Source organism: Loxodonta africana, chromosome 24, assembly GCF_030014295.1.
Source record: "Loxodonta africana isolate mLoxAfr1 chromosome 24, mLoxAfr1.hap2, whole genome shotgun sequence".
Lineage (NCBI taxonomy): Eukaryota > Metazoa > Chordata > Mammalia > Proboscidea > Elephantidae > Loxodonta > Loxodonta africana.
This window is the reverse complement of record NC_087365.1, coordinates 25,868,694-25,925,822: the sequence shown is the minus strand read 5'-3', so window position 1 is coordinate 25,925,822 and position 57,129 is coordinate 25,868,694. Positions and strand designations below refer to the sequence as shown.

Here is a 57,129-nt window from a genome sequence, read left to right as displayed (position 1 = left end):
TGGGGTTTATAAAATCAAGTGTTGGCAGGGCTGCATTCCTTTTCCAGCTTCTAGAGGCTGCCTGCACTTCTGGACTCATGGCGCCTTCCTCTAAATTCAAGCCTGCGGCATAGCATCTTCCAGTCTCTCTCTGACTCTGACCCTTCTGCCTCCTCTTTCACTTATAAGGAACCTTGTGATTACATCGGGCTCACCTTGATAATCCAGGATAATCTCCCTGTTTTAAGGCCCTTAATTGCGTCTGCAAAATCCCTCTTGCCATGTAAGGTAACATGTTCACAGGTTCTGAGGATTAAGATGTGGACATTTTTGTGCCATTATTATTCTGCCTACCAGTCACGTTTCTTTTCAAGTTCAAGGTATAATGGCTCCCAGCTCCCACATTCCATGCGGTGGAAGTGTCGTAATTCTTCTTGGTCCCCCTTCAGGAGTGTTGACACTGTGTCATTAACCATCTTCCTTTGTCTCTTGTACATGCAGATCTCAGAAAAGGTAAATGAACCAACCTCCTTCTAGTTAACATCACAATGGCTGATTGGCTGGAAGGCTCTGTGGCCCTCATTACCACTAACACATGTTTGGGGCCACCATGGATACCAGGGCACCAAGCACCAGGCCTTGGTAGCCAAGGCTCAGTGAGCTGAGGCCCCTGGACATCCCCAGAGCTGGCTGCCAGGCCCTGTCCATTCCCTACCATGTTAAATTGACTTCTCATCTCCACTCATTCTCCATCGCCATCCTTTGTTAGTGCTGGTCAAATAGGTGAGTCAAAAGCAATGTGACTGAAATCAAGACCTCTCTAAATTCTTTTTCTTCAGTGTACACCTTGTTTCCTTTTTTGTTTCAATTTTGGACAGGATTACTTGTATCAAAGCTTTTAAATCTCGGTGAAACACCTTTGCTTTTTGTCTACAGCCTCCTTATCCCAGGTGTGGTCCCCAGAGCAACAGCACCAGTATCTGCTGGGAACTCACTAGAAATACAGAGTATCAGGCTCTACCTCAGACCTGCATCAGAATCTGCATTTTAACAAGACCCAGGGGTGATTTGTGTGTGTGTTAACCTGCACTAATGACCTCACTAATGGGCTCAGCTGTGCTCCTCGGCCCTTAAGCCCAAGCCCACTGCCATTGAGCTGATTCTGACTCATAGAGACCCTATCAGATGGAGTAGAACTGCCCCATAGAGTTTCCAAGGAGCACCTGGTGGATTCAAATTTTTGGTTAGCAGCCAAACTCTTAACCTCTACGCCACCAGGGTTTAAGACCAAAAAAAAAAAAAAAAAAAAAAACAACCAAAAGCACACCCATTGCCACTAAGTAGACTCCGACTCATAGTGACACCACAGGTCACTATAGTGACACCATAAGAGAGAGTAGAACTCCCCCATAGAGTTTCCAAGGAGCACCTGGTGGGTATAAACTGCTGACCTCCTCAGCACCTAACCACGACCAAGGTTTCCAAGGCAGCAGGGGTTCATTACCTCCCCAGCCTTCACTGTCATTCATTCCTAGAGTTCATGGCTCCATCTGGGGAGAGTTTACCTGCTGTGTCTAAGTTATGGAGCCCTGATGGTGCAATGGTTAAGAGCTCTCTTGCTTAACCAAAATGTCAGTGGTTGAACTTATCAACCTCCCTGCAGGAGAAAAGACCTGGTGGTTTGCTCCCATAAAGATTGCTATTAGAATGAAACATTGCCCTGTCCTGTGCGATCCTCACAATACTAGGTACTGATAGCCTAGGAAACCCCATAGGGCAGTTCTCTGTCATGTGAGTCGGCAAGGACCTGCTGGCACACAACAACCAGTTATTGCGTAGGCAGGTGTTTGATCTTACCTTGTGAGTATTCCAGGGCTGGGATGGCCCTCTGTGTTTTTTGCATGTCTAGAGCCTTGCTTTTCAAATTGTGGTCTGTGGACCTGTAGCAGAGATCTCACCTGGGAGCTAGTTAGAAATGCAGAATCGTAGGCCCCATGCCAGACCTGCTGAATCAGAACCTGCATTTTTAACAAGTTCCCCAGTGATTTGATTGTACAGAAAAGTCTGAAAAGTACTGTTGACACCACTGGTTTGTAGCCCTGGCCAGACATTAGAATCATCTGGGGGAGACTGACAATACAGCCTAGCATGCGGATCTTACCCTAGCGTTGTGGTTCCCAGCCTTGGCTGCACACTGGAATTACCTGGCGAGCTTTAAAGGCCCCGGATGCCCGGCCCAGCCCAGAGCTGCTTTTTTAAGTAGTCTCGCCCCTGTGTGCTTGAATGTTGGCAGCAGTCCCTGCTTCTGAATTCCATCAGGAGTTTCCTCATGGCTTCTCCTACCATAATGGCTTTTACTTTGGGAGTCAGGGAGCCAACGAGGAGAACTTGAGTGTTGTCAAGGATATCTGCTCCGGCTCTTCACCCAGGAGCTGGGGAAATGGCCCAGGAGGGGTCCGGGTCTCTCAGGCTACCACCAGGCAGACTTGGGTCATCGTTCCATGAACTTTCTACCTGCGTAGCCCCCTCTCTGATCAGTATCTAGCCTTCCCTGGAAGTTTTTTTTTTTTTTCTTTCCCCGGTGAGCAACCACATAGATAAATGGTCTCAGGTCTCTTTTGTGGGGTTGTGTTGTCGTTAGCTGCTGCCAAGGTGACTCCGACTCATCACAGCCTCATGCACAACAGAATGAAGCATTGCCCAGTCCTGGGCCATCTTCAAATCCATTGTTGCGGCTGCTGTGTACTTTGAGTGCTTTCTAACCTAGGGGGCTCATTTTTCAGCATTATATTGGGCAATATTCTATTGTGATCCATAGGGTTTTCATTGGCTAATTTTCAGAAGTAGATTGCCAGGCCTTTCTTCCCAGCCTGTCTTAGTCTGGAAGCTCCGTTCTAACTTGCCCACCATGGATGACCCTGCTCGGGTTTGAAATCCCGATAGCACAGCCTCAGAGCTAGCCACCGCAGTATGACAAGATGACCGACAGGTGGCAGTGTGGTGTTATAGCAAAGCCCTTCTTCAAGTGTGCCCAGCCTCCCCTTCATCCGAGGAGCCCTGGGACACCGCGCTCACTTGGATAAATGCATTCTGCGGGTTATACCATACTCCAGGAGTAACGTTTTAGGCAATCTTTCATCATTTCTATTTCCTTAAACTTGCCATTTTATGTCCTCGGACAGTTATTTTATTACAGTCAACTCTCCACACCACCACAATTCAATAAAGCATCTTAGCCTGTCTGTGCAGCAAGGGAATTATCTTCTGAACTGGCAGAGAGAGATTCGATTAGGTCCCCTTGCTATGTCTTCTAAGTCTCTTTTAGTCTATAACAGTCCCCCCTCCTTTTTCCTTCAAATTTTTATACTAAAGTATAGCCCGCTGGCCAGGGAAAGGAGCCCTGGTGGTATAGTGGTTAAATGCTTAGCTGCTAATCAAAAGGTTGGCACTTTGAACCCACCAGCTGCTCTGCAGGAGAAAGATGTGGCAGTCTGCTTCTGTAAAGATTACGGCCTTGGAAACCCCATGGAGCAGTTCTACTCTGTCCTATAGGGCCACTGTGAGTTGGAATCAACTCGACAGCGATGGTTTTTTTTGGTTTATAACATACAGAGAATTACTCAGAATATAAATGTATGATCCATAAAATATCGGCTTGAACAGTTTTATGCTGCAGACCAGGTAAAGAATTAAAACATTGCCAGCATTCCCAAAGCGCTTTCTGGGACCCCTCCTAAACACCAATTCTTCCCGTTTCCCCAAAAAACTTCTAACATTGTCATTTTGATTTGTTTGCCTGACCCGAATCTTACATAGTTGGAATCACACAGAAAAATGCATTATTTTGAGCTTGGCTTCTTTCATTAAGCATCATATGCATGAGCTTCATTCATGTTGTATGTGGCTACAATTCATTTTCATGCAGACCACACTTCCTGACCTAATCTTTTCTTGATGGACCTTGTGGCTGAAGGGGAGGGTGGGTTCCAGAACCAAAACCCCAGAGCAGTGGATAGATTGGGAAGAGCTCCAGGGAATCAGAAATATGATCCTCAGACCACTGGCCAGTAGCATATCCACTCTCTGGATGTGACCCTGCTTCCCACAGTTACACCTTTCTGTATACCTGGAGTAGTTATCCCAGACATTGTTCCATAGCTCTCCCTGCCTCTGGTCCCACCTCCATTTAGGAACTTCTGCTTGCTGAAAGCAGGCTGGCCCTCATCAGTCCTAGAGTCCAGACCCCTCAAGATGCCCCTGGGGTGGTCATTAGTTGCATTCTAGGGGCTTCTGGAGGGAGGTTAGAGTAGGTAGGGTATACCAAAAACTAAAACAAATCCATTGCTGTCAAATCAATTCTGACTCATGGCAATCCCACAAGCAGAACTGCCCCATAGGGTTTTCTTGGCTGTAATAATTATGGAAGAAGATTCCCAGGCCTTTCTTCCACGGCATCACTGGATGGGTTAAAATTGCCAAACTTCAGGTTAGCAGTTGAGTGTAAACTGGTTGCCATGAGAAGGAATGAACTCGGTGGTGACCGATAGAGCAGGGTAAAGGGGACTAATTCTGCCAGAAGAGCCAGCTCCCCTTCGATAGATAGAATGACCCAGCAAATATTCAATGACTTTCTTCTCCTCGCAGTAGAGTACGTTCTCCTGCCCCATTGATTTTGGCCGTGGCTATGTGACTTCCTTTGGCTGATGCATGTGAACAGATGTGGTGTGATGTGAGCAGAAGCTTCAAACATGCTTGCACAGTTGTGTTGGGCCTCTTGTGTACTTGCCATTTGTCATGAGAAGAAGTTGTCCCAGACAGCTGATAATTCAAGGAGGCTATGAAGGAGAGGGGAATAGAGCTGAGCCCATAAGAGCCTGGAACCAAATCTAGGACCTGCAGACAGAAGCATAAGCAAGAAAAAGAAATGCTTGTTGTTGTAACCAGTGAAGTTAGGGGTGATTTGTTTTGCAGCATTATTGTGACAATAGCTGACTGACACGCCTCTTTTTGGATGAGACATCCAGCCCAAGGGTACCCACCATGGATATTTCTGGGCACTGAAGATAGAACGAGCAATGGGTCTGGAGACTGAGAAGCCACCCAGGTACAAGGGTGGCTCAGTTCAAGCAAAGGGACTTGGTAGGAGTGGGCCAGGGGGTTTGGGCCCCTGAAGATGTATTTCATGTCTTGGCCCTGGCCCAACGAACTGGAGGAGATCCAGTGGGCGTTCTTTTAATTCTGTTCTGTTCGACAAAGAGAAGGTCTTCTTCTACCGCTGCTGCCCAGTTCTCAGCCAAAGAGCAAGAACTTCATTCTGAACTTTGTTTAGAACTGCTCGCCACTCGTTTTCCATCAACCTAGCATCTGACAAATGACAATGTTCTACCCTGCTCTTTTGGGAAAACCCTGATGATGTAGTGGTTAAGAGCTATGGCTGCTAACCAAAAGGTTGGCAGTTGGAATCTGCCAGGTGCTCCTTGGAAACCCTGTTGGGCAGCTCTACTCTGTCCTATAGGTTCACAGTGAGTCAGAATTGACTCAACAGCAACAGGTTTTGTTTTTTTACTCTGCTTTTGAAGTTCCTGGGTGGTGCTATCAGTTAGCACTCAGCTACTAACCAAAAGGTTGGTGGTTCGAGTCTACCCAGAGGCACCTTGGAAGAAAGACCTGGTGATCTACTTCCAAAAGGTCACAGACATTGACAACTGTATGAAGCGCAGTTCTGTTCTGAAACACATGGGGTCCCCATGAGTCAGAATCAACTCAATGGCAACTGGTTTGGTGTTTTTTTTTTCTTTTTTACTTTGCTCTCAAAATCTCTTCTGAATCCAGCACTTCCTATCCCCTTTACCTGATATATTTCTTTTGCTTATCACAATCTAACACACTGTATATTTTGTTTATGTTATTTATTACCTATTACTCTTGTCTCTCCTAGAATGAGAACTCCAGTGGTGGGGGGAGGGACAGATAATTTTTTCTCTTTTGTGTACTGATGTATCCCTCGCTCCTGGGCACATAGTAGGAGCTCAGTAAATATTATCAAACAGATGCATTATTTGATGTCCATCACCTGCCATTTCTTGATGGCAGAGCATACTGGCTGGTTGAAGGGTTTCATAGGGCACCTAGGCCTTACCTGGACAGGTGTAGTTCACAGCTTGGGTTGGGGGACGCCAACTGCCTAATATGCAGGGGGCCCAGGCCTTTGGCACTTGTAGGCTTGTCCATGGGGGTGACTCTAACTGCTTGGGAATAAAAGTTCTCAAGGCTGTCTTCTGGGAGTTTCAGTACGAAATGGATTCATGATGGATAAAGTCAGAGACAAACGAAGCCAACTTAAAGGCTCAGAGCAGGACAAAAGGCTGGGACCGAAGCATGAGTCAAATGGGAGGATGGAGAGGGATGCATCATAGAAACAGGCAGGATGCACTGGGAAGTACAGCCCTGGCCCAGGGACCATGCCCCATGCCTGGTGACACTAAGTAAATGATTCTTCCCATTAAACACCCAGCTCAGCCTCCAAGCTCACTAAGTGGCTTTCAGACCACAGTTGTCTTCCCACCAAGCCCAATTATTATCATGAGAATATTGACTTGAGTAATAGTTAAGCTGTGTTTCTCATTGTAAATGAGCACTTTGGCCTTGGGTTTATGAACTTCATTCCCTAGTGAGCAGGTAGTCCATGTCAGCTTATATGGGACTGGTAACTGTGCAACACTGATCAGACCCATTTTCTAGCCCTGTAATACTGAGGACCAGCACCTTGGTGGGGGCAAGTTCACCAAGAGAAAAATATCCTACTAAGGCTCTTGGGGGGGGCACTGGTAGTGCAGTGGTTAAGCACTCAGTTGCTCAATGAAAGTTTGGTGGTTCGAATCCACTAGCCGCTCTGCAGGAGAAAGATGTGATAGCCTGCTTCTGTAAAGATTTACAGCCTTGGAAACCCTTTGGGGCAGTTCTACTCTGACCTATAGAGTTGCTATAAGTCGGATTCGACTAGATGGCAGTGGGTGTGTTTGAAAGCCTTTTGGGCCACAGCCAGCCAGTCAGATATTTCCTGGCATTTCCCTTTCCTTTCCCTAAGTGTCTTTCAAAATCTTCCATGCTTCCTTGGTCAATCTGGGAAGATGTCGTAGAGGCAGAGGGTTTCCAGAATAACCCTTTTGTGTTAGGTTACTAGCAAGAGGGAAACTCTTAGCTTAAGCTGCTTGTAGCTTAGATAATTGGGTATAGGCTTGGAATGTGTTGAATAGCATATGCAGCAGATGTTGAGAGGTGCCTGCCCGATATCTGATCTCTGCTTCTTCCGGCTGCTGGCTCCTCATTTGGCAATGTGCCCAACTAGAGGCAATGACCTCCCTGAGGTGCGATGGATCACTTATATGGCCTTTCTTGCCATGGTCTTGTAACTCCTGCCCAAGTGAATGGGTGAGACTACGCACATATGGTAATTGTGGCCCACCAAGGGCATTGGTCCGTTTTGCCATTTGGCTTAGCTTAAAATGAACAATCTCAGAGGTGGAAAGGGAAGATCTTGTCACCATCAAGGAAGAAGAACCAGGAGTGGAGCATGTCCTTTGGACCTGAAACCCCTGTGCTGAGACCCTTCTAGACCCAGGAGACACAGAGAGAGCTATAACACGGAAGATGGCAAGACAGCAAGAAGTAGTGGCAGAGAAATGGCAGAAGAGAAATGGCAGCAGCAGAGGCAGCAGAACCAGGAGACTGGCAGGAGACAGCGTGGTGGGCTTTCCAGCCCACAGAGGGAGAAAACGGAGTGCCTTCGGGCAAGAAGCTTGCTGGAGGAGAAGGGTGCTTCCAGACACTAGGTGGAGCGAGGCTTACTCACCCACAGAGCTAGAGCTGAGCGTCTTGTGGTCAAGGCTTATTGGCAGAGGGGGGTCCCTTGGGGTACTTATTGGAGAGCTAAAAGAGCTTTGTAACACTTGCCCGAGCAGGCCAGAGAGAGACTTGCCTGTGGGCATAGCTGAGAACAGGCTGTCCTGACGGAAGAACTGTATCCTGAGTGTTCCTGAACCTGAATTGTAACTTGTTATTTCCCTAACAAACCCCATAATCGTGAGTATTGTCTGTGAGTTCTGTGTGGTCACTGCAATGAATTACCAAACTCAGCAGACAAGTAGAGAGTGCCGTGGGAAGGAAAGTTGGTGTCAGAATCGGTAAAGATGGCAGAGAGTATGGCACTATCGCTAGGTCCGAGAAAGTTTGTGGCTTGCATTAAAGTAGAGACAATCATAACTGGGATAAAAAGTGTTTTAGTAATTATTCAGAAATTTTATTCAACCCCCTTGCAGGTGATTGGTTGAATGAGATGTAATAAAGGAAAACATAGAAATGGAAAAAACAAAACAAAATAAAATGAAAGAATTGGTAAAGATGGCAGAGAGAGGAGGCATATCTGACTTCCACCTCATAGGAATCAGCCTTGACCTTTTGATCTTGATTCTCCTTCCGCCTCATGAAGTTAGAGGAGGTCAGATGCCACTCCCATGCCATTCCTATGCCCCTGTTGCTCTGAAATGAGGGTTTCTCTGTAAAGGGAAAGAGAGTAAATATTTTGGGCATTGTGGGCCAAGAGACACGATCGAGGATATTATTTATTAGATTTTATATAATTTTCATGTGTCATGAAATATGGCCAACAAAAAATGCCCAGGTGATGGTCATTGAATAATGTATACACTTGATGATATTTACTGAGCACCTAATATATGCCTAATAGGTGGGTGCCATGGATTGAATTGCTTTCCCCCCAATATTGTCAACCTGGCTAGGTCATGATTCCCAGTACTGTGTGGTTGTCCTCCATTTTGTGAGCTGACATAATTCTCCTCCTTTTTGTGATGTTCAATGGTTTGGCAGCTATGTAATGATGTAGTTTGGCAGTTATGTAATCATGTAGCCAAACCAAAAAAAAAAAAAAAAAATCCAAACCTGTTGCCATCAAGTCAATACCAACTCATAGCAACCAAATCATGTAGCCATTCTCCATTTTGTGTGTTGTAAATCCTAAAACCTCTATGAGGTGGGATTAGGGTGATGTATACCTTGAGTTTCATTCTTACTAGAGTCTTGCATTGTTACTAAAGTCACCACACTTCTTCAAGTCACTGCCTTACTCAAGTCACTCCCTTGCACAAGCGATAAAGGAGAGAGAAGTAAGCAGCGCAGGAGGGATCTCACTACCACCAAGAAAGAAGAGCTGGGAGCAGAGCAAGTTCTTTGGACCTGGAGTCCCTCCGCTGAGAACCTCCTGGACCCAGGGGAAGACTGACGCCAAGACACATAGAGATCTCCAGCGAACACTGGGCCCACAGATGTTGAAAGGAGACACGGACCTACCCTCAGAGCTGACAGAAAGAGAATACCTTTCCCTAGAGCTGACACCCTAAATTTGGACTTTCAGCCTCCCAAACTGTAAGACAATAAATTTCTGTTTGTTAAAGCCATCCACTTGTGGTATTTCTGGTAGAGCAGCACTAGATAACTAAGAATTTGGTACCGGAAGAGTGGGGTACTACTCTAACAGATATGTAAAATGTGAAAGTGGTTTTGGAATTGGGTAATGGGCAGAGGCTGGAAGAGTTTTAAGGTGTCTCATAGTAAAAAAGCCTAGATTGCCTTGAAGAGACTGTTGGTAGAATTACCAATGTCAAAGGTGATTCTAATGAGGTCTCAGAAGAAAGTGAGGAGAGTTATAGAGAAAGTCTCTATCATCTTAGAGAATACATATGACACCAGTAACAGAATGTTGCTAGAAATGTAGACTTTTTAATTGTGCTTCTGGTGAGGCTTTAAAAGAAGCAGATGAACGTGTGATTGGACAATGGAGGAAGGACAATGCTTTTATGCAGTGGCAAATAGCTTGTCTGAATCATGTTCAAATGTTTGGTAGAAGGTAGAACTTGTAAGTGATGAACTTGAATATTTGCCTGATGAGATTTCCAAGCAAGATCTTAAAGGGGCCATGTGGTTTCTCTTTGCTGCTTATAATAAAATGCGAGAGAAAAGAGATGAGCTTAAAATGAACTGAGCAAAATGAAAAAAAAAAAAAAGCTTACAGATTTGGAAAAGTCTGTTTTACAAACTAAGGACATGTGTCCTAGAATGTTCACCAAGGATGTGGCTGCACAAACTTTTGTAAAAGAGACTAAGTCTATGACTGATAGATCTAACCAACTAACCACAGAAGAAAACCCATCAGTTAGACTGAAGGGGTCAGAGAAGGAATGTAAGGAGAGAATGTGTTTGCCTCTTGGAATTCTACAAGCAGAAAACAGGGCAAAGGAGCTACATCTGTTGTCCTCCAAGAAAATAAAGAGTCATCCCTGGAGCCCCTCAAGTGTCTGTCAGTTTGTGGTACTGTGGGGGCTTGTGTGTCACTGCGATGCTGGAAGCTGTACCACTGGTATTCAAACACCAGCAGGGTCACCCATGGGCAGGTTTCAGCTGAGCTTCCCAACTAAGATGGACTAGGAAGAAAGACCCAGTGGTCTTCTTCTGAAAAAATTAGCCAGTGAAAACCTTATGAATCACAGCGGAACACTGTCTGATATAGTGCTGGAAAATGAGCCCCTCAAATTGGAAGGCACCCAAAAGATGACTAGGAAAGAGCTGTCTTCTCAGAGTAGACTTGACCTTAATGACGTGGATAGAGTCAAGCTTTCGGGACCTCATCTGCTGATGTGGCACTACTCAAAATGAGAAGAAACAGCTGCAAACATCCATTAATATTCAGAAACCTTGAATGTACAAAGTATGAATCTAGGAAAATTCGAATTGGTCAAAAATGAAATGGAATGCATAAAGATCGATATCCTAGGCATTGGTGAGCTGAAATGGACTGGTGTTGGTCATTTTGAATTGGACAGTCATATGGTTTACCATGCCAGGAATGACATGTTGAAGAGAAATGGCATTGCATTCATTATCAAAAAGAACATTTCAAGATCTATCCTGAAGTACAACGCTGTCAGTGATAGGATACTAGGAAGATCAGTTAATTTGACTTATTCAAATTTATGCACCAGCCATTAAGGCCAAAGATGAAGAAATTGAAGATTTTTACCAACTTTCACAGTCTGAAATTGAACGAACATACAATCAGGATGCATTGATAATTACTGGTGATTGGAATGTGAAAGTTGGAAACAAAGAAGAAGGATCAGTAGCTGGAAAACATGGCCTTGGTGATAGAAACGAAGCCACGCATGGTTGAATTTTGCAAGACCAACGACTTCTTCACGGCAAGTACTTTTTTTCACCAACATAAACAGTGACTGTACACATGGACCTTGCCAGATGAAATATGCAGGAATCGAATAGGCTACATCTGTGGGAAGAGACCATGGAAAAGCTCAATATCTTCAGTCAGAACAAGGCCAGGAGCTGACTGTGGATCAGACCATCAATTACTCATATGCAAGTTCAAGTCGAACTGAAGAAAATTAGGACAAGTCCATGATAGCCAAGTATGAACTTGACTATATCCCACCTGAATTTAGAGACCATCTCGAGAACAGATTTGAGGTGTTGAACACCAATGACCGAAGATCAGACGATCTGTGGAATGACATCAAGGACATCATACGTGAAGAAAGCAAGAGGTCATTGAAAAGACAGGAGAGAAAGAAAAGACCTAAATGGATATCAGAAGAGACTCTGAAACCAGTCTTCAGTATGGATTGCACCTCAACATAAAAAAAATAAAAATCCTCACAACTGGGCCAATGAGCAACATCATGATAAATGGAGAAAAGATTGAAGTTGTCAAGGATTTCATTTTACTTGGATCCACAATCAACAGCCATGGAAGCAGCAGTCAAGAAATCAAAAGACACATTGCATTGGGTAAATCTGCTGCAAAGGGCCTCTTTAAAGTGTTGAAGAGCAAAGATGTCACCTTGAAGACTAAGGTGAGCCTGACCCAAGCCATGGTATTTTCAATAGCGTCATATGCGTGTGAAAGCTGGACAGTGAATAAGGAAGACCAAAGAAGAACTGACACCTTCGAATTGTGGTGTTGGCGAAGACTATTGAATATACCATGGACTGCCAAAAGAACGAACAAATCTGTCTTAGAAGTACAACCAGAATGCTCCTTAGAAGTAAGGGTGGTGAGACTGAGTCTTACATACTTTGGACATGTTGTCAGGAGGGATCAGTCCCTGGAGAAGGACATCATGCTTGGCAGAGTATAGGGTCAGTGGAAAAGAGGAAGACCCTCAACGAGGTGGATTGACGCAGTGGCTGCAACAATAAGCTCAAGTATAACAATGATTGTGAGGGTGGCACAGGACTGGGCAGTGTTTCACTCTGTTGTGCATAGGGTCGCTATGAGTCAGAATTGACTCGTCGGCAGCTAACAACAAACAACAACAAAGGGTGGAATGTCATGTATTGAATTATGTCCCCCCAAAATATGTACAAATTTGGCCAGGCCATGATTCCCAGTATTATGTAGTTGTCCACTGTATTGTCATCTGATATAATTATCCTCCATTTTGCGATGCTCAATGGTTTGGCAATTATGTAATGATGTAGTTTGGCAGTTGTGTAATGATGTATTTTAATAGTTATTTTATGAGTTGTAAATCCTAAAACCCCTAAGAGGCAGGATTAGGGGAGTATATTTTGAGTGCCACCCTTACTAGAGGGTGGGACTCAAGCCACACCCTTACTTAAGTCACCACACTTACTCAAGTTACTGCCTCATTCAAGTCATGCCCTTGCTTGAGTCACACCTTTATCTTATGAGAGATAAAAGGAGAGAGAAACGAGCAGAGGAGAAGGGACCTCACTACCACCAAGAAGGAAGAGCTGGGAGCAAAGTGTGTCCTTTGGACCTGGGGTCCCTGTGCCGAGAATCTCCTAGACCCAGGGGAAGATTGATGCCAAGATACATGGAAAGCTCCAAGGAACACTGGACCCACAGACGTTGAAAGGAGACAAGGACCTACCTGCAGAGTCACCAGAGATGGAAAGCCTTTCCCTAGAGCTGGTGCCCTGAGTTTGGTCTTTTAGCCTCCTAAACTGTGAGAGAATAAATTCCTGTTTGTTAAAGCCATCCACTTGGGGTTTTTCTGTTACAGCAGCACTAGATGACTAAGACAGTGGGAATCCATCAGTGCTCAAAAGAGGAAAAAAATCTATCATAATATTCTTCCCTAATTACATAAAAATCTAAGGAACCCTGGTGGTGCAGTGGTTAATTGCTTGGCTGCTAACTGAAGGGTCAATGTTTGAACCCACCAGCTGCTCCATGGGAGAAAAGACTTGGTGATCTGTCCCATAAAGATTTCAGCCTAGGAAATCCCGTGGGGGCAGTTCTACTCTGTCCTACAGGGTCACTATGAATCGGCATTGACTGAATGGCACACAAAAACTATAAAAATGTAGTTCGTGGCTGTGCAAAGTCAGGTAGTGGGCTGAATTTGGCCCACAGGATTTGTGGACCCTTGCTCTAAACCAGATAGCCCGGGTGGCACAGTGGTTAAGAGCTCGGCTGCTAACAAAAAGGTCAGGAGTTAGAATTTACCAGCCATTCCCTGGAAACCCTATGGGGCAGTTTTACTCTGTCCTATAGGGTCCTATAAAAAAAAATTAAAAAAATTTTTTATTTATTTTATTTTTTTTATAGGGTCACTGTGAGTTGGAATCCACTCGATGGCAACGGGTTGGTTTGTTCAAAACCCATCATACTATCCTTTTTCCTACTTTATTTCCTTTGCAGTTTGAGGTGGTCATGGGACCCAGTTCCGGCCAATACGACCTGAGAGGACATGTCCTGAGGGACAGGTGGTTCTGGGCAAGCTTTTGCTATCTCGATAAACGGAGATGGGTGCTACAGCCCAGCCCGGTCTCCTACCTTCTGCCTTGACCAAGAACATGAATTATGGAGCCATCTTGTGATGATGAGGCCACAAAGAAGGCAACACGCTGCAGTTTGTGAAGCAAAGACAGAAAGAGCTTGGGTCCCTGACTGGCAATGCCAGCGATCACCTATCCTGTAACTAGTCAAGTGAGACAAATAATGCCCCATGTGCAAGCAGCTGTTAACCAGTTCCCTTATTGCAGCTGTGTTCTTAACTGAGCGCGTTAGAGCTGTGAATCGTTCTCTGCCCTGCCCACCCCCCATCTAAGAGAACTGCTCCACCCATCAATGATGCTGGTGCTCAGACAGTTGTGTGTTGTTCCACATGACTCTGTTCCCTCCCACCTGCTTGCCCCAGCTGCTGGAACCTGACCCAAAGCTAGCCAGTCCATAGGCTGGCCAGTAACCCCCATGGCATCTGTCGTCTGGCTCAAAAAGATGAGCTGACCCAACTGGAGTTCCTCTCTCAGGAACGGCATAAGAGGCTCCATTGGTTGCTGGCAGGACAGAAAGAGGTGGATGCAAACAGCGTGGTGGAGTTACATGAATGGTGAACCCCTGGGGGGAGAGTGAACAAAAGTCACACTGAGTGACAGAAGTCAGCCTGTTGTGGCCCCAGTTCTTGGATTTCTTCTTGATTCCAAGAGCATCCTGCAATTTCCCCTGAGTTCCTCCCAGACCAGAGCAATTTTAGAATGTAGGCCAGTGTCATGGTCAGCATTCCCTGAAGGGTGGGGTGGAAGAGAAGAACGGCCAGCCCATACTAGCAGGGGAGTGGTGAGAAGCCCCCTCCCCAGAGACCCACCCTGTCGCCACCTGCTCCAGTGAGGGCTGGCCCACAGGCTCCCCAGAGAGCTTTCTCCAGTCAGAGGCTGCGGGACTGGCTTAGCCTTTACAAGCATCTGGTTTTGTGCTTCCTTGGAGCCACAAGAAGAAAAAAAAAGGAAATTCTTTCCCAGTGCACGGTGAACATGTAACCCCCTGGGGGCGTAACAGGATGGGAATAGAAGCAGGGTCAGGAGGGCTCCGAGGAGTCAGGCTCTGACAGGTCACTGAGGAGAGGATGGAGGGTGTAAGGCAGGACCTGTCAGCGCCTGCAGTGGCAGGAGGAATAGAGGGACTGGCTTGTGTGTGTGTGTGGCGGGGGGGGACTGTGGGGTGGTGGGGTGCCAGATGAGAGCACAGGGCAGTACTGGTGCAGGAATCCAGGGATGCAATTGTTCCCTTATTGTCAGAGGACACAACTTCTAGGCCCTTGAGGACTGGTGCTACCAGCTGGGGTGAGTGTCTCACAGAGACGGTGGTGTCGGACCAGCCACCGGTGAGTTTGTGCTGGTCTGACACCTGGGGCAGGCCAGCCCCACAGATCCAGTATTTGATGAGCATTGGTGCCTTGTCCTGAGCAGCCCTGGGGACAGAGTGCCCTGTGTCCCTGTGGTGACACAGATGTGCCCAGTGGACTGTACATAGGATCATCTGTGTGCTAGCTACAGGAAGGCCTGGAGGAAACTCGGAGGTTGGGTTCTGAGCTGGGGAGCCTGTGAGGGAGGTCTTGGAAGGGTGGTGAATTCTCTGGAAGGTGGAGCATGGGGCATGACCCAGAAATAGGCTCAGAGGTCTCGAGGAGTCTGAAGCCCCAGCACCAGTGGCCTCATCATGCTGGTATGGAGTGGAGGAGACAGCTCTGGGAGAGGCCAGTTGGGCCCTGGGCTTGTATTTGAGGTCATTAGGGGAGGGTGGACACACACTCCAGAGCTAGAGACGGCCCCGTGGGAGCCATTCATGTACAAGTGGTCACTGAGATGATCTGGAGTGGATGAGACTCTGTGGAAAGTTGAGGAGGAGGAATAAAACACTGGGGGACATTTAAGGGCAGAGAGAGGAGCCTGAGGGGAGGCAGGGGAGACAGTATGGTCAGCAAATCAGATGAGACCCGAGGGGTAGGCTCAAGCAGGGAGAGAAACATTTTAGGAGGCAGGGGATGTCCACCTGCAGGGTGGCCTGCAGCAGAGACAGAGGGGAGGAGACCAGGGAAATGGAAGGTCCCAGGTGACTTGCAAAAGTGGCTTTGGGGGCTGCTAGGGACAGAGGTCCTGGAAAGAGTGTGGGAAGCAAGACAGGGTTGGTGGCAAGAGCCCAGCTTGGGAGAGCAGGCAGACTGGAGCCAGGGTCCTGGTGGGAAGCATGAATGAGGTTTTTTTAAGGATGGTGGGGCGGGGGCGGACTCGGGCAAATGCCAACGTCCTTGAAGGCTTGCCTCTGCCCCGTCCCATTTCATAGGACAGTCCTCTTCCCAATCCCGGACTCCCTCAGGCCTTGCCCATCCCCTTGAATTCCAACCCCCATTTTCATGGGCACTGAGTTCCCCACTCCCCCAATCACCGTGACATTTCAGAGCGGCCTGCTGGGGACAGTGGCCACATTTTTGATGAGATAATGTACCACAGGGAAGGTCTCTTTAACCAGTTGTGTGGGCTGGGCTGGGTGCCTGGGTTTTGAGGCACCTGAGGACTCAGGAAATGGTGCAGTGAATATACTTCTTCCAGGTGTTCCCAGAATCACTCCCAAGAGTGTCCCTCCTCCAGGGGGGCCGTTGCTGTTTTCTCCTTTCCTCTTGGCCATTCTATGACCCCTGCCATATCCTGAGACCAAAGTCAGCAGCATAGTGCTTTATTGATGGTTAGAACAAGGTCGCCGGACATCCCTGCTGTAGGCATGGCCTCTCTGGGGATGCTGCAGGCCTCCCTCACCTCCTGAAGGCTCAGTATCTGGTGTGGTGGATACAGAAGGTGGCAACTATGTGCCCAGGACCCCTGAGCCCAGGAGACATGGGGCTGAAGCTTGGACATCAGACACCTTTTGCTGATTGGCCATCTGGCCTAGAGAAAGTACCAAGCTTGGAGACCCTCCCCCAAATCCTCCTGATGAGGGCTCCCTCCCCACCCTGATTTCTTGCCCCACCGTTGACTTCCTATGGGCTCAACTGCCCTGGCCACCACCCACCCTGCTCAGAGAGCTTCCCAAATCCCAAGCCAGGTCTGGCTCACCCCTGCCTGGGGTGGTGGGCAACGCTCAATCCTGACCCTCGATTTGACCTGTGGCCCCCACCTCTGTGAGAAGATAGCAAGAACTGTTCCCCAGTGTCCCCAGCCGTAGGGCAGCCCATGTGCTTCAAAATGGGGCCCTCTTTGGTGGTATGTGGCATGTTCCCAGCACCTGCTTTAAACTGCCCTTCCTGTGACTGGCGGGGGGATCAAGGGGGAGAAAGGTGTGCGTCAGGCCTGAAAGTTCAGAACCTGCTCTAGACCTGAGCTGTCAAATATCTGCTCCGAAGCCCTGATATTGGCTGCCTTTTTAACCACGTACAACTGGGGCGAGAGGCCTGAAATTGTAATGCCCTTTCAAACAGACTACCTACCCCTACCCCCAGTACAGGATGGGTACTGCTGGCTCAAAATACTGCTCCACCTTAGCCCCAGTAGCTGGCTCTTCCAGTTTCAGAACACCCCACACCAGACACTCCAGGGTCTTGTCCAACTAGCTTTCTTTCCAAAGGTCCACCTGGCCACAGTCACCACTCCCACATTGGCTGGATGTGGTTGATATTATTCAGCTGCAGACAGAACTGCCTGCGATCCCCTGGGAATATGCCAAGTGTTGGACAGTTTACTCAAAGCTAACACACATGGTTCCTAAGTTGGGGTTCTGTCACTCACCATGTACACCTGCCTACTTGGGCTGGGTATCTCTTTATGTAAAGTCATGTTTCACCCATTTAACTGACAGCCACTTTTCTCACTGAGGCCCTCAGAGCATCACAGATGCATCTGGGAAGACTGACAAAGTGAACATTTGTTCATATGAAATTACTATTTGTTTCCCATGGCTAATCATGCGAACTTTAAAAGTCAACAAAATCCTCAAGTCCTTTGGTGATGCTAAAAGTCCCAAAGGGCAGCAGCCATCAGTTAAAGGGACCATTAAATTGAAACTAAAAGGCTAACATAGGCCCAATCTACCCCACTCCTGGCCTTTAGTACTTGAAGGATTTTAGGGAAAAGATGGAGTTCTTTATGGGTTATAGGCTAAAGAGGGACAGTTTGCACAGTTTGGACAAAACAGAAGTACTCTTAGCAATAAATATGTCTCAAAATGACAATAAAGCTCTCCCAACTTGGTGGCTCCAGATCCCAGTGAGAAGTGATGGCCACAGGCACAATGAACTATGTACAGAGTGTAAACAGTAAGGCCCTTGAGAGGATGTAATGAGGGCCAAGCCAGGCGATGGGATGTATGTGGAGAGGCCTGGGTAATGGGGAGTGGGCTAGGGTTAATATGTCAAGCTTGTATGATGGCAATCTAATTTGCCACCAAAGCTTGTAGGTGGTTGTGGCAGGTCCACTGGGTTCCTCCAGTTGGCAGTAGGAGGGAGCAGATGTATCCAGCCAAGAGGTCCGGTCCCACCTGTTCCCTCCCCCTAGGGGAGACACTGGGGACAGCCAGGCCAGGCCTCTCTGTCCTTTCCTTCCCAAGAGGAGAGACAGGCCTGCCTGGGCCATACTTGAGACTGTCTACCCAGGGTCCAGGGCATAGCGGATGGGGCCGTGTTTCTCAAACAGGGATTGAAGTAAATGGCCCCATGTTGCCCACAGACCCTCCATGCCCAGTCCAGGAGTGGGGCCCATGACTCTCCACCCTAAAAAGGCCCCAGCCCAAGCTCCAACCCAGTTCCTCCGGGATGGCACAAACTAGCCACCCTATCCAGTTTCTGGGTCCCTGCCCCACATGGGCCTCTTGAACAAAGTCATGCCTCCCTACCCCCGCCCAAGCACATTCCTCCGCCTTTCTGAAAAAAAAAAAAAACAAAAACAAAAAAACTCAGGGGTCCTTAAATATCAGTCTCCCGGAGGTTGCTGTAGTCGGCCAAATCGTAGGCCTGGCAGGTGGCACCCTCGGCCACGTCGTGCCGGACGCCAAGAGACACGGCCTCCACCTCGGCGCGCAGGGCGCAAGCCGCCTCTGCGCGCTGCGTGGCCCCGGCGCGGATCTTGTGCGACAGGCTGGAGACCTTGGCACGCAGCTGGGTAGTAGGTCTCCGGAACGGCCCGAGCAGCCTCCACTCGCGGAAGGCACAGGGAGGCTTCCAACGGCCGGCGGTTGGAACCTGAGCCTCGGGCGTGCCCGCGGAGCCAGAGGCCGGGGACGCGATGAGGGCCAGCGGGGCACCGGGGAGCGCGGCGCCCGGGCCGGGTGCGCAGTCCGGGCGCGGGCCGCCGGTCGAGGCCCGCCAGTGGTGGCCGTAGACGCGCCAGAGGGGACGCCGGCGCCGGCGACGACGGCATTGGCAGCGCAGGAGGCGGAGGAAGGCGCGCTTGAACTCGCGGCTGGAGCAGGGGTAGATGAGCGGGTTCACGCAGCTGTTGAAGTAGCCAAGCCAGAAGATAACCTTGAAGACGCCTTCCGATGGCTTCAGCTGCGGGAACAGGGAGCCTGGGGAGGGGAGGGGGGCAGAGAGATGCTAGTTAGGTGCTCCGGGAGGGGGAAGGCCCAGGCAGGCCCTGGACGCAAGGGGGCGCCCCTGTCCACCCGCCAAGGGCCAAGGCTGAGTGATCAACCAGAGTTCTATGGATCGGGTCCCAAGGGTCCCTTATATAATTCAGGGAGTCTGAACTTGGATGGGAGCCCTGGTGGCGCAGTGGTTAAGAGGTTGGTTGCTAACCAGAAGGTCGGCAGTTGGAAACCACCAGCTGCTCCTTGGAAACCCTATGGGGCAGTTCTACCCTGCCCTACAGAGTCTCTATGAGTCAGAATCACTCGTCGGCAATGGGTTTGGTTTGGTTTTGTGAACTTGGATGGGCAAAAAGAATCATCATTTTTACTCACCTTCACCTGAAATTGAGCATTTCCTTTAGTGATGAGTGTAGGCAACAGAATTAGGCAAAACATATGAAATGGCCATTTTTGTAGGTCAAAACCTTGCAATACTGGCAGTTTCATATGGCTCGGCCTAATGTTAGCAGTTCCTCATATTTTCCTGTCACAATTGTTGCATAGTTTGAAATATTGTCTCTTCTCCTCACTGTTTGAAATGTCAGTCACTAGACCCCACTGTTGGGGAAGAAGCACATTTATTACTGAACTCACAATTTTCACTTTAAAATATTTTGAGATTTCTATTTGGGATGAGGAAAACGTTTCGGAAATGGATAGTGGTGGTGGTATTACACACTATGAATGTAATTAATGTCACTGAACTGTACACTTAAAAGGGGTTAAAATGGCGAACTTTTTGTTACATATATTTTACCGCAATAAAATTAAAAGAAATATTTTGACATTTTCAGGAAAATTGGTCTCGTCTGCAGTCCTCTGTATTTTATTTTATGCATTTGAACGCATGACTCTGAGAAGGGATTTATAGGGTTCCCCAGATGCCTGAGTAGTCACAGCACAAAAAAGGGGAAAGCCCAAAACCAGACCCGTTGCCGTGGAGCCAACTGCGACTCATAGCCACCCTGCAGGACAGAGTAGAACTGCCCCATAGCATTTCCATGGAGGGGCTGGTGGATTCGAACCGCAAACCTTTTGGTCAGCAGCCAAGCTCTCAACCACTGCACCACCAGAGCTCAAAAAAAAAGAACCCTTGAATTAAATGTAGACCAAGGCTTGCCCCGGGCCAGGCACTGGGCTGGACTCACATATATGAGGCACTAAAAATGGCCCTTGCCCCTAAGAAGCAAAGTGAATAAAGTATCATGGAAACAGAGGTGGGAGTGATGGCGGTGCTCCATACGTGCCTGTGGGGTGGGGGCTCAGGCTCAGCAAATCTTCCGGGGTCTCAGAATGGGCAGGAGTCAGCCAGGATGGGGAGTCGTCCAGGTGGAATAGGTAGGCAAGAGGATAACAAGTTTGGGGCCTGGGAGTACTCTGTAGGATAAACCCAGACAACTTCATTTGGGACAAATGATGAAGGGCCCTAAGTGCTGGGAAATCCAGCTTTTATTTTGTTAGGGTCCATGGATATTTTTTAAGCAGGTGAGAGATAGGGTCTAAAATTGTTCCCATGGGCTGTTGGAATGCAGGACAATGGGGCTGTCCCAGTGGACGTGGTTGGGGAAGGTTTCTGGGACGGCTCTGCGGGGGCAGAGTTCCAGGTGGGTAGGGGAGGAGGTGCTGGGATCTGAGATGTGCTAGGAAGACCCTCCTGCCCACAAGTCTCTCCCCCTGGCACCCACACCATGGACCGGAAAGAGGCCATATCTCCAAAAGGCAGCCAACAATGCGCAAAGGCATGGCCTGGGAAGCACAGGCCACTCTTTTGTCACTCATTCGAAGCAGCAGCAGGGCCAGGAGCATCCCATCCCAGGCAGAGGGATCCTCTAGGCCAAGCAGGCCCAAGGTGCGGCGGGAGGGGTCCTTGACAAATCACAGGGCCTGCTCTCTCTTCCCCTTGCCCCCAAAGAAATAAGGGCAGAGTCCCCTGCTGAGGGGGCAGAAGCACCACACCCTCCCTCCAACCTGGGGCCCTAGCACATCATTCATGTGTCCCAACCCCACCCTACAGGGAGAGTTCTGAATATAATGGACACCTCAGAGGAAGAGGAGGGTCACAACGGCACCACAAAATCCATGCGAGTTACACGACTATCTCAGTCTCCCCTCTTCTGTGAAACAGGGACAACAATATGTCTCTGGAAAGGATTTTGTAAAGATTCATACATTTTAAAGCCCAGCTCTTAAGCAGGCTCTTAATACATACTGGTTTCTCCTCACTCCTCCCTCCCTAATGTGGCCTTTGAGAGAGGAGACTTCAGTCCTGGGAAGGGATCCAGTTCCCAGCGCTGGAGAGTGGCTGGAACCAGAAGCTGAAACCTGGTGGGCTTGGGGGAGGCTGGGACATCAGTCAGGGTGTGCTCAGGAGACGAGCCTCCTGGGAGACAGGCTGGGCAGTTGTTCCTGAAATATGGGGGCTACCAGGGTTGACTTCAGCCTCTAGGAAGGCCGCCCTCAAGAACAGAGTCCCTCAATGGCTGCAAAGTGAGACAGGGTGCTGAAAATAACTTTCTGACTCAGGCTACAATTCTTTTATATTTAGCCCAGGATGACAAATCAGCAGACTATGCTTTCTGTGGTGAGGCAAAGCTGGCCAAAGGGCATTGTCATTAGCACGATTTTAAGTGCAATTGGTGGGCAACACGGCATATGTAGTGTGCCTGGATCTTGTTGTAAACATCATATTCTAATTTATGCTCAACAAACCTGTATGGAAGCCTGCTGGGAATTCCTTACACACAAAGGAGTTGGTATGCAAACTCAGTTTTTCAACCCCAGGATTTTTCTACTGTATCCTGCTGAGGTTTTGTCTTACTTTAGGCTTTTCCAGAAGCAGGTCCTGAGACAAGGATTCAAATGCAAGTTGTTAATTTGGGAGCTGTGATAGTTAAGGGGAAACCCTGGCGGCTGTAGTGGTTAAGCGCTACACCTGCTAACCAAGAGGTTGGTAGTTCGAATCCGCCAGGCGCTCCTTGGAAGCTCTATCGGAGTTCTATTCTGTCCCGTAGAGTTGCTATGAGTCAGAATTGACTCTATGGCAGTGGGTTTGGTGTGGTTTTGGTTTGATAGTTAAGTTTGTGTGTCAACTTGTCTGGGCCATGATTCTCAGTGATTTGGCAGTTATGCAATGATGTAGTTTGGCAGTTAGATAATAATGTATTCTGGCAGTTATGTAATGATGTAGTTATCCTCCATTTTGTGATATAATGTAATCACCGCCACAATGTAATCTGATGTGATCAGCCAGTAAGTTGTAAGGGAAGTTTCCTTGGGGGTATGGCCTACATCCAATATATATGGACGTTCTGGCAAAGCTTGCTGGCTTTTGCTCACTCTGGATCCTACATCTAGCTCATCATCATCTGACACCGGGTTCTTCAGCCAGTGGCCTGCTGTATTGCCTGCCTATCTTGGGGTTTGTTGGCCTCCACAGCCCGTAAGCCAGCAGGCTGCTGTATTACCTGCTGATCTTGGGTTCCTCAGCCCCTCCAGCTATGTGAGTCAGGAGAAGCTTAAGGATGAGTCTTCTAAATTGGTTCTCAAGTCTGATTATTAGTCTTACAGATATTGATGACTCTGCTTCCATAGTAAAGAGGGCACTGCTAGTCCATGGCATAAAGTGGCAATAGAAATACACAAAATATCACCACCAATGGATCAAGTATTGGTGAGAGGCCACGCTGTAGGTGATCTCATGTTTGATACTTTTCTACAATTTTGTCATAATGAAAAGTATAAGGAAGTTGGTTGGTTGGTCCTACTTTCACTAGATAGAGTGGTGGAAGAAAGAGATGAGTTCAGGGCTTCAGAGTCACAGCTCAAGTGCCACATAAACAACCTCAAAGTTGCCACTTGTGCCTTGAAGGAAAGCCATATTTCTTGTAGTAACAGAGCTGATATTGCCAAAAACCAAACCCAGAGTCTTACCATTAGAGTGGCTGAATTATAATGCCAATTGAATTTTCAACCTTGAATGGCATCTGAAGTTAAAATGAGGGCATTGACTGAGAAGAAGTAGGATCCTGAAACTTGATATGGGGATATATGGGCAGATAATCAAGAAGTTGGGGGACACTAGCCCTTAAATTCCATTGAATCACTCCTGCAAACAGAATTAGCCCCTGACTCCCATCTGAAGAGACATTCCATCTTTGTCTGCTAAGCCACTCTCTCCAGTAAAACCATTAGTCCCTCCACCCCCATCTAATGAGATTAACCCAGCTGTGTCTGAAGACCCTTTGTCTAAGATATTGCCTAAGGTGGCATCTGAGTCATCGCTTGGAAAGGTGTCTGGGGTCTAGGGCCTTACATGACATTGCTGAATGTCCTCAGAACACATCCCCACCACCTATTTTTGGTTCTAGACCTATAACTAGATTTAAGCCCCAGTTTTTTTTTTTTTAAGCCCCAAAAGGTGAAGTACAAAATGTGACTCAGGAAGAGGTACAATACACTCTAAAAGAACTATTTGACTTTTCTAATATGTACAAACAAGAACCTGGGGAATATGTGTGGGAATGGCTATTAAGGGTGTGGGATAATGATGCAAGGAACACAAAGTTGAATCAGTCAGAGTTTATTGATATGGGCCCATTAAACAGAGATTCTTCATTCAGTGTTTCAACTCAAGAGGTTAGGAAAGGATCTAACGAGTTTATCTGGTTGGTTTGCTGAAGCATGGACTACATAATGGCCTACACTAAATCAAGTTGAAGTACCAGACCTGCCTTGGTATACTGTAGAAGAAGGTATCCAAAGGCTTAGGGAAACTGGCATGTTAGAGCAGATTTATCAGGTTGGACCAACAGATACACATGTGGAATGCCCACGGGATACCACTCATTTGCATCTTGTTTGTGAAGGGAGCTCCAGCATCCTTGAAGACTGCTGTGATTGCTATTTTTTGTAAGTCAGATTTGACAGTGGGAATTGCCTAACTGAATTAAGACAACTCCATGGTGGGAGGGGCCAGGTGGTGGCACTCAATTGACAGAGACAAGGTGTAATGGACAGAGGAGTAAAAGCAGTAATCAGAATAGTCTGACTTGTATGGACTTATGGGATTGGCCTTAGTCACAGTGTCCCTGGGAATGAAATAGATGGGAAATCTACTATTTACTTGATCTGTAAAAATGGACTCATACAGGGTTGCTAGGAGTTGGAATTGACTCGATGGCAATGGGTTTGGTTTGATTTGGGTACAAGTGGAAGAATTTTAGGTCAAGTGAAAATGGCAGTATAACTTGAATGGCCAGAATTGAGTGTCACAGCCCCTCAATCAATTCCCAGGCTTGAGCCAGTTTACAGACCCACAACCCCTTGAAGGAAGGAGAGACCAGTTCCCCTTGAGGAAGGATCCTACTATACCGCCAAAAATTTATGCTGCTAATCTTTCTCCCAAGGGGACTGTTCACTGGGGAAAAAGGAAATAATCATACTTTTTGGGGATTACCAAGTGATAATGGCTGTGAACTAACCCTAATCCCAGAAGATCCAAATGTCACTGTGGCCCACCAATAAAGAGTGGGGCAAGTGGAGGTCTGTGTATTAATGGAGTGAGTTCCTGAACCCATCCTGTAGTGATTCCCCCAGTTCCAGAATAGATAATTGGAATAGATACACTCAGCAACTGGCAGAACTGCCACACTGGATCCCTGACAAGTGCAGTAAGGGTTATTATGGTAGGAAAAACCAAGTGGAAGCCATTAGAACTGCCTCTACCTAGAAAAATTGTAAACCAAAAACAGTACTACGTTCCTGGAGGGATTGCAGAGATTACTGCCACCACCAAGGACTTGAAGGAGGCAGGGGTGGTGATTCCCACCACATCCCCATTCAACTCACCTATTTGGCCGGTGCAAAAAACAGATAGATCTTGGAGAACGATAGTGGATTATTGTAACTTAACCAAGTGGCGGCTCCAGTTGCAGCTGCTGTTCCAGATGTGGTTTCATTGCTTGAGCAAATTAATACAGCTCCTGGTACCTGGTGTGTGGCTATTGATCTGGCCAATGCTTTTTTCTCAGCTCTGGTTTCAAAGAAACACCAGAAGCAGTTTGCCTTCAGCTGGCAAGGTCAGTAAAACACCTTCACTAGCCTACCTCAAGGGTATATCAACTCTCTAGCCCTGTGTCATAATTTAGTCCACAGGCTTGGGGCAATGTTCTCCAGGAGGCTGTATATGCTCTAAACCAGTGTTTAATACATGGTGCTGTTTCTCTCATAGCCAGGATTCATGGGTCCAGGAATGAAAGAGTGGATGGGAGTGGCACCACTCACTATTACCCTTAGTGAACCACTCGAAAAACTTTTGCTTCCTGTCCCTTTGACCCTATGCTCTGCACATCTAGAGGTCTTATTTCCAAAGGGCAGAATGCTCCCACAAGGAGACATGACATTTCATTGAACAGGAAGTTAAGAATGCCACCCGGCCACTTTGGGCTCCTCATTCCCTGAATTAACAGGCAAAGAAGGGAGTTACTGTATTTCTGGTGTGATTGATCCTGATTACCAAGGATAACTCAGATTGATATTACATAATAGAGGTAAAGAAGAATATGTCTGTAATACTGGAGATACCTTAAGATGTCTCTTAGTACTAGCATGCCCTGTGATTAAAGTCAATGGAAAACTACAGCAACCCAATTCTGACATGATTACTAATTGCCCAGGTCCTTCAGGAAGGAAGGTTTGGGTCACCCCACCAGGCAAGGAACCATGAGCAGCTGAGGTGCTGCTGAGAGCAAAGGGAATATGCAATGGGTGGTAGAAAGAGGTAGTTCTAAATACCAGCTATGACCACGTGATCAGTTGCAGAAACGAGGACTGTAATTGTTATGAGTATTCCTTCCTTGTATGTGTGTGTCAAATATTTTTGTTTTCTTCACTTATAACATAACATGGAGGAATCTGGAAGGCATTATGCTGAGTGGAATTAGTCAGTTGCAAAAGGACAAATATTGTATAAGGCCACTATTATAAGAACTCGAGATATAGTTTAAACAGAGAAGAATATATTCTTTGAAGGTTACGAGACGGGGGAGGGAGGAAGGGTGGGAGAGGAGTATTCACTAATTAGATAGTAGATAAGGACTACTTTAGGTGACTGGAAAGAGAACACACAATACAGGCGAGGTCAGCACAACTGGACTAAACCAAAAAGCAAAGAAGTTTCCTGAATAAACTGAATGCTTCCAAGGCCAGCGTAGCAGGGGCGGGAGTTTGGGGACCAGGGTTTCAGGGGACATCTAAGTCAACTGGCATAATAAAATCCATTAAGAAAATATTCTGCACCCCACTTTGGAGAGTGGTGTCTGGGGTCTTAAATGCTAGCAAGTGGCCATCTAAGATGCATCAATTGGTCTCAACTCACTGGGATCAAAGGAGAATGAGGAATACCAAGGACACAAGGTAATTATGAGCCCAAGAGACAGAAAGGGCTACATGAACTAGAGACTACATCATCCTGAGACCAGAAGCCCTAGATGGTGCCCGGCTACAACCAATGACTGCCCTGACAGGGTACACAAGAGAGAGCCCCTGAGGGAGCAGGACAGCAGTGGGATGCAGACCCCAAATTCTTGTAAAAAGACCAGACTTAATGGTCTGACTGAGACTAGAAGTGATCATGGCCCCCAGGCCTTCTGTTAGCCTAGGACAGGAACCATTCCCAAAGCCAACTCTTCAGACAGGGTTTGGACTGGACAATGGGTTGGAGAGGAATGCTGGTGAGGAGTGAGCTTCTTGGATCAGACGGACACTTGAAACTATGTTGGCATCTCCTGCCTGGAGGGCAGACGAGAGGGCGGAGGAGGTTAGAAGCTGGCGAAATGGACACGAAAAGAGAGAGTGGAGGGAGGGAGCGGGCTGTCTCATTAGGGGGAGAGCAACTGGGAGTATGTAGCAAGGTGTATATAAGTTTTTGTACGATAGACTGACTTGATTTGTAAACTTTCACTTAAAGCACAATAAAAATCAGAAAAAAAAAAGATGTAAACAGGGCTAGTGCATTTTTAGTTGTACACGTTAGTTATATCATGTTAGGTGCAAGTATGAATTTGTAATTGTCTTTATTTAGTGATTATGTATTGTTTAAGGAGATGTGTACAGGTGCCAAATCGACAAGGGTTGGCTGTGATGGTTAAAAGGAGCCCTGGTAGTGCAGTGGTTAAAGCACTTGGCTGCTAAACTAAAAGTCAGCAGTTCCAACCCACCAGCTGCTCTGCTGGAGAAAAATGAGGCCGTCTGCTTCCGTAAAGATTTACAGCCTTGGAAACCTTATGGGGCAGTTCTACTCTGTCCTTTAGGGTCCCTATTAGTCAGAACAGACTTGACAACAATGGGTACAGGTGATGGTTAAAGTTGTGTGTCAACTTGACTGGGCCATGATTCTCAGTGTTTGGCAGGTATGTAATGATGTAATCTGGTAGTTATGTAATGATGTAGTTATCCTCCATTTTGTGATATAATGTAATCACCTCCATGATGTGATCTGATGTGATCAGCCAATCAGTTGTAAGGCAAGTTTCCACAGGGGGGTGGCCTGCATCCAATATATATGGATGTTCTGGCAAAGTTTGCTGGCTTTTGCTCACTCTGGATCCTGCATCTAGCTTGTCATCATCTGACCTCTGGTTCTTGGAACCTGAGCCAGCAGCCTGCTTTACTGCCTACTGATCTTGGGATTTGTTGGTCTCCACAGCCTGTGAGCCAGCAGCCTGCCATATAACCTACTGGTCTTGCATTCATCAGCCTCTTCAGCCTGTGAGCCGGTAGCCTGCCACCTGACCTGCTGATCTTGGGTTCGTCAGCCCCTGCTGCTACATAGGTCAGGAGAAGCCTCCAGCCAGATGCCTAACCCGTGAACTTGGGACCTGCCAGCCTTTACAACTGTATGAGCTATTTTCTTGAGATAAATGTCTCTCTGTACATATATGCTTGACTGGTTTTGCTTCTCTAGAGAACCCAGCTGAAGACAGGAGGAAAATGAAATACCAGTAGTGGAGTGGTAAAAAGAGACAGGGAAGAGAAGGAAGCCAATGAGAGATGTGTTATCAAGGAGCCCTAATGGTGTAGTGGTTAAGTACTTGGTTGCTAACTGAAAGGTTAGAGGTCCCAGTAGTCGCTCTGTGGGAGAAAGATGTGGAAATCTGTTTCCATAAAGATTATGGCCTAGGAAACCCCATGGAGCAATTCTACTCTGTCCTATAGGGTTACTATGGTCGGAATCGACTCGATGACTATTTTTTTTTAATCAAGTTAGTTGTTACTGTGGGTAACGGGGGCTTAAACCCACTAGGGAACTCTGAGTGACTGTGAAGAATGTGTACCTGAGTGTTACTCCACCAGTGGGGTGAGGGAGGTAGGATATTTATACACCCATTCTAGCAGTCATTGGGCTGCTCCCTTGGGTGTTAATTTTCAGTACTTTCTGCCTGCTGCATGGGTTGGCAATGAGGTTTCTGGTGAGCAGAAAAAGTCCTCGGGCAAAGAGCTGCAGGTAGGTGTTTGAGTGGAAGTTGGTGCAAGGACACTGGAGGCCTAGGAGAGACGGGTGGGGTACCACAGCATCTGCCACAACTTTGTCACATTTGTCCTTTGCTCACTGTGAGAAGATGTCTTACATGGAAAATGGAGACTTCTGTGGTCTGGGCTCGAGCCTCTACAGGCAGCAGCTCCAGAGAGACTTTTCCTTTGTTCCCCTGACAGATGGCAAATCTGAGCCTCACACCCACCTCTTCCCAGAGTGCTCCAGTTTACCACCTACACCTCCGTGTGCCCTGCCTCACACTCCCTCATTGCCCCACAGCCTCTTCTGAGGTTCTCTGGGGGGTCTGAGAGAGTTGTGGGCATTTCATTGTATGGCATGAGTGCAGGATAGGGAGCTGCCTCAGGTCCCTGAGGATGGGCACCTGGCTCATGGGCATTGTGCCTGCATTGCTGCCAAGTGGCTACACTGACTTCCCCCTGCCCTCTGACCCCAGCAGGCTCCTCAGTCTTGCCTCTGGGATTTGGCAAGTGATCTCTCTGCTTCCTGGAATGCCCTTCCTCCTTTGTCCACCTGGTAGTGCCAGTTCCAGTGGCACCTCCTCCTGGAAGCCTTCCTTCCGCTGTTCACTCCTGAATTAGAAGAGTTAGTTGTTAGTTGTACTCTCTTCCCATAGCACACTGTATTCACTTCTAAGTGCCAAGGACATTGTGGGTAACTAGTGGTTTCCTATCTCTTCCTTAAACACTAAGCTCCGTATACCCTGTTCGGCACACAGTAAGTGCTCAATAAATTCTTGATCCATCTCTTTCTGTTACACCCTGCATTTCATCCATCATCAACTCATATTGGCTCCAGAATCTGCCCCCCATCCACCTTCTCATTATCACCCTGGTCCAGGAGACCATAACTGTCTATCTGCAATGTCCTTCTAAGTGGTCTCCCTGTTCCTGTTCTGTGTCCTGTAGCCTGGTCTCTAGACAGCAGCTGAGGGAAGGGGATCCTTTAAAACATACATCTGAGTATTTAATTTTTTTGCCAAAACCCATCACCCACTGCTGACTGCAACTTCCTGTCCACCTGGGCCTCTCTCTGTCCTCTCTCTTCCTCACCTGCCCCTTGGCCTTCCACCAGCCCTTGGATTTCTCCAGTCACCTCCCTTCTACGTGTGTCTCTTTCTTTGGGGCCCAGCTGAGATTCCTGCTCACACCTCAACCATTCTCCTTTCAAATTCCCACATGCACAGCCTTCTGTATTTAGGCTGTGCTCTTCTGGCCAGGTCCTGACTCTGGCATGATTTAACCAGCCTCTGAACATACTTGGGGTCTCTGACCTCAGCTCTCTGTTCCGTGTTTCTAAAGGTCTCCCTGCCTATCCTCAGCCGGCTCTCGCCCGTTTCCTGCACCAGCTCCTTAAAGCCTTTCCCTTTCCCTTTCTCTCTGAGCCTTGCAGCTGCCCCTTCTCCTCTCCAGAGCAGATCTCATCTCCTATCTCACAGAGAAGACAGAGACCAAAGAAGTCGGGCACTCTCTGAACCAGCTCCCCCCACTTCTGAGCATGACTGCAACCTTCCTTCCCTCTCATCCGTTTTGGGAAGAAGGGAGTGTCTCCTCTTGTCCAAGATTAATGTCTCCATGTGCCCCAGGCAAGTGGCCACACTGACTTCTCATTACCCTCTGGCCCCAGCAGACTCCCTGGTCTTTGGGATTTTGCACATGCTCTTTCTGTTTCCTGGAATGCCTTCCCTCTTTCCTGCATCCTGTAGTGCCACCTGCAGTGGCACCTCCTCCTGGAAGCCTTCCTTACACTACCCCTTCCCTAGCTCTGAGGTCCTGCTGTCACAGCTGCTTCCTTCTCTCCCTGCTCGTTCGTGCGCACTACTGTCTCCTCAGCCTCCCACCTCTCCATTCAGGCACCCAGTGCTACCCTCTCTCTCCTTTCCTGTGGCTCCAGTTTACCCCAAAAAACCAAACCCACTGCCATCGAGTCGATTCTGACTCATAGCGACCCTATAGGACAGAGTAGAACTGCCCCATAAAGTTTCCAAGGAGCGCCTGACGGATTCGAACTGCTGACCTTTTGGTTAACAGCTGTAGCACTTAACCACTATGCCACCAGGGCTCCAGTTTAGGTTGTTAAATCATGCCAGAGTTAGGACCTGGCCAGAGGAGCACAACCTAAATCCAGACGGCTGTGCATATGGGAAGCTGAGAGGAGAATGGTTGAGGTGTGAGTAGGAATCTCAGCTGGCTTGCCCTCTTAGTTCAACGGGAGTCCAGCCCTGCCCCTGCGCCCAACCTACGCAGGCCCCAGTCCACGGGCACTGCTCTTGTCCACCCTGGATGCTTCCAGGACGCCACGCTCCTGGTTCTCCCGACTCCTCAGTTTTCTTTGCTGCTTCTTCCTCTTGTTCCATGGTTAAAGGTAGGAGTGCCCAGTTTAGTCTTTAATTCCTTTTTTTTCTCACATTTTCTGTAATTTCACCCAGTCTCATGGTTTCTTTAATTTTCAACAATCACCATTATTTATTCCCAAAACATTTTCATCACCCTCAAGAGAAACTCATACCCATTAAGCATAACTCCCCATTCCCGCTTTCCTGCAACCCCTGGTAACCATTAATCTACTTTGTCTCTATGCATTTGCTTATTTTAGATATTTCATATAAGTCAGGTCATACAATATTTGTCCTTTTGTGTCTGACTTTTTTCACTCAGCAGGTTTTCAAGGTTCTCCCATGTCATAGCATGTGTCAGGATTTCATTCCACTTCAGGGCTGACTGATATGCCATTGTATGGGTATACCACACTTCGTTTATCCATTTTTCTGCTGATGGACACTCGGGTTGTTTCCATCTTTTGGATATTGTGAACAATGCTGCAATGAACATTGGTGTACAAGTCTCTGTTTGAGTTCCTGCTTTCTAGTCTTTTGGGTATAACCTAGGAGTGGAATTGCTGGGTCATACGGTAGCTCTATGTTTAACTTTGTGAGGAACCCCCAAACTGTTTTTCGCAGTGGCTGCAACATTTTACATTCCCACCAGCAATGGACGAGGGCAGCAGCATCGTTTTAAATACTAACTTTAGGCTGACTATGCCACATTTCTATCTTCAGCTCAGACCATTCTCCTGAATTCCAGACTCACAGATCCAGCTGCCTCTAGACATCTCCACTGTGGTGTCTACTGACGTCTCACGCTCATTCTGCCCTTACAGGTCATTAGGGAAGACAGTTGATAAATAAGATAAACAAGGAAAATTTAAATGTGTTGGATAGCAAAACATGCAAAGGGGAAAAATAATGGGCAGGGGAGGAAGATAGGAGGTGAGTGTAGGGGTGTGTGTGTGTGAGCGAGAGGGAAGAGGAAAGACAGAGTGGAGGGCGGGAGACAGAGAGACTGAGATGTGCCTGGGTGGTGGTATAAATTTTGGATTAGGTGGTCAAGAAAAGCCTGCTGAGAACATGCCATTTGAGTCAGGAGCTGAATGGAGAAAATGGGGCATGTGGACATGTGGGGAATGGGCATGCCAGGCAGCGGCAACAACAAGTGCAAAGGCCCTGAGGTGGCCCTGGTATGTCTGAGGAACAGTGACGAGGCGAGTGTGGATAAAACAGAGTGACTGAAGGGAGAGAGGAAGGAGATGAGGTTAGAACTCAAGCACTCCCACCCTGTCTCTGTCCCCTGCCCCATCTGAGACGTCATCATCTCTTGCCTGCATTAATTGAACAGCTCCTCACTGGTGTCTCTCTTACCCCTGCAGTGTATTCTCAACCTGGCAACCAGAATAATTCTTTAGAAATGCAAACTGATCTTGTCTTTCCCCTGCTCAAAAGCCTCCAACAGCTTCCTGTCCCCCGACTCTGACCTCCTCTCCTTCCACTTCCCTCTCACTCTCTTCCAGCCACACTGCCCTCCTTGCACTTCTTTCATATGCTAGGCACACTCCCACCTCAGGGCCTTTGCACTTGCTTATCTCTGTCTGGAATGTTCTTCCCCCAGATGACACCCTCCTCACCTTCACAGTGAAGTCACCCTGACTTCCTACTTAACACTGCAATGTCCCCCCACCCTGCACTCCCTGGCTGTAGTTTCTGCCTGGGTGGTACAAATGGTTAAGGGCTGAATTACTAACCAAAAAGTTGGCAGTTCAAACCTACTCAGAGGCACCTTGGAAGTAAGGCCTGGAGACCTACTTCTGAAAGGTCCCAGCCATGAAAACTCAATGCAGCAGTTCTACTCTACACACATGGGATAGCCATGAGTTGGCATCAACTCGAAGGCAACTAACAACAATTGTGGTATTTGAGTTATTGTTCATTTTGTCCACCATCTTTCTCTCTGTGGTGGAATCCCACGGGCAGGACTTGTGTCTGTTTTGCTTGGTGTTGCATTCCCATCGCCCAGGAGACCTCAACACTTGCTGAATGAGTCCCTCTTCTTTATTCCACACATCCAACTTGTCACCATGGCCAGTGCGCTCGACTGTCTCCCCAGCCAAGCCGCTCCCTTCACCTCGTTCCTGAAGCCTCTGCTTAGCCTGTCCTCTCACCCTGTATAGGTGGCTGCAGAAGCCCCCAACAGCCTTGTGGCCTCATCCCCTGTCTTCTCCACTCCTCCCAAAGTTACTGGGAGGCTTTTTCTCTAAAACTGTTTCCTGCCATTTCCTTTCTGAAAACCATCAGTGGCTTCCAGCAGCTCTGAGGAATAAGCCCAAGCTCCTTCACGCAGTCTTCCAGGGCCCAGTGCTGTCTTCCTCTTGCCTCCCTCCAAACTTCAGCCACATCAACCACAAGCAGCTCTTTCCACCTGGGCTGGGCTCCCTCTGCCTTTCTGCTCAGCCCCTCCTGCTCCCAAGGAACCTCTGCTTCCTCCCACCTACTCCTTTGGGTTGGCTCAGGTGGCTCCCCCACCAAGTCTGAGCCAGGTGTCCCTTTTTACACGTGTCTGCACTTTAATACATTATTTTACTGCTTTAATAGTTCTCTTGAAGCCAAAAACCAAACTAGTTGCCATTGACTCGATTCTGACTCATGGCGAACCCAAGTGTTTCACAGTAGAACTGTGCTCCACAGGGTTTTCGTGGCCGTGACCTTTCAGAACCAGATCACCAGGCCTTTCTTCTGAGGCGCCTCCAGATGGGTTTGAATCACCAACCTTTCGGCTAGTAGCTAAGTACTTAACTGGGCCACCCAGGGACTTCCTGTACGTCTCTTGAAGGTGGGGGTTAATTTTTCTTTTATTCTAGCCTCTAACACAAGTTCCTAGCCCAGAGCAGGGGCTCCAAAATATTTGCTGAATGAACGAATAAATGGCATTTGGATAGGTGGTCTCTATTGTGAGGAGCAAGGAAAGGAGAGCTAGTGCCATACGAGTGGTCAGCACCTACTAGGTAGGCTTCAAGCTGGGCCCTTTATGTTGGCTGTCTAGTGTAATCCTCATGGCATCTCCACTGCACACAGATTCAGAGATGTGAAATCACTTGCCTTGGGTCCCCCAGAGGGTGTGACAGGGTCAGAATCTGAACCTCAGTTGGTTGGCCTAATGCTCTTGGTCTTCTCATGATATCATGAAAGGATAGTGTCTTAGGCTGGGTTCTCCCGAAGAGCAAGACCAGTGAAGCATATATGCATACAGAGAGATTTCTTTCAAGGAAATGGCTCACGCAATTGTGTAGGCTGTCAAGTCCCAAATTCGTGGGTCAGGCATCAGGCTGCAGGCTTTTCCTGACTCATGTAGTTGCAGGGGCTGACGAACCCAAAATTGGCAGGTCAGGCAGAAAGCTGCTGGCTCATGGGATTGTGGTAGCTGGCGAATCCCAAGAACTGGAGGTCAGAGGATGACATGTTGGATGCAGGATCCAGGGTGCGTGAGCTTTGCCAGAACATCCATATATATTGAATGCAGGCCACACCCCTAGGAAACTCCCCTTACATCAGATCACAAAATGGAGGATAATTACATAATAATGAGAGTCATGGCCAAGCCAAGTTGACACACAGTATTAACCATGACAGGCAGAAGCAGAACTTGCCCTGGTCTTCCAGGTGCCCTGAGGTCAGGAGCTACAATCACTTGGTTTATTCCTTCCTGTTCTGCCCCATGAGCAGCATACCCAACCCCACCTCTGGGCCTTCACAGGAGAATGATAGCCTCAGCTGTCCTCCAGCTGGCCTGTCTACCTCTCTCCACAGTGGGTCTCTCCCTTTCTTCATACTTGGGCCTAACACCAGCTTCTCCAAGAGCATTTCTATGAGTAGCTCCACTCCACTGGGGGTCTGGTAAGGTGGTGGTTCCTGCAGTTGTCTTGAGCACCTCTTAATTCTGCCCCCACCAGGTCACATGGCCTCTGTTGGCCTTCTGTATGGTCACAAGGGTGCCCTGCAGGGCCTGTGCAATGGGGTTTGGCTTCTGTGTATCCATGCTCATGGAGACCACTCAGAAGGGCTGGGCTGGCCTGCTCGCTGGAGGTGTGTCTCAGGAGACAGTGTCAAACAGATCCCAAACACCTGGGAGAGGCTCAGAGAGCTGCTGGGTCACTTCCTTCACCTCCTTCAAGTCTTTGTTCAGGTGTCACTTTTAAGGTTTGAAGTAGACACTTCTGGTACTCTACCAAGGTCTCCTTGACCTGGTGGTGCCTCCACCCCCTAGCGCCTGTTGCATGTGGGTTGCTAATGGCCCATCACTGCTCATGGTCAAAGGAAAACTGCTTCAAGTGGGGAGATGACACCCCCTCCAAGGGGGCAGAGCGTAGCCAATGACAGACTAGTGTGAAGATAGGAAAGATGGCACAATTCTGGGGTGCCATTCTACTTGATGGCAACGGGTTTAGTTTTTGGTTTGGTGGTCTTGATTTACAGCACAGGGTCAGGCTGAGCCCAGACTTCGTCTGAGACCACACCCTTGGTTGAGCTCCTTCCCCTTCCCTATCTTGCTTCCCTCACTCCCTCATAGGTTTCTTGAGAGAGCCTCCCACAATAAATCACTTGTATAAGAACCTCAACTTAGGCTCTGCTTCCAGAAAACCTGACCCAAGACACTGTCAAGTGCTTGGCTGTTCAAGCTCTTTTGCTTGGTCCTTAACCTTTGATCCAGGGATTAGCCCTTGGTTGCTCTTATGGGTTGAACTGTGCTCTCCAAAAAGATAAGCTGGAATCTTAATCCGTGGTAACTGTGAATGTGACTGACTTAGGCTGGGTTCTCTAGAGATGCAAAATCAGTGAAGCATATATACTGGATGCAGGCCACATCCCCAAAGAAATTCCGTTTCAAGTGATTGGCTGCTCATAGCAGAGCTCATCATGGAGGTGATTACATTACATCAGATCTCATTATGGAAGTGATTACATCATTACATAGCTGCCAAATTACATCATAACTGCCAAACCACTGAGAATCATGGCCCAGCCAAATTGACACACAACCTAAACCATCACAGTGACCTTATCTGGAAAGAGGTTCTCTGCAGATGTCATTAGTTAACACGAGGTCATACTGGAGTAGGGTGCCTAATCCAACATGACTGATGTTTTTATTAGAAGAAGAGAAGAGACACAGAGGAGAATGTCATGTGAAGACACAGAAATGCAGAAGGGAGGGCCATCTGAAGATGGAGGCAGAGACTTGGAATCATGCTGCCACCTGGGAAGACTTGAGGCTGCCAGAAACTAGAAAAGACTTGAAAGGTTTCCTCCCCTAGAGCCTTCAGAGGGATCGTGGTTCTGCCAACACCTCGACTTCAGACTTCTAGCCTCCGGGACGATGAAAGAATAAATTTCTGTTGTGTAAGCCACTCAGTTTGGGTATTTGTTATGGCAGACCCAGGAAACTAATATAGCTGCCATCAAACTCTTCTGTCCACTGCTGGGAACGGAGCAGCACAAGTGTGCACATTTGTGCCCATTTCCCTCCATTCAAGAGGGGGGTGGGTGGGGGGAAGGGGCAGCATTTACCTGCCTATGAGGAAAGGCAATGTCTTAGGCTGAGTGCTCTAGGGAAGCAAAACCAGTGGAGTGTCTACGTGTGTGTATATACATATATATATATATGTATGTATATATATGTATATATATATATATATATATATATATACATCTCTCTCTCTCTCTTTCTTGAGATTTGTATCAAGCAAATGGCTCATGTGGTTGTAGAGGCTGGAAAGTCCCAAGTCTGTAGGTCAGACTGGAGGCTTCTCCTGACTCACATAGCTGCAAAACAAAAAACAAAAAACCCACATAGCTGCAGGGGATGGTGAACTCAAGATCAGCCGGTCGGATAACAGGCCTCTAGGTCACAGGCTGCAGAGGCTGATGAATCCCAAGGTCAGCAAATAAGCTATTAGCTCAAGTCCTAAGAACTGGAATTCTGATGAACAGGAGCCAGCTGCATGATCCAGAGCGAGCAAAAGCCCACATGCCTTGCCAGAAAGTCCACCTATATTGGATGCAGGCCACACCCCCAAGGAAACTCTCTTTCAGCAGATCCCATCATGGAGGTGATCACATTATATCAGACCTCATCATCAAAGTGATTACATCATTATATGACTGCTAAACTACATCACAACTGCCAAACCACTGAGAATCACGGCCCCAACTTGACACACAACATTAATCACTACAGGCAGTTAAGGATGCAGGTAGATGATCACAAACACAGCTCTGCCTGCTTCTCTCTCTGCTCTTTGTCCTTGTCCTCTTGTGTAGTGAGCCTCCATCAAGCCTGTTTGGCTGGTCCTACCTGGCTTCTCTCATTCCCTATACTGGCCCCCTTTGGCTGGAGTTTAGCATAATGGCCACAGGGGCAGGATATCCACTGGTCAGAGGAGGCAGGGCCTGTCCTGTGTTGTCAGGCATGTTCGCTGGGCCAGCCTGGCTTACATATTATTGAGGAAACCGTGGCAGCCTCTGAGGTGGGGAGAGGTTGTCTGGGGCCTGAGCTATCACAGACCAGTTCTCCTTCCTAAACAGCGGCAATGATCAGGCCCAGGAGCAGCTTCTGGGATACTGGTAGAGCAGGGAACTGAACAGTATGGCTGGAGCTGAGTAAGCTGGCCAAGCCTTACTGAGGACAAACAGCTCTGAAGCCAAAGGGCAGATTGCGTGATTAACAGCACTCTTTTTGTATCATCAGGAGGAAACTTGTTTTTGGCAGAGCATCAGGATTCACAGCCAGACTTACTCATAACTTGCGACCAACCGTGAAATGTCAGGCTGTACCCCAGGCCCCCACTTCTTGTTCCCTCCATCACTACTGACTTTTCTATGCATGGTAAGCCACTCCTACTGGTCAGAAAGATAGAGAGAGGTTAAAGATACCATATCCTCCTTGAGATCCAGGTTTCCTCTGCCAGCAGGGCTAGGAGAAAAGGAACTTCCAGCCCCAGGCCCTCTCTCTCTCTCTCAGCAGTTCTGGCCCTGGAACCCAACAGCTCCTTTGCCATGAGAGGTTGAGACCTCTACCCCCTAGCAGACTTCTTTACTATATTTTAAAGGGTAGTCAGACAAGCTTCTCTAATAAGATGACAACTGAGTTGAGGCCTGAAGACCCTGTAGAGGGATGAGTCATGCATCTATCTGAGGAAAGAGAATTCCAAGCAAAGGGAAGAGCATATGCAAAGGCCCTGAGGCAGCAGAATGCTGGGCAAGTTGGAGGGACAACCAGGACGTCAGAAAGGCTGGAGCAGGGAAAGGGGAAGAGTGGCCACTTTGAAGTAGGAAAAATCACAGAGGGCTGTCAGGAAGAGGTGAGTTGGTCATTTGGGGCCCGGATAGGGACAGGTCTCAGATGGATTGTGAGGACGTGGATGGCTGAACTAAGCGCACTGTGGGGCTAGCTGTGCCAAGCCAAGTCTCGGATTCCTTTCACTGCCACTTTTCCATGGTGAGGTAACTAGTGAGGTCCTCTGGCTAGAGATAGACAAGGAATAGGTCAGAAGTCTTTCTGGACTCTCAGGACCCTCTGGCTGATAATTCTTGTCTGGCTCTGGACGTGCTTTTGCAGTATGGGGGGTTAAGGGGTGGCTCCTAGAGCCACAGAGGCTGCCTAGTGGGGCCCGAGGTGAGAGAGATGCATGGAGATGCCTCTTCTGTGTCCTCTTTCCTCTTCTAAGGCCTGCCTTGGGCCCCACCATTTCCCTCCAATTCTTCTTTTCTTCACCTTCTCCCTTCTCTTTCTGTCCACCTTCCCTCTTCCTGCCACTTCTTTCTCCTCTTTGTGGTAGCTTCGTAGCTCATTTATTTTCTGATCTGTGGCCTTGGAATGTCCACACCCCAGGCCCTGAGTGACCAAGGCTGCAGCCCTGTCAAATGGCCCACTTGCTCAGCCAATCTGTCCCTTGATCCAAGCACAAGTCTCTCAGCCCTGGGGCCACACTGACAAACGGTTCACTGGTCTGAGCAGAACAGCCCTGATGCCATAGGAGAGAAGGGCCCCACACAGGGGTCACCTGTCCTGGAGTCCCAGCACTGAGCTGTCTGGACATTGCCCACTGGGCCCTAACTCTGCTCTCAGGGCCTAGCACCCCATTCTCCTGGGTCACCACCCACAAAGTGAGGGAAGGCAAGCCCTCCACCATGCATAGGATACCTTTTGGGTAGACATATAAATCAGGAAGCGGGGGTGGGTCAGGGTTTGGGAAGGGCTGGAGGTGACTCCAGGACTGCTCCTTGAAGGGTGGGGTCAGGAGCTCTTGAGGTCTGTCTGGGCCTGTGAGAGAATTAGGCTAGGCAGAAAGGGGTCATGTCCCATGGCAATACTTAGGACCCCCTCATGGCCTGGATTTAGGGCAGAGGGAGCATGGAACTGAGCCTGGGAGATGTGTGCAGAGGCTGAGGGGTTTGGGGTGAGATTAAAACATGGCTGATGACTGACTCTTAACCCTAGCCCCAGCCTGACTCTGACCCAGGCAAGAAGTAACAAGGATTCTGTGGCCACTTATGAGCTGGGAGACTTTGGGCAAGTTACTTAACATCTCTGTGCCTCAGTTTTCTCATCTGTAAAATGGGGTTTCTAATAGTATTGACACCACCCATCTGTCAGTTTGTCATACTGTGGTTATGGCAGACAGGTTTCAGCAGAGTTTTCAGATTAAGACAGACTAGCAAGAAAGGTCTGGTGATATACTTTCGAGAATTAGTCTACGGAAACACTATGTCCAAGGCACAAAAACTGGTCTCTGTTTGCCTGGGGCAACACAGGAAGAAGGAAAGTCAGTAATAGGAGGAGGATATAGGATGTGTGACTAAATGCCTCCATGAACAAATGCCTCCTTTGCCATGAAACCAGGCATGCTGGATGGTGCCCAGCTACCATTACTGAACATTTTTATTTTTATTTAGTTATTTCTATTGTGATTTAGGTAGAAGTTTACAGAGCAAAGTAGTTTCTCATTAAACACTTAAGACACAAATTATTTTGTGATATTGGTTGTCATTACTCAACATTTTGATAAAAGATTCTATAGAAGAATCCTGATCAAAAGGGGGGAAATGCAGAATAGAATTTCAAATTGTCATGGATTTGAGACATCCTGGAGCCAAGGGGGCTGGGTGAACCTCTGAAACTATTGCCATAAGATGATCTTTTGACCTAAACCAAAAATATTTCCTGAAGTTTTCTTACAACCAAACAATAATTTGGCTTGACTAATAAAAATGTCTACCTTGAGCATTATGCTCTTTGAAGAACTATCTATATGGTATCAAATTGACAATAGCAACTCGAAAGGTCAGACAGGAACATTAGGGGGCAGTGAGTTTATGTTAATGGAGGAGGAACAACTCAGGAAAGAAGGGTAAGAATGGTTGCATAACTCAAAGAACGTAATCAATGTCACTGAATTAAATGTGTAGAAACTGTTGAATTGGTGTGTGTTTTGCTGTGTATATTCTCAATTACAACAAAATAAATAATAAAGAAAAAGAAAACCCTATGGATCAAAATGGTCTGATCTGCAACCGGTCATGTGGATGGTGCAGGCAGCAGGTCGTTCTATTGTGCATGGGGTCACCGTAAGTCAGGGGTCGACTCTACCACAGCTAACAGCAGATTGGGGTGGGTACATGGGCCATGGTGTGGTACCGGGAGGTGGGAGGAAAGTGGAGTCACTGTAGTCTCAAGGCCAGGGTGTCAGCATGGTGAGCATCAGGACAGTAGAATCAAACCGGGTGACCAGGGTAGGGATGAGATGGGGGAGAAAGCTTGTGACCCCAATATCCAGGTGTTTAATGAGATGGAGGGATCAAGAGGCCATCAGATGTTGAGAAAAACATATCAGCAAGAGTTGGGCAGAGAACAGGCCCTCAGGGGAGAAGGGATCTGTGCCCAAGGACAGAAGCTCACCTTGTCGATGGCTGTTGTAGTATCTAGTGCTCCTATAACAGAAATGAAGCCCTGGTGGTGCAGTGGTTAAGAGTTATAGCTGCTAACCCAAAGGCTGGCAGTTCACATCTACCAGCCGCTCCTTGGAAACCCTATGGGGCAGTTCTACTCTGTCCCATAGGGTCACTATGTGTCAGAATCAACTCGAAGGCAATGGGTATAACAGAAATACCATAAGTGGATGGTTTTAACAAAGAGAAATTTATTCTCTCACAGTCTAGTAAGCTAGAAGTCCAAATTCAGGGTGCCAGCTCCAGGAGAAGGCTCTCTCTCTGTCGGCTCTGGGGGACGGTCCTTGTCATCAATCTTCCCCCGGTTTAGGAGCTTCTCAGCACAGGGACCCCAGGGCCAAAGGACACGCTCTGCTCCTGGTGCTAGTTTCTTGGTGGTATGAGATTCTCCTGTCTCTCTGCTTGCTTCTCTCTTTTATATCTCAAAAGAGATTTACTGAAGATACAACCTAATCTTGTAGGTTGAGTCCTGCCTTATTAATATAACTGCCTCTAATCCTGCCTCATTAACACCATAGAGGTAGGATTTACAACACATAGGAAAATCACATCAGATGACAAAATGGTAGACAAACACACAATACTGGGAATCATGGCCTAGCCAAGTTGACACACATTTTTAGGGGACCAATTCAATCCATAACAGTGGTGTATTGCTCTTTACAAAAAAAAAAAAAAGTATTTCCTAGCTGTACCCACTGAATCAGGGACCAAATCAGTATCAATGACTAGTTGAGGGCCCTGGGATTGTGGTCTCTAAGTTGTCGTTTTTCACTAAAAGAGATCAGAGCTTGTTGGAGAAATGGATGATTCTAGGTCTGGGGCCAGAAAAGTAGAAGCTGAGCCTGGAACATCTCATCAGATCAGGGCACACTCAACTCCTGGGGCTGTGCTAGATCTCAGGAGCCAACTTGAAAGGGCACCCACTGGTCTAAGCTGGGCCCCCTGAGCTCCAAAAGCAAGGATGTCTAAAAATCACAACGTTATCATGGTACTAAAAACACCTCACTGGTCACCTTTGGAAAGAAGGGTGATAAATTCACCCTTCACACTGGGTCACCAAAATGTGTGTTCCAATCTGGACACCAATTCCTCAGCGTGGCTCAAGCCTCTCTTCTGCCTCCTTCCACCTTCTATCTCTCTCTAATTAAGGCGTAACATATAGGCAGTAAACAGGGGAACACTAAGCATTTCTCCTGCCTTTCACAAATAACCAAATGGCTCTTTTTAGTGTTCCAGCAAATAAATGCAGAAGGAATGGTAGAATATCACCGCCTTAAGTCTGAATGAAATAATGGGTCCAGGCCATGGTCGATGGCTGCTAAAACCAGCAGGTGAAAGGCTGATGGGACACTTTCTTTACAAGGGTCACTTTATAATGTCACGCTGCCAGCACTTGACGCCCTGATCTATTCTAACACCACAAAAGAGAAGAATTTTTGCCCCAAACACCAAACCTGCATCTCATCAAGCCAGTTGACAGGAAGTACAGGGAACAAAGGAACATGTTAATGGCACTATGCGGATGCAAACTCCAGGCTGTGGAATACTCTTTGGGACAAATAATCTGGTTTCTTTAGCAAATAAACTGAAAGGGAAAAGCAGGGGAGGAGAAACTTATCAATTAAACCAAGGAGGCAAATCTATCAAACGCGATGTGTACATCCTTTTTGGATTCTGATTCAAATGAACTAGAAATTTATGAGGCAATTGGCAACAGATACTTGATGATATTAAACAATTATTTTTATGTGTTAAAATGGATTGTAGTAGTTATGTTTGAAAAGAGTTCTTATCTTCTAGAAATATGTATTGGAGAATTTAAAGATGAAATGGGATTTGCTCCAAAATCATCCTCATTGCTGGGAAAGTGTGTGGGGGTTGGGGTGATCCCAGACCAGCCTTGGGTTGATAATTGTTGAAGCTGGGTCACAGGTACATGGGGGTTCATCTTATGGTTCTGTCTACTTATGTCTGTGTTCAAAACTTTTCATGATAAAAATATGAAAACAAACAAAAACAAAACCAAAACCACAAGCTAGCTCAATGCTTATTCATAGTAACCACTTAATAAATGTTAGTGGTTATGCTTAAAGTTAAAAAAAAAAATGAGGTCTCATAAATGGAGGGCCACCCCTAACCCATTACTACCAAGGATGGTCAGCTTTAATAGAGGGCTGTGCTGTGCCACCCAGACCCTTGGGATGGCAGGATGTAGAGAGGCCATAGAGTCAGCCACTTTCCCTCTCTGCACACATTCACCGCGCACTTACTATGTGCCAGGCACTGTGCCAGGTGCCACAAAGGCATAGATAGGAGGCGTAATCCCAGCCTGTTCTTCCGGGGGACAGTGGGCAGTGATGTCATTATTAAGGACTTGCCACAAGCACCCCATCCTCTCCCCCTGTATCTGCAGAGCCCATGGAGATGTGGCCATTACTTGGCCAATTGTCAGATGCACATCCGAAATCCACCCTTCACACCAGACTGCCAAAACGTGTGTTCCAATCTGGACACCAATTCCTCAGCATCTGCTCACAGCCTCTCTTCTGCCTTCTTTCACCTTCTTGATCTTTCTATTTAAGGCATAGGATGCTGACAGTAAAGTTTATAAATCACGACCCAGATCAAGATGTAGAACATTTCCAGCTCTTCAGAGGCTTCCTTTCACTCTTTGCCATTCCTAACACACACACACACACACACACACACACACACCTGGGTCACCACTACTCTGATTTTTATCGCCATTAATTCGTTTTGCCTGTCTTTGAACTTCACATACATTGCATCACATGGTATGTAAGCTTTTAAGTTTGGATCTGGCTTTTTTTGCCCAATATAATGTCTGTGAATTTCATCCATGTTGTTGTGTGTGACAGTAATTAGTCATTTTTCCTTGCTGTATAGTATTTCAGTCCATGAACTCACCACACTTTATCTACCACTCTCCTGTTGATGGCATCTTGCCTCATCTCTTGACCTTCTTCTCATACACTCCACATTCCAGGTCTCCCAAACCACAAGGTGCCCCCCAAATACAGCCAGTCTTCTGTGCCTACATATGTACTGTTTCCTCTGCCCTCACGCACCATACTGAGTAGAAGAATACTGATAATGACAATGCATTGTGACAAAAGTACGTATTTGGGAAACATGGGGTACACCTAACTAAATCTGGGTGTGGTCGGGGAGGCACAGACTTACAGTAGGAGAGAGAGGCCCAGGCATGGCCCACAGACGACTGAAGGTGGGACTGGGATGTTGGCTGGACTGTCCTGGGACTTCTGATCTCAGAGCCTCTGGACAGCTCCTGAGCTTGGAGGCATATTTGGGAGGCGCCCTTGGCTCTGAGCTTCTGAGGCTGCTTTGACGACCACATTCAGAGGCTGGTGAGGCTCAGTGCCCTGCCCAAGGACACAGAGCTGGGAGTGCAAGCTGGGGGTCTGCCTGGAGTGACAGGGTGGGGCTGTCGTGTGTGTGTGTGTGCACATGTGTGTGCATGCAGGTCTCAGTGGACATCTCATTCCTGGGCATGGCTTGGGAGCACTTGCCAGGTAGGCCAAGGCCAGACCCAGTGGGTGACATTAACACACCCAGGAGAGGCATGGCCTCTAGAGGCACCTGGGAAAGAAAGCTCTTCCACAAATGGGTGCTTGCCTGGGGCAGGTTCTCCCCAGTCACGGCTGTCCTCCTCTGGCCCGCAGGGAGAGTGACCTGCACTTCTGTACCAAACAATTGGCCCAGATCTCTGGAGGAGGGGGATGGGGCCCTAGCACTAAGCATACCTGGGCAGAAGGCTTTAATCAGGTGCATTAGCAGCCGGCCCATTCCTCCCACTGACGCAGCCCACCCTGTGCCAAGCCCCTTCTCAAGGGTTCCTCATGAAGGCCTGCAGGCACCAGGCTCTAACCACTGCCCCTCCCCAGACACTCTGTAAGTCTGGGCTCTTCGGACATTCAGGCTGAAGAATCCTGTGAGGAGGGACCATGTACATAATTTCTCGTGAGTTTCCATGGCACCTGGTGCTGCGCCAGGGGGTATGTATCTGTCATGGGAAAAGCTGCCAGGAGCCCTCTCCACAGGCCCCAAAGGCCTAGTGGCCATATACTTGGCCGGAACTGGAACACCCTTGAGAGTGAACCAAACCAAATCAAACCAGTTGCCATGGAGTTGATTCTGACTCATGGCAACCCCATGTGTGTCAGAGTAGAACTGTGCTCCACAGAGTTTCAGTGTCTGAGTTTTCGGAAGTAAGTTACCAGACCTATCTTCCAAGGACCTTCTGGGTGGACTCAAACTGCCAACCTTTAGGTTAGCAGCCAAGTGTGTTAACTGCACCAACCAGCGACTCCTTGAGGGTGTAATGGGTGACTATTAGTAATCACAATGGGCCAAAAGGCAAAACCCAGGGCTGTGGGAGCAAACCAGGCTATGAGGGCACTCTCCACACGGAGAAGATGGCTTCTCTGGGCACCAGATGGAATGTGAGGAGAGTGTACTCCCTCTTTTGCGGGGGGAGGGTGAGGGGTGCTTCCCGCCTCCATGTGCAGCTCTGGCACCAGCGGCTCTCCAGGTGCTGCCAGCTAGAGCTGCCCTTGGCCTTGCTGCCTGGAATCATGGGGTGGGCCGTGCGATGTCTCAGGTTTGCATGGAGCAAACCCTCTGTCTGCCCTGGGGTGGGGGCATCTGCTCTGCAGTTGCTCTTTCCGGGAGAGGGGGCCAGCCTGAGGTTTGGGGAATGATCTGCAGTCCCTCTCCTGGCTCCTCAGGATTTTAGGGGCTGTCTCTTCATCTTTCTCAGCTAGTGTCTTGAGCCTCCAGAGGCTCCCATGTATCAGGACACCCTGAGTATGGTGCTGTCTCTCTCTGCTCCTCTCTGGCCTGACCCACAACATTCCACGTGTGTATACAGCAATGGCCCTCAGGGACTCTGGACCCCTTTCCAGGGCTCTCTGTGCGCTCTGGGTGGCTGGGGCTGCTCACCAGCTGTGTCACTGCTGCAGTTGGGGACGTTGCCTTCCATCTGGCTCTGTGTGTGGTGGCATGGGTGAGGACCGCCCTCAGCGGTCAGCTCAGACAAACTCAGGTTGTGGCCCTGCTGGGTGCCTTCATTCCCATGGCCTTTGGCCCTCACTGGCACACAGTCCCTGTCTCTGGTGCTCTTGGTGGTAACCAGGGAGGTGCCACCTGAGTAGCTATCTTGCTCCTGGCTGCTTCCTCCTCTGCCTCCTTCTAGTTCCTTCAAAGTGGGTGCCCCCCTCCACCCAGGGCTCCATCTTCAGTCCCTCTCTTCTCCCTTCACTCTCTTTCTGCAAGACTGTACCCACGCCCCTGCTCCTACAACCACCCCAGCCTTGACCCCTCACTCAAGTTTCTAAGATCCCCACCACACACTTGGCATGTCCTGGATTTCAGGTCCCCCCCACCTCGTCCCAGAAGTTGCCACTCAGAACGCTCTCTGTTCTTTCAAGGGGACTTCCCTCCTCCCCGGCCTGGGCCCAGTGCTGGAGTGTCAGGGCCCCGGGCTCCTGCTCCCTCCTGACAGCAGGCCCTGCCCTCCCATCTTCTCTGCTGCTCCTGCCCTCCAAGCCACCATACGGCAGATCAGAATATTCTGTTTCCTTGCTTGGTCTCTGTCCTGCTTGCTCATAATTGTCAGATGATAATTCAGTTCAGCTCCATCCGCGTCCCTGCATTCTGCTCCGGGATCCATGAGATGCCCTGGGAGACCTGGCACAGCACAGCCCAGCAGGAAGGAGGAAACACGGAGACCACCCTCGGAGGCCCCGTGCCAGGTGTGAGCAGCATCAGAGATGGAGGGATCGAGAAAGCAGGGTGTGCCAGCAAGGGCCAAAGGGCCATGGGATTGAGGGATGAACTCCAGGAAGAGGAGGACATGATCTGGACCTCCAACACTGGGAGCATTATGCAGGTATAAAAAAAATAATAATAATAAAATAAAATAAATTTTTTTTTTAAATTTATTTGTAAGAGAAAAACTGGAAAAACCTACTCTCAGCCAGAGGCTGGATCCACACACTGTGAGACAGTCTTAAATGGAATACTATGCTGCTGCTACAATAAACCAGCAGGGAGCAATCTCAGTGACATAATGTTGGGGGGAGGAGGAAAGGCAAACTGCAGGTGACATGTAAAGTGTGGGGCCATTGATATAGTGCTAAGGGCACACAAAACAATAGTACACACTGTTTTGGAGACAGACATTTGTGGTAATGACAGTATGAACACAGGTATGTAGGTGATAAACACCAGACATACCTTTGGGGAGGGAGGGAGAGAAAGAGGAAGGGACAGAAGAGAGAATTTAGCTATGGCTGTGTGCTATTTCTTTGAAACCAGAGAGAGAAAGGGAACTGGGGCAAATATGGCAAAATGTGAACATCTGTTCAGTGCGGGTGATTACAGGGACATGGGTGCTTGGTACAGTAGCTTCTCCTTATCTGAGCATTAAGACGCCCTGGTGGCGCAGTGGTTAAGTGTTTGGCTGCTAACTGAGAGGCCAGCAGTTCAAACCCACCAGCCACTCCATGGGAGCAAGATGTGGCAGTCTGCTTCTGTAAAGATTTACAGCCTTGGAAACCCTATGGGGCAGTTCTACTCTGTCCTATAGGGTCACTATGAGTCAGAAACGACTCGATGGCACTGGGTTTGGTGTGGTTTATCAGTGCATTATTCTGTAGCTAGAATGTTGAGGAGAAGTTACAAAAAAAAAGGAAGGCGGCGTTCTATACATGGGTTGATTATTTCCCACAGGCGACCAGTGTGCCAAGGGGCAGGGGTGAGAAGGAGGGAGTCTGGACCCAGCCACAGCTGGGCGGGGCCAGTGCAGAGACTGGGGGGAGGAAGCTGTGCTACGGCTGTGCTAAATCCTGGTTGGGGCGGGTTTCCAAAGAGGGGGAAAACGAACTTCCTCCTTCATGCCCAATTGCCCCCTCACATGCATTGCTTAGCGGCTGTCCCTGCCGCCCCTCCTCCTGCCTGTGTCAGCTGGTATTTCCCAGTCGGTGATTATCATGCCTTACTCTGTATTGAGCATCTACAACGAAAGAAGCAGATCACGCTGCACTCGCCAGGTGCCACAGTTATATTCACACACAGTAACTCATTGAATGGGGGCATTGGTAGCTTAGTGGTAGAATTTTCCCCTTCCATGCAGGAAACACAAGTTTGATTCCTGACCAATGCAGCTACCACCCCTCTGTCAGTGGGGGCTTGCATGTTGCTATAAGTTAAGCAGAGCTTCCAGACTAAGACAGAACAGAAAGACCTGGTGACCTACTACTGAACCTCAGCTAATGAAAACCCTATGGATCACAACAGTCCAATCCGTAACTGATCATGGGGACGGCGCAGGCACAGGACTGGGCAGTGTCTTCTTTTGTTGTGCATATGGTGGCCACGAGTTGGGGGCCTACTTGATGGCATCTAACAATATTAACGACTCACTGAATTCTTACAACAGCCCTATAGGTAGGTATCATTATCATCACCACCATCCCTATTTTAATGATGAGGAAACAGAGGCACAGAGAGGTTAAGAGACTTGCCCAAAGTCACACAGCTAGTAAGGGTCAGAGTTGGGATTTGAACCCAGGCTGTTTGGTGCCAGATCCTGTGGTCCTCGCTGCTAAGTGTAGTAAGCACCATGCTGGGAACTATGAATTCAGTGATTCTGTGATACCACAGCCCTGCCCTCACAGAACTTTGGGGTCTATGGGAGTAGTCAGACACCAAACCAATCAACACACACAGATGTAATTACAACTATTGATCCAATGAAGGAAAAAGTACATTCTACCTCAAAGAGAATATGGAGAAGGACACAGCTGAGACCGAAGGGTCTGGGAAGGCCTCTCTGAGGAGGGGACATTTAAGCCAAGACCTCACGGATGGGGACTTAGCCAGGAGAAAGCTGGGGAGGGCAGTCCAGACAGAGCGGAGAGCAAGTGCAAAGGTCCGGAGACAGGCACGAGCTGGCCACAGGCCAGGGACCTAATGAGAATTAGCGGGAATGGAGGGTGCAGTGAGCAAGAGGGAGGGCAGCGAAGCCATGAGGGCAGAGAGGGGGCAGCCACACTTAGCGCCTTCCGACCACTTGTTTGGGTTTGCCTGCACAGTCCTGGTTCATGCCTGTGGTCCCGGCACAAAGATTCCTAGTGCCCTATTTTGGTTTGAACAATAAATTTAAAGGTCACCATCTCATAGGCCACAGTAGAGAGTTTGGATTTTGTTTCCAGGGCAGTGGGAAGGCATTGAGGGGTTTCAGTGAGGGAGTGACAGAATCTAATTTATAATGTATAAAGGCCACTCTGGCTGCTGTGTGGAGAGGGCCTGCAGGGGAGCAGAAGCAAGGCCACTCTCCCCTTCCTGACGCAGCTGCAGCCACGCAGTGTGGGGCCTGTGGGGCGCAGGGAGGCCCCGGCTTGGGCTGGCTGAGGTTGCAGCCATGGGTGAAGCGACCCTGGAGATGCAAACGTGTCTCCAGTGATGCTGTTTTCCCCTTCTCCTCACTGTGCTGGCCCAGATTTAAGACCCACATGAGGGGCCTCCAGGGGTGGTGGAAGCCCCTGCCTGACTCCCAGGACTGCAGGGCAGCTCGTGGAAGAAAGAGGAAAGTTCCTCAGTGGAGCTAAAGGATTCGACCAATAAAAGAAATGACAATTCGCAACATTAACTTCCCATGTGATAAACCACCCCCATTCTTTTCCTTCTCATCCTCACCGGCCCCCATCTCCAAGAGATTTCGGAAGTAAGATCCAAGGGCATTCACAAACACCAGCTGGGGAGGGTGGAGGAATGAGGCCAGCTTCCAAACCGAATGTGTGCTGGGGGAAAGCAGGTGGCTTCTGGTGTCTGCGGATGTACATGATGGTTGGCAAGGGCTTGGTGAATAGAGAGTCTGCCCACTCTCTGCTCCTGTCTCGGGCTCTGCCATTTGTATCTGGGCAGGGTTTGCATGTATGCAGGTGAGCACACACACACTGACCACATACTATGGGCAGAATCCACAGATTTCCACGGACCTTTGATTTTTTTTTTTTTTTTTTGATATTTAGAGGGGCCGGGAGGGTAAAACACGCCCAGGGCTTGTAACAGCAACGAGGCAGGGAAGGCCAGGAAAGTAAAAAGCCTGCGAAAGAAAACTCACAAGCGTGAAGAGCCTCTCACCCTCTGTCTACACAGTGGTGCACGCACCCCTGCTTCAGGGAAGCTACTAAATCAACCTTCTATGTTAAGGTGGAGAGTCGAGGTCACCCAAGTCGGGGGAGGAGAGTGAGGAGGACAAAGCCACAGTCTCAAGGGAGGGAGAGGAGGGGCTGGTGGGTAAGGGGTCACTCACCAAGAGGAAGGACGAAGAAGAAGGGGAACCAGCAGAGCACGAAGACTCCCACAACGATGGCCAGGGTCTTGGCCGCCTTCTTCTCGCGGGAGAACTTGAGCAGGCGCACAGAGAAGGAGCTGCGGAAGTTGTGGCCCTTGGCGCTCCGCGTCCCGTGCGCCCGGTCGGTACCTGTGCCCGCACCGCGACAGTGGATACGCAGCACCACGTCCGAGGCCTTGCCCCGCTCGAGCTTGATGCCCGCCTCGAGGCTCCGCGTGGTGCTGCGCGCGACCACGTACACGCGGCAGTACATGACCACGATGACGGCCATGGGCAGGTAGAAGGAGCACACGGAGGAGAAGACGGCGTAGCCCGCCTCCTCCGTGATGCCGCAGAAGCGCTCATCTGTGGGCACGGGCTCCTTCCAGCCAAGCAGCGGCCCCACGGACACCACGAGGGCTACGACCCAAAGCAGCGCCAGGATGGCGGCCGCCTTGCGCTCCGTCATGATGGCCGGGTACTTGAGCGAGTGGCGCACGCCCACGTACCGGTCCACCGAGATGGTGCAGAGGCTGAGGATGGAAGCGGTGCAGCACAGTACGTCCACCGCGGCCCACACGTCGCAGAAGGCGCGGCCGAAGGCCCAGAAGCCCAGGACCTCCATGGTGGCAGAGAAAGGCAGCACCGTGGTGCTCAGCAGCAGGTCGGCCACGGCCAGGTTGACGATGAAGTAGTTAGTGACTGTCTGCAGGTGGCGGTTGCAGGCCACCGAGAGGATGACAAGCAGGTTGCCCGCCACAGCGGTGAGGATGAACGCGGCCAGAAAGACACCCACGCCCAAGCCCTGCGCGCTCACCACGAGCCCCCCGACGGCCGCCGTGCTGTTCACCTCGCCGTTCGCACCCCCAGGCTCCCCGGCGGAGCTGCCATTGTCCTCGCTGCCGCCCGCGCCCACCACGCCGCCGCCGCCGCCCGCGACCCCCGGCACGCCCCCCACCGCCGGGCCCTCCGAGGCGGCCGAGCCGCCCGCGCTGCCCGAGCCGGCACCTGAGCCGGCAGCCCCGGAGCCGCTGTCCGGGCGAGGTCCCTCGAAACTGACGCTCAGGAGATCGCGGAAAGTCATCTCAACGCGCGGCCGTCGGAGGCCAGGCCCGGGGGCTGGGCGTGCTGCTGCCAGGGAGGGAGGCACCGAGCATAGCCGCAGGGCTCCGATCCAGCGGCACGCGCCGGCTCCGTCGGGGACCGGTCCAAGTTCCTGGGACGCCGGGCGCGGCTGCTCCGAGCGGAGCGGGGCCGGCCGGGACGGCGACCGGGCTCCCCAAGGCCAGCCGCAGAATCGGACCCAGAAGCCGGGCCGGCGACTCGCGCGGCTCTCCGAGCGCGCCCAGGCGAGTGGGCAGAGCAGCGGCTCCGGGCCGGGCGGTGCAGGCGGCAGCCACTGCGGCGCTTCCAACTGGGCGCGGGGGGCAGGACGGAGGAGGGGCAGCGCCTGCAGGGAGGAGGGGGCGGCCGGCGCCGAGGGAGGGGACGCTGCGCTCCCGGGAGAAGGGGCTCTGCGCGCCGGCCGAGCAGCCGTGCCGGGGTCCGGATGGGCCGCGGCGCTAGCGCGCGCTCGGGGCCGGTGTAGCCGCCCCTGCCTCTCCGCGGGTGCGCCCGCCAGTCCTCTTCTCTCGCGCCCCCTCCTCTCTCCCTCCCTTGCCTCTCCGTGACCCCTCCCCCCTTCCCTCAGCTGCGTCCCGCTTCCTCCCGCCCTCTCTCCGGCCTCTCGGTCACTCGTTGGTGCCCTTGGGGGCGCGGAGCGGAGAAGGCACGACTCCCGGGTCCCCGGGCTCCCAGCTCCGGCCGCCAGAGAGCAGCAAGCGCCCGGGATCTGCGGACTGCGGACAGGAGCGCGCAGTGCCTTGGCGGGTCGCCTCCTGGGGCTGCCTGGATGATCTGCGGCACCTCCTCCCCTCAGGCTGCCAGCCAGGGGAGGGTCCCAAACGTCTCTGCCCAGTGCGGTGGTGTGGAGAGAGCCTCGGAAGGAATCAGACGCCCGAGCTGGGCTGACCCTAGGTATGATGGACGCAGGAACCAGAGACTTTACGGTTATAGCCTTCGAAACTCTGCTTATGACACATCGGCCTGCAGCCGCCAACGTCTGCACTGTTGCTTCACTCCACGCCGGATGTCAGAATAAACCTTTCCGCTGCAGCACCCAGACAAGTGGTCTTCTTGGGGAGGGGGGCGGTTAGGTGCTGGCGGGTGGGGAAAGGCCACTTGGTGGGATGGTTAAGAGGGTGAGGAGAACCGGCTGGGTCCAAATCCAGGCCCGACCCCATATAGCTGCTTAATCTCCTTGTACCTCGGCTCCTCATCTGCAAAACGAAGATTAATAGTAGTGCCTACCTGGTGGGGGAAACCCTGGTGGTGTAGTGGTTAAGAGTGCCGGCTGCAAACTACACAGGCCGGCAGTTCGAATCCACTGGGTGCTCCTTGGAAACTCTATGGGGCAGTTCTAGTTTGTCCTGTAGGGTTGCTATGAGTTGGAATCGACTTGACAGCAACGGGGTTTGGTTTGGTTTTACCTTGTGGATTTGTTGTGAGGGTTAGGTGAACTAATACTTGTTATGCCCCCAAAGCAGTGTCTGGGATTGTTAGATGAGCTCGGCTCAGCAGCGCAGGATTAGAAGAGGGAGAACAGAGGGCAGAGGGATGTGGAGCTGGTATAAGTGGGGACACCCACAGGGAGGAGGGGAGGAGGGTGTGAGGAGACTCTTGCTGACTAGCAGAACAGGTAGGGAGAGGTGAAAAGAGACCATTCACTTAAACAACAAGGAGCTGTCCTCAGGTGTCAGGCATCATGCTGGGCACCTGGGTGGGTGAGAGAGTGGTGGCGGGGAAGGACCTGCAGGGAGGATCACACCACCGTGTAGGCGTAGGTTGAGGCAGACTTGACCCATGCCTGGGAGATGAGGGCCTGTTCGGAGCTGTGTCTGGGAGGGGAGAAGTATTCACAGACTGGGCAGGATGTCTGAGAGTCCTGGAGAAGAAGGTGTTTGGAGAAGAATTAGAAGATGAGAGAAATGTTGAGAGATGGGTACCCTTCCCCTGCCCCCAAGGAAGCCAAACCTGTTAATAGCTTAGAAACACCTCTGCCAGGCCCTCCACTTCCCCATTAAATATTTCACTTGGGTCTTTGGGAACTTGCCGTGGCAAATTGAAATGAAAGTAAAGTAGATCTTAAGGGTCAGCTGGTAGCTGACTAAACACAAAACCTTGGGTTTGGGCTTCCTCGTGGAAGAGGAGGGGCAGAGGGCACTGAAAGGGGAGGTCAGGAGCTCCTCACAGGAGCCCGCTGGCTGGCAGGCTCTGTGCCCATGACTGCGTGCCATCTTGCAAGGATAAGCTTGGCAGGTCCATCCGACTCTGGGCTTGGTCAGACTTCAAGGAAGACTGGGAGAAGGACGTATTTTTAAACCTAAGGCTGAGGCTGGGGTGGTAGGGAGCTATTTGGCAGGTGTCACAGAGCTCTGTGCCTGACTCTGACCTACAGGACCAGCAAAAGGCTGGCTGCAGATGTACTTGCCAGCAGGGTGAGGAGAGTTGTGGGATAGTGTGACTGAAAGAAGGTAGGACAGTCTCACTCTGTCTCGGGTCTTGGCGATTCTGAGATCTGCAAGAGGATTCCTGAGGCTCTAGAGCTCTAGGTGAAGGAACCTGGAGGTCTATGGAAGAGCAGGAGTTGTGAGATTGTCCTGGGGTTTCATGTACAGGCTTCTCAGATGCTCAAATCAGAGAAGGGATTGGGAGCATGTACTGCTGGCAGCAGGGAAGGATTACCCCATAACCAAGTTAAGCGAGTGTTTAGGGCATCAACAAAACAGGGGCACCAGTTATTCAAAGTAAAGAGCTATAGATGCCAAGCAGACAGGACACAAGGAAAAGTGAGTGACACAGTGGAAGGGAACTGACAGGGCATTAAATGAGACTGGCACCAGTTCCAGTGTGTGAGAATGCGCCGGCTGAAAATAAAGTTTATGAAGGGTGCCCACACGCAAGGTTGTTTAAGCTATGAGGCCCCTACCACTTCAACACCTTCATTGACATCTGTCTCCTACAGTCCCCTCTCATGTAATTGAAACTCCTTATCTTGGTGAGTCTCTTGGGAGTGTATTATTTTTTTCTAATAAACAAGAGGTAGGTTTTAACTCTTGCTACATTCACCCAGTATGCAACTGGATTCAGCATGAGCGGTTACTAGGCAAGGATGGATTATATTAATAGACAACAGGTTTCTGATCCATTTTTAGAGAACCGTCTCCTACAGCCATGCCCTCTGATCCAGCAACTGCAGTCAAGAGGGCCAGCACTGCTCTTTGCCATGATAAAAACACAAGGGTATGCTCTTACGCTCTTATGTACATCCTGGTAAACAACGCTATGGGAACTCCAGTCCCAGATGACGTGCAAAAGCGAGGAAACTCGAATAAGTCGACCGTTGCAATTAATTCAATCAAGTTACTTTTTAGCTGTGTAGCATTTATGTACAGAGTTACGTCCTAAGTTTTGTAAACAATAATATTTTTAACTTGAACTTTAAGAATATGTTTGGCATACATGTGGACTCAATCTAGCATAGATTTAATATAATACTAACATGGGTAATAATTTAATATCATACCAACATAGAAAACATCCAAAAATACTGAAAATATCAATATTTATCTAACACAAAAAGTTTTAATTTATGTATCAAGTGAGTTTCATTTTTTATTGTCCGTTGCACAAGACACTGCTTGATATTACTCTATGTGTGAAAAAACTCTATAAAAAAAAAATGAGGTGATAGGCACGTTAAGGGGATGAAAAATTGAATATTTATTTATCGGGCAAAATATGTTTCTTTTTTGCAACAATGAGTGTGTTTTTATATTCGTCTTCCAAAAAAGCAACAAAGGGCGTGTATCAGAACATTACATTTATATTTTATCAGCGTATTTATGTATCTCTGGGTAAGGGAATTGAACAATTTCTCAAGGAAATAAACTCAATGAATATTTGTTATTGTTAGGTGCCGTTAAGTCAGTTCCGACTCATAGTGACCCTATGCACAACAGAACGAAACACTGCCCAGTCCTGCACCATCCTCACCATCATTGTTCTGCTTGAGCCCATTGTTGCAGCCACCGTGTCAATTCGTCTCCTTGAGAGTCTTCCTCTTTTTTGCTGACCCTCTACTTTACCAAGCATGATGTCCTTCTCCAGGGACTGGTCCCTCCTGATAATATGTCCAAAGTATGTGAGAGGTAATCTCACCATCCTTGTTTCCAAGGAACATTCTGGTTGTACTTCTTCCAAGACAGATTTGTACATTCTTATGGCAGTCCATGGTATATTTAAAATTCTTTGCCGACACCACAATTCAAAGACATCAATTCTTCCTTATTCATCGACCAGCTTTCACATGCATAGGAGGCAATTGGAAACACCAGGGCTTCGGTCAGATGCACCTTAGTCTTCAAGGTGACATCTTTGCTTTTTAATACTTGAAGGAGATCTTTTGCAGCAGATTTGCCCAATGCAATGCATCTTGTGATTCCTTGACTGCTGCTTCCATGGGTGTTGATTGTGGATCCAAGTAAAGTGAAATCCTTGACAACTTCAATTTTTCTCCATTTATCGTGATATTGCTTATTGGTCCAGTTGTGAAGATTTTTGTTTTCTTTATGTTCAAGTGCAATCCATACTGAAGGCTGTGGTCTTTGATCTTCATCAGAAAGTTCTTCAAGTCCTCTTCAGTTTCAGCAAGCAAGGTTGTGTCGTCTGTATAATACAGGTTGTTAATGAGTCTTCCTCCAATCCTGAAGCCCCGTTCTTCATATAGTGCAGCTTCTCGGATTGTTTACTTAGCACAGAGATTGAATAAGTATGTGAAAGGATACAGCCCTGATGCACACCTTTCCTGACTTTAAACCACACAGTATTCCCTTGTTCTGTTCAAATGACTACCTCTTGATCCATGTACGGGTTCCTCATGAGCACAATTAAGTGTTCCAGAATTCCCATTCTTCGTAACGTTATCCATAATTTGTTATGATCCACACAGTCAAATGCCTTTGCGTAGTCAATAAAACACAGGCAAACATCTTTCTGGCATTCTCTGCTTTCAGCCAAGATTCGTCTAACATTAGCAATGTTATCTCCACTTCCATGTCCTCTTCTGAATCCTGCTTGAATTTCTGGCAGTTCCCTTCTAATATATTGCTGCTGCCACTTTTGAATGGTCTCCAGCAAAATTTTACTTGTGTGTAATATTAATGATATTGTTTGATAATTTCCACATTTGATTGGATCACCTTTCTTTGGAATAGAAATAAATATGGATCTCTTCTAGTCAGTTGGCCAGGTAGCTGTCCTCCAAATTTCTTGGCATAGATGAGTGAACACCTCTAGCACCGCATCTGTTGGTTGAAACATCTCAGTTGGTATTC

General features: G+C 48.9%; 1 protein-coding gene across 1 annotated transcript; it reads right to left on the bottom strand.

The window, feature by feature from the left end:
* Positions 1-18,764: 18,764 nt before the first annotated feature.
* Positions 18,765-51,779, bottom strand: ADRA1D (adrenoceptor alpha 1D). The gene is made up of 2 exons (XM_064275817.1): positions 50,675-51,779; positions 18,765-19,366 (listed from the first exon to the last, which is right to left on the bottom strand). Exons 1-2 carry the CDS (start codon positions 51,777-51,779, stop codon positions 18,765-18,767), a joined length of 1,707 nt encoding a protein of 568 aa, XP_064131887.1.
* Between the last annotated feature and the right edge of the window lie 5,350 nt (positions 51,780-57,129).

Excerpts from the sequence above, each read along its gene's own strand:
- ADRA1D (XM_064275817.1), bottom strand. The coding sequence starts at position 51,779 with ATGACTTTCCGCGATCTCCTGAGCGTCAGTTTCGAGGGACCTCGCCCG. Across the intron at positions 19,367-50,674 it reads CTTCTTCGTCCTTCCTCTTG|GCTCCCTGTTCCCGCAGCTG; the intron begins GTGAGTGACCCC and ends TCCCCTCCCCAG.